General features: G+C 33.6%; 1 protein-coding gene and 2 pseudogenes across 2 annotated transcripts; 1 reads left to right on the forward strand and 2 right to left on the reverse strand.

Moving 5' to 3' along the window:
- Positions 1 to 13,564: 13,564 nt before the first annotated feature.
- LOC149542188 (cytosolic Fe-S cluster assembly factor NBP35 pseudogene) lies at positions 13,565 to 24,231 on the reverse strand (annotated as a pseudogene). The gene is made up of 2 exons (XR_016355107.1): positions 24,045 to 24,231; positions 13,565 to 14,834 (listed from the first exon to the last, which is right to left on the reverse strand). The product of XR_016355107.1 is annotated as a cytosolic Fe-S cluster assembly factor NBP35 pseudogene (transcript).
- Positions 24,232 to 24,447: 216 nt separating this feature from the next.
- Positions 24,448 to 28,206, forward strand: LOC149542189 (kinesin-like protein KIN-14L; annotated as a pseudogene).
- A 739-nt stretch (positions 28,207 to 28,945) lies between these two features.
- On the reverse strand, positions 28,946 to 36,395 carry NBP35 (nucleotide binding protein 35). The gene is made up of 3 exons (XM_089797210.1): positions 36,274 to 36,395; positions 36,055 to 36,156; positions 28,946 to 30,212 (listed from the first exon to the last, which is right to left on the reverse strand). The coding sequence occupies exons 1-3, from the start codon at positions 36,347 to 36,349 to the stop codon at positions 29,308 to 29,310; spliced, it is 1,083 nt and encodes a 360-aa protein (XP_089653336.1). The 5' UTR covers positions 36,350 to 36,395; the 3' UTR covers positions 28,946 to 29,307.
- Between the last annotated feature and the right edge of the window lie 35,694 nt (positions 36,396 to 72,089).

The following is a 72,089-nucleotide window of genomic DNA, read 5'->3' on the forward strand; positions in this document are numbered from 1 at the left end:
AGTGCAACAGTAGGTATGTTTTTCAAATTTTGGTTATCTTGCTGAGGAGGGATAGGAAAATGGAATATTGGTTGATCCTAAGCCATTCCTGGAGGGGGTACTATTAGTGGTGCTTGATAGATGACAAGAGCAAGTGGATTATCTTGGTATTCAGGTTTAGAAAAAGAGATCATTCAGATGCAAGGATTCATCATAGGATGAGAGTATTCATTCTTAAGCATTAGTGAATGGATTTTCAAAAGGTTCTTCTTCATTCTCGCTATGAGGTTCTTCTTCATTCTCGCTATGAGGTTCTTCAGGTTCAAGATTAAAAATGTCTTCCTGAATATTACGGCGAAGAAATCTCCCAAAGGGGTCTCTTCTTCTATGCATGAAAAATAATAGAAAATCTAATCTAACATAATGACTTCAAGGTTGAATTAGATTGACACCTTCCCTGACAATGACGCCAAAAATGGTCGGTCAACTAAATACCTTAGTAACAAAGGATTGGACATCCTTCTACATTGAATCCATGATTAGACAAAATCATGTATTTTTCCTAAGAATAACATATTGACTTCATTTTATTTGTCAACCTGGGAGTGTAAGCTTGAGAGGGTGACTGCAAAGTATATGCTATGATTCCTCTTTAAGCCATTACAACTGAAACAGGAAAGAAATGTTGAAGGAAACTAAGCTAGGAATTGAAATGATGTTTTCCTTAAAGCTTAGAGTAATGTTGCAAATAGTAAATCTATTTATGCACCTATGATGCAGGAACAGTTCAATGATTTTGTTATCAATGGCTAGAGGAACAACAAAAGTCTACTTTGCAAAGAAATAAAATCTATTCTAACAAAGTAGTTCACTCACCAAGTGGGCCCCCTTGGATGAGTGAATAGAAAAACAATCAAATATGAAGTTGGAAACTTGAACTCTATATTCTATTCATTCATAATAAGAGATTACATTTGAAAATAAGATTACACATTGCTAAACAAAACAATCATTCTTCCTTTTGGTCAAAACTAGGAAAATCCTTTTTTCAAGGTTACAATGAAAATTATTTAAAGGAAAGCCACAACAACTTCCTATTTCTATGATTACTCCATCAACGAGGATCAATTATAGATCATAAAGTTTATAACAGAAATACTATTAACTGCATTTTAAGTCCTCCAAGAATATAATAGGTTGAGGAAGCTATATTTGTGTGCTGCCATAATAGAAATTACACAATAATATGCTTGCATAGTGATTCATAAATCATCTAATTGGCTCTAACTTAGCATTGAAATGCTGACTTGAATGTGTGTGGCAAACACCTACAAAACATTAAACACAGTTCAACTTCTACATACATATATTCATTTTATCATCAATGTTAGAAAATGTATAATGTTCAAATTATCACTCTTGCAAATCCTATGGCTGCCAAAAGGAACCTACCCAAACATAGCATGGATGAGGAAATATTTATTAGCATGCAATATTCCTTCATTAAACCATAGAAATCCACATATTCAAGCAAACACAACATATTTGAACAATCTATACTTCAATCTTCATGTCTTAACATATAGATAGTATATTCATAAAACATAAGTTCTTTTGCTTAAACCATAGAGTCATAAAATGTTTCTTGCAAGGTAATTGTCTAAAAACAAGATAAAAGGTTCTCAGAATAGTGGCCTTTTAGAGGCTCATCAATGGGCCTACCCCCTGTGTAGATCATGAGGAGTTGACAACTTCTAAATGATCATCACTTGTATTTACAAAAGTTATTGAAATGTGACAATCTTACAATAACTTAATTTTCTATTATTATGGTTATCTTATGATGTTTATGCATAGCATGATAGATTATACTTTGCATGGTGGATGTTTACATGGTACACATTATGAGAATGCATGTGCACATACCTTATAAACATTTTTTTGAGTACATGGTGAATGTTTTGCAAATTGATGTTCTAGAGGGCCATTACATAGAGTACTTGGTGAATTTCATGTGACTTGATCTTTTGGAGGCCATTACTCATAGTACTTGGTGAATATCTTACATCTCAACATTCTAGAAGGTCATTAATCAAAGAGTAATTGGTGAATATCATGTATTATGGAAGACCAATACTCATGATATCAAAAAAAAAAGAGTAATTGGTGAGTATCATGTATTCTGGAAGACCAATACTCCTAATAGCAGATGTGATATCAAACATTTTTTAGTAATAAGTGAATATCATGTGTTGATACTTTGGAAGACTGATACTCATGATATCAAACCTTATTTGAGTATTTGGTAAGTATCATGTGTTGATATTCTGGAAGACCAATATCTCAGTGAAATCAATAAATCCAAATTCTTTCCATTTTTCTAACTTTCATCTTTTGGAAGTTCTATCTTTTGAAAAGGAGGAAGATTTTCTCAATCTTATCTTCCTCTTTTAACTCTTTTTTTTTTGAGTTAAATTGTAATTAAATCTTTAATTCTAGAAAGTTACCGAAATCCACTCTAGACTTGAATTTCCTCATCTATTGATTTTGAATTTCCTAGATTAACCTTGACCATTTGTTCAACCCAGAATTCCTATGTGAACCCCTCGACACTTCTCATATTTTCACCTCTCTTTCTTATATCGAACTTATACAAGTTTTTTTGTTAGGTTTGCAATCAATCAATTGTAAATTCTTAAATCTTTGAGTCAAGGTGTTGCCAAAATTGCCACTGAGTGTCACACCTCAACAAAGTGTACAGAAGCAATAGAGCTTCAGAGTATTGAATCATTTTCTTTGATTTAGCTTTATTTAATTTAATCATTCATGCTTCCTTTATGTTGTTTTATAGGGTTCAACAAGTTTAGTTAATGTTCTTTATTAAACATTGCTACTAATCTTCTTGTCTTAGCTTGTGCAGGTCCCCTACATACAATATCTTGTGTCACATTTTAATAGTTATCTATTTTATTCAATATTGACTATAAATACTTATTTTTATTATCTATTAGGTTGTCAAATTCTCAGTGTGTAGCTACAACTTTCATTCAGTTTCAAAGCCATGATGTGGTTGTATAACACTTGGTTGAGTAAACCTATTGTTTAAGTTTGAATCATAGGATTGCCTGAAAGAATGAAGACATAATAGAATATTGATGGTTTTGAATTTTTTGTTATATTGAGTTGTTAGCATATTGAATTTGAGAAACGGTGGGTCAAATGGATGTCTTGAGTGTGGATTCATATGAAGGATTTTATTTTATTCTATAGTTGGGGGTGGGAGGGGGGGGTTAAGTTTTACAAATAAACTCCCACAACAAAATAGACCTCATCACTGGATATATATATATATATATATATATATATATATATATATATAATTTGACATATTTTAGAAAAGTTGATCAAATACAATATTTTTAGCCCCACAACCCTACTAGCCATATGGTTGAGCCAAAGCGCATTTCGAGAACAATGTTAAAAAATTAAAACCTTATGCTTCCAATTGTATTCTCACCCCTCAAAAACAATTTCATCATGTTAAAAGTAGAGATTACAAGCTTCTATAACACAAATATAACATTGAAATACAATTTGAAATAATACAACTTTCAATTTGCCTTTCAATGCGATGACTTGTCTTATAGTAACACTTTCTATTGTTGTTAGTCGTTCTTATAAACTTTTCTTTCTTTTGTACACATGGAATGAAAATTTTCAACAAATTATAGGCATACCAAGAGGAAATGGTTGGCCTTGTTCTAGTTATTAATTGTTAATTTATAAATAGCTCTAATGGTGGGTGATTTGGCTTCCTTCATATAGGGGATGGGATCAACCTCGTCAAATAATGGTACATGGTTTTTCTCTTCTAATTTGTTGACATCTAACTTGATTGATGGCTCAAGCCCACAAGTCTTGTTGGTTTTTGATGATCACTGCAAATGCATTTGAATTGCCTATTGTGGTCAATATTTTTCCAACGACAGTGATATCACTCTCATTTATATTAAGGAAGAGACATGGAGAGACATGTTTATCCATTATTATCTAATTAATATAATAACAAATGATTATTTAATTATATAATACACACACGCACACACATATGTATATATACATATATGCATGTATGTATATATACATATACATATATACATACATGTATATATGTACACACACGCATATTTATAGTTTATACATAGTTTATCCAATTGAATCTACCAAACATCAACAAGTCCAAATGTTTACTTTCCAAACAAATGCTTTAGATGATGTTATTTTAGACATCTACTTGTTGCATGTTATCTTATATTGGGAGAATTTCTTCATTAAATTTTTGGATGATTTTAGTTTCAAACTAAGACATCTATGCTACCATTTTTCAAGGAGTTGTTATTCTTGAGGAATGTTGAAGTGTAGATTTATTTTGCATGGTGTAATTTTTTTATGGTCATCCACAAAGTCATTTTAGCTATTCAATATGGGAGCACAAGTCTTTGGCTATAGCTCTTCAACTAAGATCCAAGGACACAATCATAGACTCAACAATTTTTTTGATGTCAAATCCCTACCAAATACTTTAACCCTAGAGGACTCAGTAAGAACTTTTCAACTTTTCTAGTAAGGTAAAAAACTCATTCTCAAAATATAATTTTGATTTTAAGATTTGTTTGATTTACTTTTTAAAAGAAAATCTAACTTCAATCATCATGGTACAAGCTTATTAAGCTACACAAAGTGAGAAATTTATTAATTATACTAATAATAATAAATAAATTTAATAAAAAGTCGTTTCCAAATCACATACCTTATCTTCTTGTATTTGTTTTCAACCATTTCTCTAAAAAATTAATTACAAGTTATCATTTATAAATTATATGTACGTATATAATAACAAATGATTATTTAATTATATTATATATATATATATATATATATATATATATATATATATATATATATGTATGTATATGTATGTATGTATGTATGTATGTATGTATGTATGTATGTATGTATACACATACACACATATACATGTATATATGTACATATAATATATACATATATTTGTATGTGCGCGCCCACACACACACACACACACGTAAACATATGTATGTATGTATAAATATATACATACATGTATATAATATATACATATATATGTATAAATGCATACATACATATATACATGTATATAATATATACAAACATATTTATTATATACATGCATGTATGTATTATATACATGCATGTATGTATTATATACATACATGTATGTATGTACACACACACTCACACACATATAGTTTAGACACAGTTTATCCAACTAAAGCTACCAAACAAGCACAAGTCTTTGGCTATAGCTCTTCAACTAAGATCCAAGGACACAATCATAGCCTCAACAATTTTTTGGTGTTAGATCCCTACCAAATACTTGAACCTTGGAGGGATTATTAAGAACTTTTCAACTTTGCTAATAAGGTAAAAAACTCATTCTCAAAATATAATTTTGATTTTAAGATTTGTTTGACTTACTTTTTAAAAGAAAATCTAACGTCAATCATCATGGTACAAGCTTATTAAGCTACACAAACTGAGAAATTTATTAATTATACTAATAATAATAAATACATTTAATAAAAGTCATTTCCAAATTACATACCTTATCTTCTTGTATTTGTTTTCAACCATTTCTCTAAAAAATTAATTACAAGTTATCATTTATAAATAATGCCTATGCAAAGAAGTGCACATATAAACTTAGAGAATATATTGTTCACTAAGGTTAAAACATATTTGCATGCTAGTTATTTTGTTCCATTATAAAATTAAAGCTAAATAGTTATAATAATGAATTCTCATATTTAGTTTTGATTAAGTAAAAACAGATTTCGAAAGGATCCAGAACCTTTTACAAAGGACAAGAAAGATACAACAATGAGGATCTTAAAACAACCACCCGACAAACAAGAGAGACACACCAAAGTTCCCAACAAAAGAGTGCAAACAGCCCAAGAAGCCACAAACCATCAAGATTTACATTTTGATCTAGTCTTTTGAGAACGTAAAAACCCATATGTAGTTATTTCTAAGTTAGTTTTCAGTCTATTTTGAGTAAAAGGCTCAAGGCATTTTCAAAATTATAAATGACAAATTTTATGCAAAGTTAGTTTCATTATATTAAAGAATTTAACACCTTGAACGAACATAATGAAAAAGATTGCCTACGATTGAAATTAAAAAAAAGGGTTGACTTCTAGTTGCATAGTTGACCACCAATCCTCATCAATGTGAGACAGAGTAGATGGATAGTCCTGAAGGAAAAGTGGGATGAAGAATTTTTCTACAATAAAGACGTAGTGGGGTAGTGGAAACCAAATGACACTTCATATTTGAATGTAATGCATATGAGAACATTAATACATGATGAAAGTGAGCGGTCTAAATGAGCTATTTGAGGAGAGAAGTGATGGAGAGGTAAAACACAATGGAAGCAAACACAATAGAAATAGGAACCAGCACCAGCAAGAGATAGATTATAAAATTCTTCTATTTAATTTATCAAATGAACAATACATACATTAGCTCTTCCTGTTGTTTTCTTCTCTTCGTAACTTTGTATCTAGAAACTTTGCTCTCCAACTTGACCTAAACCTAAACCTAAAACTCTATTTATACTCGCTAAGATAATCTATGAAACCTTCCATATTATTACAAAATGGAAAAAACAACTTATAGAAAATTCTAGATCAGTATAGAATGGGAAAGAATGACACCACAATGATCTGTACAAATCCCAAGAAAATTATCTAATCCTAATGACGAAATCAAGATAAATTTCTCAAGTTGACTCGTGCATTAAACTTGACCTAAATACTTTATATAAAACTTTGACCTAAATACTTTATGCGGGTGTTCCTGCACCATACTCCCCAGGAAATTTTATCTCAAGCCCACTTGAGATGAGCTCTTGTAGAGTGGTACCTTGCTTCTTGATATCTTGTTCAGTCATCCACATAGCATCTACATCCGAATAACCTTTGAGTTTTACCAAATACTGATTGGACTCCTTTCCTTTTCACTGCTTAATGACTTTGGTGTCAAGTATCCTGTGTAGTTGTGGTGTTTGCTTAAATGGTAGACATTGAATGTCTTTTGTATCAGCAATCTGTCTCGTATCAATTTCTTCAATGGGTGCTTTGAATGGTGTGAGGTCTGCTATGTTGAAGATGGGAGAAATGCCAATCTTAGGTGGCAATTGAATCTCATAAGCATTTGGTCCAAACTTCTTTAATATTTGACAAGGACCTAGTTTTCTCAACATAAGTTTGGTAGATTTACCTTTTGGTAGCCTCTCATTCTTGAGATTTGCCCATACTAAATTGCCCACTTCAAATTCTAAATGTCTCCATTTCTGATCTGCATGCTTCTTATACTTCTCAGAGGTGTTTTGGAGTTGTGCGTTGACTTCATCATGGATTTCTTTTATGGCAATAGAAAATTCTTCTCCTTGGGCACTAACTTGTTGCTGTGAACTCATATCTCTTAACTCAAAAATCGCTCTAGGATGAATTCCATGTACCACTTGAAATGGTGACTTTCCTGTACTTCTATTGATGGAGTCATTATATGCAAATTAAGCTTGGGGTAGGATTACATCCCATTTTTTTGCATGGTGTCTTGTGAGTGTTCTTAACAAATTTCCCAACGTTCTATTAACTACCTCTGTTTGGCCATCAGTTTAAGGGTGGTAGGCTGATGAAAATGATAAATTGGTTCCAAGTTTCCTCCATAAAGTTCTCCAAAAGTGTCCTACGAACTTCACATCCCTGTCTGAAACTATATTGAGGGGTAGCCCATGAATCCTTATGACTTCCTTGAAAAAGAGATTTGCTATATGAGAAGCATCATTGGTTGACTTACAGGGTAAGAAGTGAGCCATTTTGTTGAACCTATCTACTACAACAAATACACTATCATACCCCTTTTGTGTCTGTGGCAGCCCCATTACAAAATCTATCGTTATGCTTTCCCAAGGTCTAAATGGTATTGGCAAAAGTTGATAAAGCCTAGCATTTGTAGTCCTTCCTTTGGCCCTTTGACAAATCATACATGTTGCCACAAAGTTTCTCACATCAGTCTGAAGCTTAGGCCAATAGTAGTACCTTCTAACCAATTCTAAGGTTTTATCCAAACCAAAATATCCACCCATTGTTCCATTGTGCTTCTCTTTGATAATGTTTGTCCTCATAGAGCACCTGGGTACACATAGTTGTCCTCCTTTGAAAAGAAGTTTGTCTTGTATGAAGAAATTAGGAAAATCAGCATGGTATCTCTCACCAAACTCCATACATACCTTGTAGATGTCACCAAAATCTAGATCTGCTACATACATGTCCTTGAGTGCTTCAATTCCCACACTTTCTAGCTATATCTGGGAGACAGTCAAATTCCTTCTACTAAGAGCATCAGCAACCTTATTTGATATGCCCTTCTTATGCTTGATGGTGAAGGTATAGGCCTATAAATACTCCATCCATTTCATGTGCCTATGACTTAATTTATCTTGGCTATTTAGAAAACTAAGTGCTTGGTTATCGGTATACACAACAAACTCCTTTGGCAATAAGTAATGTCTCCACCTTTTGAGAGCTTGAACCAATGCATACATTTCTAAGTCATATGAAGAGTATTTCTGTTTGGCTTCATTGAGTTTTTCACTTGAGAAAGTCACTAGTTTTCCTTCTTGACTAAGAACTACCCCTATAGCAACCTTGCTAGCATCACATTCTACTTGAAAAACTTTGTTAAAATCAGGTAAAGAAAGAATTGGCTGCTCACTAACCTTTTTTTTAAGCAACTCAAAAGTTTCATTTGCTGATTGACTCCATGTAAACTTACTCTTCCTTCCTCCTTTAATAGTTTCTAACATAGGAGCACATATATGACTGAAATTTCTTATGAATTTCCCATAAAATGTAGCAATACCATGAAAGCTTCTAACATCTCCAACTGTTTTTGGGGGTGGCCAGGATAGTATAGCACTTACTTTTTCTTTATCCATCTTCAAGCAACCTTGGGAGATCACAAAACCTAGATATGTCAGCTCCTCTTGCATAAACAAACATTTTTCCAAATTTATTACCAATTTCTCCTCATGAAGTCTTCTCAAAACCATGCCAATGTGCTCTAAGTGCTCTTCCTTTGTCTTGCTAAGAATTAATATGTCATCTAAATATACTATGACAAACTTGCCATTGAAGTCCTTGAATATTTCATTCATAAGTCTTATAAAGGTACTAGGAGCATTAGAGAGTCCAAATGGCATTACCTTCCATTCATATAATCCATCATTGGTTTTGAATGCTATCTTCCACTCATCTCCAGCTCTTATCCTTATTTGATGGTACCCACTTTTTAAGTCAATCTTGGAGAAATACTTTGCACCTCCCAAACAATCAAGCAAATCTTCAATTCTTGGCATTGGAAACCTATATTTGATTGTAATCTTATTAATGGCTCTAGAATTAGTGCATAACCTTCAAGTTACTTCCTTCTTAGGTGCCAAAATAGCAAGTACAGCACATGGGCTTAAGCTTTTCCTAATCAAGCCAGAATCGAGTAACTCCTTTACTTGTCTGGCAATCTCTTCATTTTGTTGTGGTGTCATCTTGTATGCAGCCTTATTGGGTAAAGTAGCTCTGGGAATGAAATCAATACAATGACTAATGTCTCGTATAGGTGATAAAGATTTTGGCATACCTTCTGAAATCAAACCTTCATATTTATCCAAAAGTTCTTTCACTTCATTAGGAATTGCCTTCTTTGTTTCAACCTCCTTTCTATCTTTTCCAATGAGTTCTTGTGGTTGTGGGTTAGGCATCAAAAGAAAACAAGGCTTAGGTTCATCCTTCATGTCTCGTAAGAATTCCTTTTTATTAACCATCATAATTTTGGCTTCCCTCTTCTTATTTTCTTCCACTTCCTCATGATCAGCAAATGGAATCAATCTAATCACCTTTCCATCCTTCTTGATGGTGTATATATTGAGTTTTCCATCATGTTATGCCTGTAAATCATATTGCCAAGGCCTACCAAATATTAGGTGGCATGCATCCATATCAACTATAGCACACAAAATTATGTCCTTATACTTTCCAATCTGAAAATCAACCCATGCTTGCTCATCTACGAGAGTTTGTTGACCCTTCGTTAGCCATGAAACCTTATGAGGTATTCTCCTAAGTTTTAACTTCTCAACCATCTCAAGAGAAACTAAATTCTCAGTAGATCCTGAATCAATAATGACTTTACATACCTTACCTCCAGATTTGCAAGCAGTCCTAAAGATAGTTTTCCTTTGTGGTGGTTCCATGGTAGTAGGCACTTTCAAAAGTGTTCTTCTCATCATTAAACTTTCTTCTCTTTCAAGTACACTATCTGAGTCAGCCATCTCCTTCTCTTGGTAGTCATCATCTTGTACCAAATGGGTTCTTCTTTCACCTTGTGAACTTGAACTTGCTCTATCTAGACACCTAGATGCATAATGTCCCTCCTTATTACAATTGAACTTTCCCTTCTACCACCAAATCCACCTCTTGAATTTCGTCTTCTACCTCTAAAGTTACCTCTGAAATTTCCTTCACTTTGATTGGTTTCTTGCTTTATCTCCTAATGATCTTCATGGTTTTGTCCTCTTCCTTGGAAATTTCCTCTTCCCCTTTGATTTCTTCCTCTTCCTCTGCTATTTTGTTCTTGCCTTATTTTCAATTTGGCTTCCACCTTCAATGCTAGTTGATAACATTTTTGTACTGTATCTAGACATAATAAATTAAGTTCTTCTTGAATGTTCAACCTCAATCCATTGAGATATCTACCAACTTTTATACTTTCACATTCACTCTGCTTTGACCTCAGGCTTAATTTTTGAAATTCTTCAGTATAGGCAGTGACATCTAGCTCCTTTTGTCTTAAACTTTGTCTCCTTCGATGAAGTTGGATTTCATAATCCTTAGGTAAGTGTGTTTCTCTCACCTTGGCACACATCTTTTCCCATGAAGTTATCATGTTCTTACCTTCTTTGACCCTTTCTCCTTGAATGAAATTCCACCAAGTGAGGGTTGGTCGCTTCAACTTTGACTTGGCAATTTTTACCTTATCCTTCTCTGCTATATTTTCACATTCAAAATGGTTGTTCAAGGCTTCTATCCAATCCACAACAACATCAGCATTCATCTTTCCTAAGAAGATGGGTAGGTCACCTTTGGCATCCTTCTTACCAACTCTCTCAAGGGCTTCTATAAAGTATCTCTGGTCTGTAGGTAAGTTAACCACCTCCTGCTCTAGGGTATCCTCTTCTTCCCCTTCTTCCTCTTGCTCTGAGGAAACCTTTGCTTTCTTTTCAATCCGGCCCTTCATCTTCTCAAATTCATCTAATAACCACTTATTGATTTTCTCTTGTTCTTGCATCTTCTTTTCCAATTCAGCATTGGTGACCATGTTTGATGTTTCAGCTTCTGACTTCAATCCAAACATAAAATCTAATTGTCTCAAGAGCTTTCCCCAAGCTCTGATACCAAAAATGATGCAGAGGTAAAACACGACGGAAGCAAACACAATAGAAATAGGAACCAGCACCAGCAAGAGATAGATTATAAAATTCTTCTATTTAATTTATCAAATGAACAGTACATACATTAGCTCTTCTACAGTTTTCTTCTCTCCGTAACTTTGTATCCAGAAACTTTGCTCTCCAACTTGACCTAAACCTAAACCTAAAACTCTATTTATACTTGCTAAGATAATCTACAAAACCTTCCAGATTATTGCAAAATAGGAAAAACAACTTATAGAAAATTCTAGATCAGTATAGAATGAGGAAGAATGACCCCACAATGATCTGTACAAATCCCAAGAAAATTATCTTATCCTAATAACGAAATCAAGATAAATTTCTCAAGTCGACTCGTGCATAAAACTTGACCTAAATACATAAAATTTGACCTACTTGACCTAAATACATAAAACTTGACCTAAATACTTTATATAAAACTTTGACCCAAATACTTTATGTGGGTGCTTCTGCACCAAGAAGGTTTCACAAAATTGTGAGTTTCTTGACCAAGCATGAAAAGAATTTGAAAATGTTAACAATATACTCTTCATCCCATAGACTGATAGTCTCTTGGATGTCATTAAAATTATATTCAATAACAGGGAATAAGAAGAAACATGGCCAAGATATTTCCTATGAATAAGGACATTTCCACACCTATTTCTGGTACAAAAAATGCACCTTCTTGGCTGCAATGCATCCTAGGGTTTAAACGACACATCTCCCTGCCACATTAGTCTAAGATTATCTTCAGTTTGTATGCTATATGGTATTTCCCATTTCATGTGTTACACCATGTGAGATTGGTCTATGCACTCTCCATTATGAGATACATGAGATTGAATGCTCAAAATCCTTTCCAATCCCCAATGCTTATATCTGGGAATGGTTTTTCTACATCCAAGCTAACAGATATTGAAGCGCCATAGTTAATGATCTCTTGACTCCAAGCTTGAAGCATAGTTAATGATCTCTTGACTCCAAGTCTGGTATGAGGGAATATATAATATACCAGCGCCGTGCTCAAAAAATAAATTGGGAAGTTCAGGTGCTTCACCCCTGTGAGCATCACCTAGATCCAATGAGTGCTAAGTGTTCCATTTATTCTCATGAGAGATGGATTCATGTTTGAATCACTACTCATAAAATATGGGTCAATGAGTTTGACTCAAAATCACACGGTTAAATCCTGATAGCAATGTCACAATTTGACTTGCTGTGGAAATTATCTCCTACTTATCGACTGCATCCTTGTCAATAGAGTAACCCAGCACACACTATTATAGAACGTTGATAGACCCTGAAGATTTCAAGTCCTCAAATTCCCAGTATTTCCATAATTTTGCAGAAGGGTAAACGCCCATAAACATGCAAATTAGTTTCCATTCTAGATGATTAACAATTAGTGATTGCGCTGCTTCCATCTGTTGAGATCGGAAGCAAGGCAATCAGGGGTATTGAGTGCACTCATGTTCTCTGTGTGATGGTTAAAGAGGTCAAGCAAATAATATCTGCAGAGTCTTCTCTCGAAGCCCAATCTATAAGAAAATACTGTAAAGGAACAGTGGAAATCATTGTCATCTCTCTTGAGGGTGCACTTGTAGACACCTGCAGCTAGCTTGAAGCACATATCAGAATAGAAAGTGCACATGCATACAGACAGAATACAAGTCTTAAGTTTAAACATGTAATTATGATGGTTAATTTAGATGATGATTGTGCAAACTCAGTAGTGCTTCCCACATTGCAGTTGAATGTTTTTTTGAGAAAAATAGCAAATAGATTCATACCTTGAACTGTGCAAATCAACCTCAATTGTCTAAAACTCGGATATCTGGAAAAATGATGTTTGTCTCCAAGAGTCCAAAGTAAACACTGAATTATCGAACTTATATTAAAACAATCAGCTATTGGGCTAGCATGCAATTATTTTACATTCATGACATCCCAGATTTCTTGTGAGCAATATTTTTAAAACTTGGAAACCAAACTTTATTGGTTTACATTATAATCAATTGGCTGCCAATAGATTAAGAGAATAAAAAAGTGCTGCTTCAAAATAATAATACAACTCAAGAAAATGTAGTTGTGTGTTTTGCACTGGTCAAGGCCAAAGGAATCCACTTAAAAACATCTAATATGGAGGGCATGCACGTAGGCTAAAGAATGCTTTAGCAAGCCAGTGCTGTATAAAATTACATGTTACATGAGTAAACACTACAAATACAGTGGTATATTTTTCCAAAAAATCTTGTTTCTCATACATATAAACAAACCCAACATTATTTCAACAAAAATGAAACACCAAGAGCATACTATGTTGTGTATCAAATGATCTGTTCAAAATCTGTATATTAAAATCCACAAAATATCACGGCTCTGTAATATTCTCAATCTTTTTAATGATTCTTTGCAGCGCCAATACACTTGATCTGCATTTTGGATCTGTAAAGCAAGGGCGTCCCTCTTCTGCTGCTTTGCTCAACTCTGGATCCATTGGTACTTTGCCTTAAAAGGGGACATTCATATCTTTAGCCATCTTCTCTGCTCCACCGCCAGTTACATGAAAGACTTCAGTACAAGCAAATAAAGATAACAAATGAGGGGAATGTGTTTCTACGCTCTTCAATGTCTCCTCAGTAACATCTTCCTCGTCCCCATCATCTGCAATCTTTTTAAATATGAAACTTGAGATGGGTTGTTGAATACCACTCATGTTCTCTACAACACCTAAGACATTAATACCAACCTTCTTGCAAAAATTTATCTCCTTCCTAACATCAATTATTGATACTTCCTGTGGTGTTGTCACTATCAACGCACCATCAACATTAGTTGCTTTCAGATACTGTGCTATAGAAATGTGTTCATCGGATGTCCCAGGTGGAGCATCAACAATTAGATAGTCTAACTCTCCCCAGTAAACATCTTTTAGGAACTGCTTGATCAGTCCATTCTGGCAGCATAAAGCCGATAGACATCACACCAAGATTGTCTTCAACATAAACAGGAGACGAGCCAAGATTGCTTTGATGTATCTCCTGACCTTCCAATCCAAGCATTTTGGGAATGCTAGGACCGCAAATATCAATATCGAGAAGTCCAACCTGCTTGTCTTGCTCTGCTAAAGCAAATGAAAGCTGTGCTGCAAATGTGCTTTTCGGCACCCCCACTTTTCCAGACAAAACTAAAATTTTGTGTTTCACAGTAGCCATACGCTATGCTATAGCAACCAAATCTGCAAAAAGATGGCAAGCAATTGTAAAGCGTTTTAATATTTTGATTTTACATGTCAATTTGTAATAAGGAATCTATGTCGCTACACAAAGGCGATAATCCTTCAGGAATCTAATGACCACATAGGCATCATCATTTTTGGAGACATAAAGAAAGCTAAATCAACTGTAACACAGCATAAAGGCCATTCCTTAAAACTTTAACAATGCACAAACAAACAAATGCAACTCACTTGTGCATAGATGCCCAAATGTTAGGGCTACCAATGCAAAACTTTAAAGCTAGAAAGAACAATAAGCAAGTTTGAATATCAATCATATATAGCAGTTAATAAAATACAGAGATATCTGCACAGCTTATTGCAGATTCATGTAAAGTAAATATAATACCTTGGAATTGGACATGCCCAATAAAATACCTCAGAATTGGACATGCCCTCTTCACATCTATTGAATTTTTGAAACATGAGATTGAAGAAAATTTACAATTTACTGCAACCCACTGGGAGTTTCCTTTTTAATATCTTCACTAGGCTTCTTTGATTAGCAATGGATAATTTATTTGCAACAACTTTCTGGGAAACCACAAAACACGCCAGTGAAAAATTGCCCTTAAACAAACAGGATTGCCGCAATGGACTTAATGAAGGATTCAGGTAGAATGAAGTTTACTTGAGAATTTTAAATTCTTTCCCTTTACCAACAGGATTGACTCAATGGACTTAAGGAAGAATTCAGGTAGAATGAAATTTACTTCAGGATTTTAGATTGTTTTGAAGTAATCTCTGTTGCTTCACGAATCTAAACAGATTTAAAAGTTTCAAACCTAAACTATGTTTTTCCCTGTAATGCGTGTCTGTTTTTCTTAAGATTAAAATCCGTATTCAAACTCAGAAATTTTATCCGGTATTTAACTTGGTTGTTCTGTATTGACTTTCTGTTGTTCAAGTTGTTTATTATTTGTCTCTTCATTTATCAAATTCCTGAGTAGTTTCATTTGCTAAATTTCTCTGTCGGACCATATAACTGCTTATATATACATACACACACATATTACTGTGCGTATTTAATATGTACATTGTATTCTAGCCTCTAGTATACAAGTAAAGCTTGGGGCAACAACAAAATGCCTCTGTCCATCAAATCTGATTATAAATATCATTATACGGTACCAAGTCTTTAATGTCAAGGTAACACTAATTGAATAAAAGATAAATGGTTCGGACAAATTAAGGTACTTTCAGTCTTATGACTATTATATGGAAGAATTGAGAAAAGATACTCTATGTGAGGATGATGATAAATCAAATAAACTGGTAGTACATGGTGACTCTGAGTACTCGGCAACTTCCAAGTACTTGCAAGCAGAATAAACCCAACAAGTAACTCGTCAAAACATCACCACAAAACTAGCCAATAGTTTGCTAGCAATTTTGTGTGATTTGAAATGACGATTGATTGATTTTAGATGGTTTTTCACTTACATATAAAAAGTCACAAGTCATTAAGGTCCATGTGCTCTCAACAACCTCAATTTGGGCTTGGTAGCAGGGGCTCCACCCCTAGACCCCCACCCTGTATGACAATAGGGTACACACAAAAGGTGCTGTACCTGGACATTGCGAGGAGGCACTGTCCCTCAAGCACACCGTGGACCTCTACCCCCGAAAACCCTAATCTTGCTTTAAAAACCAAATATCAAAAATTGTTTTGGCCCCATCTTTTACCAGGATGAAATTTGTTATATATTAATACAGATATGTAAGTTTTTATAATATGACACTATGATTTGAATTTTATATAAATAAGGAAAAACTACTCATAACTCTGTGCATTCCGTTTTAGCATTCCCATGTTTAATTATGATGAAATTTGTTAAATATTAATACAGAGCTGTAAGTTCTTATCATATGACACTATGATTTGAATTTTATATAAATAAGAAAAAACTACTCATAACACTGTGCATTCAGTTTTATCATTTGCTATGCATGGTATTAAAGATTATTTTACAAATTCTGGTATTTATTGTTCCGATACTTTGTCAGAGTTTTTCAAATTTAGTTCTGCCAAATTTTTACTGACTCTGAGTTTTGAACCTACAACATGGAATCTCTTAAAATTATTCAACAGTCCTTAATCACTAACTGAGGAGGTTTCAACAGATACATTCATAAGATGTTTTACTCCACAGGTCACAGGAATCAGTTCAAAATGAAGCCACAATACAAGAGGCAAAAGCAAGACCACAGAGTTCAAGAGTTAACTAGTGATTTAAGAAAATTGTGTAATCTCATGGGAGCATTATTGACTAAATTTGATATGCTTCCCAGGTATATAATATAGCTTTAGCAAGAAGGTGACACGTTCAAGAGAAGATCCAAAATTTCCACCAAGACTTGGTTCTCTCACTAACTTCGTCCGCTTTACAACAGAGAAACCCATCTCTACTGAACCAAAAAAAAAATCACTTTCCACTTGGACTTGGACCACGAAAAATTCCCCAAAGTGGCATCAAAATACTTGCACAAGCCTAAGACCAAAGCTTGCTTCCCAATGAGCTCAATTTGCTCAAACTCACCCTAAACATGGAGACTTGAAACAAAATGTTGCCAACCAAAACTGCTTAAGACAACTACTCCTACTAGCTAAAACCAAAAGAGGGGGTCCCGATTTGCAATGGGGCAATGGTTTGAAAACCACACAACAAGGGTCTGCCTATGCTTCTACCTAATCAATATTCTCATTGGTTCATAAAAGCAATGTAATTTTTTCACTAACCCACAAGGTCGTGCTTTTATGAAATTGGATAAGCATTAAATGCTCATAGCTAGTAGTTACATTAATGTTGTGACGGCTTAATCATGGCTATTGGTTTCAAAGAAATCTAGACAATTTATTGTAATTAAGCTCCCTATATAAGGCACGACCTTCTCATTTGTAAAAGGACATTTAAAGAGATTGTTCCTATAATGCTACCAAAGTGATTTCAAATTCATTGTTGCTATCATGGTGGATTACTCTTGAAATTTTAAAGTATTGCATGGTTTCTACATTTCCTCGCTTAGATTAAGATTTCATTTATGTTGAATAGAAGTATATGAACGGAATATATTGTTGATTGGTGATTGATAGTGAAGCTATTGTCCATATTGTTTACTGATTGCAAACTACAATGTACACTTAGTTTGGGCCTAATTGCAAGCATTTAACTTCAACTGGAAAGGTTCATTTGGATAGTGCAATCATTGGGTATTTCAATGATTGTTGACAATACAAAAAATCATATGCGCGTCCTTAGAAGATTGCAACTTCCTTTGCATAGTTGATTTGGCAAAGCAAGTGTACATTGACCATATATGCCCTAGTTCCACTCCATTTGCTTCATCCATGATGTTATTGACGAAATAAGATGTGACTATCAAGATGTGCAACGACTATAGAGCATTCAACAGAAAATGATCCAAAATAACTAGCCCCTACACAAGATAGATGAGTTGATGGATGAGCTTCATGATGCGAAGTAGTTCTCCAAGATTGACTTATAATCAAGGTATCTCAAGATAAGAATTAAAGTGCAGATGTGCACAAAATATCCTTCAAATATCACTATGGTCACTATTAGTTCTTGGTCATGTCATTTGTGCAGGTCACTAGAGGAAATTTGTGTTACTTTTCTTCGATGGCGTCTTGATTTTTTATAAAACACGAGAGGAACACTTGAGGCACATAAATAAGGTGGTGAGCATACTTGAGCAACATTCATTCTACACCAAGGCTTCCAAATGTGAGCTTGAATTAGCAAAAACATTGAATTTGGGGTTTAAGATTAGTGTCCAAGGGGTTAGCATGGATAAGGCAAACATCAAAGGGATACAACATTGGCCTAGATCAAAGAATTTATCACACTCCTCAAGATTTATGGATCTTTGTAGCTACTATGAGAGGTTTGCGACAAGGTTTTCAAAGTTATAACCACATTGACAGATTTGACGAAGAAAGGAGCTTTCTCTTGGAGCCCTTCAACAAAAAGAACTTTTAAGTAGCTCAAGAAGGTAATGAGTTCATACTTTACTTTCCCTATTCTAAATTTCCAACTTCCCTTTGCCTTAGAACGTGATACTTTTGGCGAGGAAAGGGGGTGATTTTGATGTAGAACGGACATCCCCTAGTATTTGAAAGTAGGAATTTCAAGGAGATGGAGAAGATTTTCTCTGTTTACAAGGAAATGTTGGCATAATGCATGCATTGACCAAATTCAAGCAATACCAAGCTATTAAAGTTGTGTTGATCAATGCTAGAAGCTTAATACATATATTTTTCTCCTGCTGCTGATGATTGTTGTTGAATGATTGATTGATTGAATGAGTTCCTTGATTCAAGGTTTTGGTGAGTTAAGACTATGCGATTGCTATTAGGTGAATGGCGAATAATATAAGGAATGCTAGTTTAATATAATGGCAAATGATGATTGAATAAATGTTGATTTGATAGAGTTATGCTTGATTGCTGAATTGTATGTTTTCTTGATCCCAAGATGGAGTGATGATTGATTGATGTGGATTTGATGATTGATTTCTAGATCTTGTTGTTTGCTTGATTTCTTGATGCATTAATGATTGATGGAAGAATGGCGATGACGGATAAGTCCTTCAATGCGTGGAACAAAATGTCCTTTATAATTTATTAGTGAAAGCGTCACCCACCTTTCATACAAATTGAGCCAACATTTTTCTTTTTTGTCTTTGAGAATAATATATTGTTCTCCAAATTGATCTCCCTTGGATGTCTTCCTCAGATGAACCCTCTTTATCATGTCTACCTCTTTGCACTAGTCACAACCTTTTATAATTTCCACCTTTTGAATGATTCACAACCCTTCAGCATTCCTACCATTGAGAGAGTCACGAGCTCTCATATTTGCCACCATTTGGAAGAGTCACAACCCTTTATAATTACAACCCTTTGAAAGAGTCACTTCCTTATTTTCTTCCCATTTCTTTCCTCTTACATTAAACCCTCTTTAACTCCTATGCTCCAATCATCCTTTCTTCCTTCCTTGTCTCCTTTCAAATGAACTCTACTCCCTTTTATATCTTATGTTGAAGGAATCACAACTCTTCATTGCATATCTCTTGACCATTCATTGAGGGAGATTTTATCATTTATTCAAACAGCGCAAATCTCTAATTCAGCTACACCGATCAGAGGTACCTTGTGCTTTATGTCTGGCAGACTATGCAGCTTCGCGACCACACTCTGCAACTCTTATTCCTCCAAAGACAGGCCTCGAATCAGCTCATCACCGCCTCCTTCTCGCCACCCCATCACTCTAGATTTGTAAGACCCCGCAACGGGTTTACTATTCAGCAACACTCCTCTAACAGTTCTTAGTGGCAGATCAGGGTCCTTACTCCCCCTAGAACGTATCCTTTGGTGCTGGATTTCTTTCAGCTGAGGAAGGATCCCTAGTCCATGCCTTGTTGGTTCCTTTGTTTCTCGCTTGCTCTTTCCTCAACACCATTTGGTGTTCTTGCGGCTTGTTGTTTCTTTAGTTGTACACTCTCAGTCGCTTAGACCCTTTTGGTGGCCTCTTGTTGGACATTAATAAATTTATCTTATCTATTCAAGATTCCTGTGAGTGTTACAAAAGAGGGTGCCAATAGTCACTAAGTAATACTTGTTGACTTGGTAATACAAAATAGAACCAAAGCTAATCAAAGTTGGAGCCTTAACATGTTTTCTATCTCTTGGAATCTCTCTAAAAACCGGAAAGTGAACTGCTCTCAGCCCAAAATAAAATAAAATTTCACTAGCTTAAAATTAACGATAACAGATTTCCACAATCCATGATATTATATTCATGCTTCTGGGTAGAATTGTGTGTGAATTTATCAGCATCAATGTTTCGGGTCATACTCAACAATACATTCTTAGCTTTCTCATTCTGATGATGGATCATTGAGTATGATCCAAAACATTGATGCTGAAAAACACTCACAAACTTACCCAAAAGCATGAACATAAACTTAAAACTGTCCAAAAATACTTAACTGGACACTTGTGCCTGTTTAAATGAGCTAAACACTAAATATATAATCCCAAATTTAAGTATAGAAACATATTATTCTACATTTAGGATCTTTCAACTAATTTCCTCCACCTAAGAACAAAAACTAAATGACCCAAGATTCTCACACTCACTCTTCACGAGGAAGGCTTTCTCCATCAAACCTGGCTTCTCTCTCAATATTTAAAACTTCCTTATTGATAAGGGCTTGGTCAAAACATCTACATGTGGGTCAATAAGCTATATGTAGACCACTCATATTCATGAGAGATGGAATTGAGTGAACCACTATGCATGAGATATGAGTCAATAAATTTAACTCAACAACTAGGCAATTTAAACCTAATATGATATCATAATACTAAACTCATACAATTCCATTCTTACATTTTCTCATCCTGATGATGGATCACAGAGTTTCTAATCACTCTTTTTGTGGAGCTAATGCTTTTTTGTCATGCCATGCAGAATGGTTCAACAGAAACACTTAAAGAAAAGCAAGAAAAGCATTCACTGGTGAGTACCTATAATCTCACTGAACAATATTCATTATGTGAGCCTTATCCTTAAAAAATAGCAAAAAGAGATATTACAATCATTCACTGCAACATGGTACTAACTTATTTATTAACATTCAATGTAAATGATTGAACTTTGTTGGAATCTTTGACAGATTGAATGTCCTAGAAAATCAAAATATGTTCCATGCTTGGCCATTTCATGAGCAAAATAATTAGAATTTTCTGCTTCATAGACAATTTTTTTTAATTATGTTCTATAATTAAGAAATGGCTTTGTTGATTTACAAAAATGTTAAAATGTGTCTGTGGCTAAGTATCAGGACTAACGAGAGACAAAGATGACAGCTAGCATAGGATGTAACTCAGGTTTGTGAAATCCATGAGAGGAATTCAACTGTTTTTTAAGTAAATAGTAATACTGTAAGTTTGGTATCAAATCAGGCTTTTTATTCAGGATACCAGTTTCTAGTGCTTACAAATATTTATTTACAACAGTATCTTCCACATATGTCTCAACATCGGTCTTTTGGTTCTGTGAATAAGTGGCAAATTCCCCATTTGCACATAGGGAAGCTTATGATCTTTTCCTTGTTTACTGGAGGAGTATCAGAGTGTCAGAGATATGCTAAATTTTTAACTTGTGTTATACTTGTCACATGGCTGAATATATTCTCTGGAATGTAAAGCTGCAGCGGCATAGATGTAGCCATTGTCATCACCCCATTGACCATGTCTGAGATGCCTAGGAATGTAGGCCAATAAATAGTTCTAGAAAGTGGAAGGCCCTTTCTGACCCTACCTATACTAGTATGGAAAGTAATTCCCTCGCACAGTAGCAACCAATATATTCTCCAAACAATCCATGCTTACCTTTAACATGGTATTCTATACAAGTAGCTGATGGGAGACAAATATGTTTGTTTGAGCCACCTTACAAGGTCAGCAATAGAATCAGTAGTCAAACTATGTAATCATCCCTCTCGTGCTTAAGAGTATAACCTGTTCGTGTGTTTTAGGCATCATCACTCTGCTGGCCTTGTCTAAGATGCTCAAGAATGAACCCTAGTTAATAATTGTAAAAAGAGGAAGGCCCTAGTGAAAACTGCTACCAGTGTATAACCTGTTCATACAAAGGCATTGACTGTGAAAATCAAGTAGCTCATTATTACGTGGCTGCAACAAGGATTTGATTTTAGAAAGTGAAATGCATGGATGGTGCATCGCCTAACCTCTGAGTGGTTAGTTTCTTATGCATTTTATTATCTTGCTAAAAGTTATTGGAAAATCAAAAAGCACAAGAAAGTTGTTGATATTTGCATAGTTAGGAAAAGTGACTGGAAATATTAATTCACATAAGAGAAATCTTGTATCAATAATAAATTTGGTACTTTATTTAAATCTTGTAAAACGTATTTGTAATATTGCCTTGCTTAAATCAACTCTCTGAATTTGTTATCTGCTAATATATTGATTCGGTCTGATAAGTTTTCTTTTGCAACCTCAAAGGAACATGCCTTATTTTATTTGATAGTAAACCTTTTATATTTTATACAAAGTAGAAAGAGAGCTGAAATCCCACTTTCTTTTCATATATTCCTAAGTAGACTTCGTTTTTACAGAAATGTTGTAGCTATTTTGTCATCTAATATGTTTCACTGACTTAATTTGCTTGCAAAAATTTAAAAATTACAGAAACAAGAGTCTTGGGAATGTTCCAATTCTACAGAATCAGAAATTAAGTCTAAAACAATGCAAAAGCATTTGGAAAAAAATAAGGAGCTTCAGATACGTTTAGAGGCACAAAGAAAAGAAGTCAGGTGAGTTACGTTTCCATTATTTTTCTTCAATGGGGAGCTACCTTATATTCTTTTATAAAGACCAAAAACATGCAAGACGATTGCCTTGAGATTGTTTGTGATAGATGTAATGTGCAACATTATGTGTAGGCAACTACTTTTGCTTGTTTCTTAATTATCATACTTTTCTAGGCTAGTTTCATGCCTGTTGCACTCAGAACATTCTTGGAAAATGACTTTTCTCAATTGAACAAATGCTTGGTAGAAAAACTCATTACGAGCTAAAGAATTTGAAAATAGCACGATAATATAGACATGTTTTAAGGAAGCACATATTTTTCCATATTTCCCTTCGAATCAACTTTAAACATGTACAACATTAATCAGTTACATGCCACCATGCTCATATGCAGCAAGCTCATATGCACAAGTATACTCAGAGAAGGGAGTGCAATAGTGGATTTGAGCTAATGCAAACAAGTTTTCTAAACAATGAATATTCTTTAGTGTTTTTGGTGTATGGAATTATTGATTAGGTTATGCTTGGTCCTTGGCGTCAAAACAAAGTACAGGAGAGTCTTGTTGGAGTATGGTGTTTCTTGCACTTGCATTGAGATATGTTCTCGATGTCATTGTAACCTGTAGCCATGATACCTGTGGAGTCAGCAACATCTTTTCTTCTATGTCTCTGTTTATTTTTCCTTGGAGGTGTGATCAACCCACATGCGATCCTCAAACTTATTGATTACAATAGTGGATAAGTGAAAATTGTAATCCAAATCCCATTTTAGGTTGGCATTTTTAACAAGGGTTCTTCTTTATTACTTTGGTTTAAATTTCTTTTGGCTTTTTCAATGTCAGAACAATTCCTGCTAGCAGAAGCTGTTTTTAGCATTTGAGTGGGCAGGCTTGTTTCAGCTTGTCCATCTTGTCGCTCAAAAGCCTTTCTGATCTTCCAGCGAGTCTTGAAGCACTGGTCTAAACTTAACTCTGCTTTGGCAGTTATCAGCATAGGTATAATATAGGCCCAAAGGAATATCCTAAAGAATTATTATATGCTCTTGGTTGCTATAATCATTAGCAGCGGTCAAGGAGTGCTTAAGTTTAGTACAACTGGGTATAGTTTACTGTCTCTTTGTTTGCTCAAAATTGTGGATGGTGCCATCACGACATAGGTATAAAAATATAGCACCAACTTACATGCAAGAACTGATATGTGCTAGTAAGCATGTGGTCTCCAAGTATGTGGTCAAGGGGATTTGAACCAGGGTCTATACACAATGTAAACTCATTGCTTCAACCAAGCTAAACCCCTTGGACTTGCCACATCTTTTTACCTAATTAAGTCTCATAAATTAGATCTTATTGATAAGCTGGTAAGCATGCGGTCTCCAAGAATGTGGTCAAGGGGAGCTAAATTCTCAGAAGAGCTTTTTTGGCCTAAAATTTTATGTTGTATCTTCACTGTCTCAAAATATAGGGTCATGATTGCTGTTAGTTGCATGATAACTGTCATTTTTTTTGCTTATTTTTCTCAAATTTGCATTTATTTTCAGGATATACGAATTCTATTACAAAAAACAAGGGAAGATGTACAGTTAATGCAGACCAAACAACAAAAGCAATGGGAACTACTAGGTAAGTCAGAAGGATAGAACATTCTCAATCGCTTTTAATCAGGCATGTATCATTTTTGTTGATGTTGGAACATCTTTCCAATTATACATATAAAATATGATTCTTATATGTCTGTGTTACCAAAACAAAGTACAATTTTATGCATTCCATGTACCAAGTTAATTATTGGCTTCAGAAATTACTATAATTTATTTGGCTCTAAAACCTTTTACAGGAAATGAGGTCCAACGCCTTTCCATTTCTGCTTCTGGATATTATAGAGTTGTTGAAGAAAATAAGAACCTTTATAATGTCCTACAAGACCTCAAAGGTACCTCCTTAAAATCCTTTTAAGAAAGCTGTCAATTGTTTTGTATTACAATTCTAGACACTAATTGTGCTCCAGTTCTGAGGGCTTAGGCAGCATTAGAGTATACTGCAGGGTCAGACCATCTCATGCAGCCGATTCTGGTTTGCAAAGCACAGTGAGATTTCCTGGGGAAGAGGGGTCACTTGTTATAGTCAATACATCAAAGGCTGGGAAAGATGCCATCAAGATGTTCAATTTTAATGAGGTTTTTGGGCCCTCAGCAACACAAGGTAAGATTGAAATAGTTTGCATCATCCCTTCCAAATTCTGTTCAATTTATTTAATAAAATATACTAATTATTGTTTATGAAATGGCAGAGGACGTTTTTCTAGATACACAGCCATTGATCAGATCTGTAATGGATGGTTACAATGTCTGCATATTTGCTTACGGTCAAACAGGATCGGGGAAAACACACACCATGGTCTGCATCTTATAAAATTCTTCTACAAATTGATTGTTTTTCACAAAGAAGTCATACTTCTGTGATTCCTAATCAAAAGCAAAGTCTGTCCTAACAATTTTTAATTTCTTGAACTTCAGAGTGGACCAAGAGGTGCTTCTGAGTCGGAGATGGGTGTCAACTATCAAGCACTTAGTGACCTTTTCCGGATATCTCAGAAGAGGAAAGATTTGACGAAGTATGAGGTTTCTGTTCAAATGATAGAGATATACAATGAACAAGTGAGAGATCTTGGCACAGATGCCTCAAACAAGAAATATCCTTGTGCTGCATTTTTGTAAAATTGATACTGTTCTTTCGATTGGCTATACACACATAAATTTAATGTTGCATTGGTAATCCTTAATCCCGTGCAAATTAGATATTCGAAATAATGGACACAAAGGCTTTAATGTCTCAGATTAATTCCACATCTGATGTCTTAGACTTGATGAATATTGGCCAAAAGAATCACACTGTTAGCTCAACTGCCCTCAATGACCGCAGCAGCCGTTCTCACAGGTTGGAGAAATTGTTCCAATTGTGTGATAAGTAACTTAATTTACATATTTTGTTTGAGGTCAGTTCTAAGAGTTTTCGTTGCAGTGTATTGACTGTGCACGTGCAAGGCACAGATTGTGTTTCTGGATGCACCCTTCATAGCTGCCTACATTTAGTCTACCTCGCTGGAAGTGAGAGGGTGGACAAATCTGAGGCAACTGGAGATCAGTTGAAGGAGGCCCAACACATCAACAAGACTCTTTCAGCTCTAGGAGATGTGATTGCATCACTGGCACAGGAAAATTCACATGTACCATATCGAAACAGCAAGTTGACTCAATTGCTTCAAGATTCCTTAGGTGCCGTAAGTTTACCCATAATGAATATTTAGTTTTCCCTTTATGTTTGGTTTCTCTTTTGAATCTATTATAACACTCTGTAGCATACAACTTTTTATACCAGGGGGTCAATTTTTTATACCAGGGGGTCAGGCAAAGACCCTGATGTTTGTGCACATAAGTCCTGAATTGGATTCTTCTGGACAGACACTTAGCACTCTTAAATTTGCTGAAAGGGTAGCTACTGTTGAACTTGGCGCTGCTCGTGTAAACAAAGAAAGTGCAGTAGCCTGTGAGCTTAAAGAACAGGTATATCATCTATGTTAAGAAATTCAAAGGAGGAATTCTCAAATTGAAGATATGGACATGAAATGTGCTCTAAAATTTATACCGATGGTTCCTTTTCTCAACAACACATAGCAGTCCAGATAAAAGAGAGGAATTCTCAAATTGAAGATATGGACATGAAATGTGCTCTAAAATTTATACCGATGGCTCCTTTTCTCAACAACACATAGCAGTCCAGGTTAAAGAATCTGTGTTTTATTTAGGGTTTTAAATACACATTCTCTCTCTGCAGGTAGATAGCTTGAAGAAAGCATTAGGAAGAAAAGAAGTTGAACTAGGGAACACACAAAGTGTGAAGGTATCTCCACTTATGTTTGAGAAGCATAAAACAAAGATAGAAAAGAAACCAGTGCACTCAACCCGATTAAGTATTGATGGTCCTGGACAGAGAAATACTGAGCAGTTGAAAGATGGAATAGACAGAATGCAGGTACACTTTAATGATATTGTCTACCTTACATTTTTCTCCTTTGAGTTGCACCAAATTGTCTTAATTGCTTTACTTTTTGACTGCAGGACCATAATAATATTTCTAATTTGGAAATAGTTTCTTTTGGGGAAATTCTTTATACTGGCGATAAGGTGAAAGTCAACAATACCGAGATGCTAATTGGCAAATCAATTGGCAGGGTAAATAACTGTCAACACAGTTTGAATGGGAAGACTGTTGACATAATTCAAACTCCAAAGACTAATCTCCCTCCTAGAACGCCTGAACACCCGAGTAAGGGGTACAATATACATTTGGAACAAGTGAAATCAGAGCCCAAGAAACTAAATGTTATTGTGACAGCATCCAAAAAGTCTTCAAACATCAAGAAGTCACTCCAAACATTTGGAAAATTCACAAATGTTAGTGAAAAAAGGTAATATTTATAGAACATTAAGGGTCATCATCATGTGGACATGGACAGGTTATTAGTAAATTTTTCAGTTGGTTGATTTTCTCTGTGTTTGCAAGCCAGAAGCACAAAGTAAGTGGAATCATCATCTCCAATCTCCAATGTCAGCCGCAGATTTTCAAGTAATGAACAAAACCATCCTTCTCCCAGGAGGCAATCACTTACTGGTGGCCTGGCTAGGCGAGCTTCTCTTACAGGAAGGCTACCTACTGAATTGACGTTAATAGCTTGTAAGTCGGTAAAAGAGTAAACAAACTAAATATGTGGTCAACTTGGTCAACTTATATGTCAAATTTATTCTTCACTTATAAAGATACAACCTGCACATGAGACCATTTTAGGGAAAATAGTAGTTTAAATATGTATATATTCTTTGTATTTATTTCAGCTCCACAAGGACACATCGAGTCACACTGCAAGATCCCACCTCTTCAGCAGTGTTGGAAGACCCATAAACCGTGGATGTAATACATTCCTGCACATAACACTCTAATGATTTCAAAGAGGTGTGTGCTCTGTATTTTGTATTGGAGTAACTCTATGTTATCCATTATCCACTTGATTCTTTTTTGTTAGCCATGTAGCCCACATAGTTGGATTTTACTTTTTCAATGGACTAGATTAAATTAGGTGTTGTGCTATGTGTGGACTTTGGTTTCTTGCAGAGTAGATTTATATTTTGCCTGGAGTTTTGACAGAGTTTAATCTGATATAAGTACAAAAATTCCATTTTTTCTGCTATAGATTGAACATTAATGCATTTAATCATGAAATTTTTCACTAGTCAGTTAATAATTCTCAGGCATAATTCATTGTCATCTCTCTTGAGGGTGCACTTGTAGACACCTGCAGCTAGCTTGAATCACAGATTAGAACAGAAAGTGCACATGCATACAGACAGAATACAAGTCTTAGGTTTAAACATGCAATTATGATGGTATAATTTAGATGGTGATTGTGCAAACTCAGTAGTGCTCCTCACATTGCAGTTGAATGTTTTTTTGAGAAAAATAGCAAATAGATTCATAACTTGAACTGTGCAAATCAACCTCAATTGTCTAAAACTCAGATATCTGGAAAAATGATGTTTGTTTCCAAGAGTCCAAAGTAAACACTGAATTATCAAACTTATATTAACACAATCAGCTATTGGGCTAGCATGCAATTATTTTACATTCATGACATCCCAGATTTCTTGTGAGCAATATTTTTAAAACTTGGAAACCAAACTTTATTGGTTTACATTACAATCAATTGGCTGCCAATAGATTAAGAGAATAAAAAAGTGCTGCTTCAAAATAATAATACAACTCAAGAAAATGTAGTTCTGTGTTTTGCACTGGTCAAGGCCAAAGGAATCCACTTAAAACATCTAACATGGAGGGCATGCACGTAGGCTAAAGAATGTGCTGTATAAATACAGTGGTATATTTTTCCAAAAAATCTTATTTCTCATACATATAAACAAACCCAATATTATTTCAACAAAAATGACACACCAAGAGTATGCATACTATGCTGTGTATCAAACGATCTGTTCAAAATCTGTCTATTAAAATCTACAAAATATCACAGCTCTGTAATATTCTCAATCTTTTTTACGATCCTTTGCAGCACCAATGCACTTGATCTGCATTTCGGATCGGTAAAGCAAGAGCGTCCTTCTTCAGCTGCTTTACTCAACTCTGGATCCATTGGTACTTTGCCTAGAAAGGGTACATTCATATCTTTAGCCATCTTCTCTGCTCCACCACCAGTTACATGAAAGACTTCAGTACAAGCAAATAAAGATAACAAATGAGGGGAATGTGTTTTTATGCTCTTCAATGTCTCCTCTGTAACATCTTCGTCCTCCCCATCATCAGCAATCTTCTTAAATATGAAACTTGAGATGGGTTGTTGAATACCACTCATGTTCTCTACAACACCTAAGACATTAATACCAACCTTCTTGCAAAAGTTTATCTCCTTCCTAACATCAATTATTGATACTTCCTGTGGTGTTGTCACTATCAACGCACCATCAACATTAGTTGCTTTCAGATACTGTGCTATAGAAATGTGTTCATCGGATGTCCCAGGTGGAGCATCAACAATCAGATAGTCTAACTCTCCCCAATAAACATCTTTTAGGAACTGCTTGATCAGTCCATTTTTGCGTGGTCCCCTCCATATGACTGCCTCATCTGGATCTGGCAGCATAAAGCCGATAGACATCACACCAAGATTGTCTTCAACATAAACAGGAGACCAGCCAAGATTGCTTTGATGTATTTCCTGACCTTCCAATCCAAGCATTTTAGGAATACTAGGACCGCAAATATCAATATCAAGAAGTCCAACCTGCTTGTCTTGCTCTGCTAAAGCAAATGAAAGCTGTGCTGCAAATGTGCTCTTCCCCACCCCCCCTTTTCCAGACAAAACTAAAATTTTGTGTTTCACAGTAGCCATACGCTCTGCTATAGCAACCAAATCTACAAAAAGATGGCAAGCAATTGTAAGGCATTTTAATATTTTGATTTTACATGTCAATTTGTAATAAGGAATCTATGTTGCTACACAAAGGTGATAATCCTTCAGAAATCTAATGACCACATAGGCATCATCATTTTTGGAGACATAAAGAAAGCTAAATCAACTGTAACACAGCATAAAGGCCATTCCTTAAAACTTTAACAATGCACAAACAAACAAATGCAACTCAACTGTGCATAGATGCCCAAATGTTAGGGCTACCAATGCAAAACTTTAAAGCTAGAAAGTGTAATGTCCCCTTCTTTAGAGTAGGATTTTATAAAAATATAATAAAAATAGCTTAGACCAAGAGATCAAATATACTATATAATAATATAATATACTATTAATGAATAAATAAATAATATAATTAGAATAATTGTCTAATATAATTATATAAATATAACTCTAAATTATACCATTGAAATATATAAATAAGTTATATAATATATATATGTATTATGACTGAATTTTAAAGATATATTAAAATTGTATCAAACTTATAAATAAGTTAAGATCAAAAATATAAAGACAGCTAAATGAATAGCCGTGACCATTACCTCTCACCGCATATATAAGGAAGAATAAGGGAGGTATTGCAAAAAAGAAAAAAGAAAAAAAGGGGACGAGTAGAGGGCAGACTGTCAAGCCAAGATTGACCATTCCGTCCAGTCATACACATAGCGCACATTTAAATAGGTGCAAATATGAACTCGATACCTCAGAGTACATATGGACAGAAATAGGAGACCGGAACGGGGGATTGTTATCTCATTGCAAGAGGATAGGGATTATGTACTAGTATACCTGCGTGATTCATAAGTCCTCCATAATCATTGAGAGATTGCAGATGGCTAGTTAAGATACAGACAACCACATCAATCAAGGAAGAATAAGGAACGCTGGAGATAGACACGATAATCTGCAAATTATATCAAATTAAGACACAGATTTTGTGAACAGAGAGAACAATATTTACAGATGGACAAAGGATAGCGAGTAGAAGCCCACGGTATAAAGGAAATATAAAATTTAAATTAATATATGAATTTCCGTGCTGAAGATATAGAGGACTGGATGACATTCAAAAATTATTGTTCTTACTCTAACAGATAGAAGCATAGATCTGCATAAATATGTGGAAAATGATTAAAGAGGATAAAACCATAAACTGGAGAAGTTGGGCGATATGTGTAGGAGATTATGCATGGCAAAGGATCCGGGCAGCTTAAGGATACAGATACGACGTGACAGATTCAAGTGGCAGAGTTTTTATTACTCGTAAATGATTGCAATGAATAAATATATATTCCTTCAAGTCTAATGTTTGCCACAAATCACGTGAGACAGAGATATCTATTAAAACATGGGTCCTTTACAGTGCTGTTGAAGGTGTTGCACAGATTCTGTCATATTCCAGCAAACTGGCAAGTTGGACATGATGCATTTGATATATAGAAGATTCATGGTTTCCAGATTTGGCTTGGAGGAAGTGGGGGTTAGTAATCTATCCCTACAGCTGAAGCAATTAAAATGAAAGAAGCATAAACAACCACAAAAGTGCACAGAATATTACACTCAATTCCCAATCTTCTATATCGAACTTTATATCTGCACATCACTATTGCAATAGAACATTGATTTGTATGTGAGTGGTAGAGTTAGCTAGGAGCAATATTGAACAGCTAGAAGATGGTATCGTTTATGATTGCTATTAAGTATTATGCAAACTAGGATCTGAATATCATTATATCAGCTGGTTTGCAGCAGCAAGGAAATAATATGAAATATGCATACGATCGGAAACATTAAGAGCTCAATGTTGTATTAAGGAAACAAGCATTCATTCCCAAGGCCAAACCAAGGAACAAAGGTTCCAGGTAGTAAGCCAAGTGTTGGTCAAATTTACAGCTAAAGACAAGTAACCAATACTGAATATCGATCTCATCCAAGCATTCGATCGAATGCCAATGCTATGTTTATGAAATTTGTAATGCTTTTTAACGGGAGAATGGGAAAGGATTGAGCTAAGGAATTAAGTTGAAAATTCTTAAGGTTCTATTAAGGGATGTTACAATGGTATCAGAGCATGATCTTGCCATCCTGTAGGGTGAATCTTAAATAAGGATCAGCATATAAGAACGAAAATTGTCATCAAAGACATGTGGAAGAAAAATGAAAAAGGATTCGTACAGTCAGCAAACAAGAAGAAGAAAATACAACAGCATTGAATAGATAGACCAAATAGTAAGTGATAATAAGGGGAACCAGTTATTTTAGACGGCAAATATATGAAGCAAAAAGCTTAAAGCAATGGAAAGCATTAGTGACATGGCTGCGGATTATCGTCATTTAGATTGGCAACAAGTTCTCATATATTCGGAAAATGACAAGAGACCTCATCCATTGAGAACACATAAAGATTAAAGACTCTATTCAAACTCTTTCAGGCGGAGGTATAATCCATATCAGAGCGGCCCGAGTAACATCTTGGAAACAATGACATATCTATGCAGCTTGGGTCCTTGGACATAACAAATGTAATTTGCAGATGCTACTAATTCAATGGTATTAAGTGACAAAGATATATCATCTATGATGGATCAAGGAAGGTATAGACAATAGCAAACATCAGATCACATCAAGACTTGGTTATGAGTAACTAAGTAAAGGAATCCTCATTTGCATCAAATTGGAAATAAAGATTAAGCAATGACATTCTAAATTGAATGTTATAATTCCTAGTATGGAATTAAGGCAGGGAGCTAACCTCTCTAAATGACTTCACAAGATATTCTATAATTAATACTCTTACGGAAGTGAGGCAGGGAATCGAGTATTCTCTAAAGGATAGTGGATACTATTAAGGAAAATCATATGCATATGTAAGGATGGATACACCCAGAGTGGGTATCCATAAGGCCTAGGATGAGAAAGAAGTCTCTCCTAAGAATACATCAAGATTGATTATCCATAAGGTCTTATAGAGAGAAATGTTGTGAGAAGATGGTGCTTAGTGGAGAGTTGTTCTATTAATTAGAGCCCCAGGAAGCACTCCCCCAAGAGCTAGGCATTTGATCACAACCTCTCCTTAAGAAAGGGCTTAAATTGAGAATTAGGACCTTATATTTATAGACTTAGAAGATTAAATAATATTTTTTATTGAAGTACCAATACATGATGTAGGCTTATCTGCCAAGGAGCTAGGGACAACAATCTAAACCTTGAGTGCATGGTTCAAAATATCACAAAGAAATATTTTTTGTGAAACAACTGCTTAACCTTAATTTGCAAGAAGGAATCTACCAAAGCTCTTAAACGTGTGTATGCTTCGTGTCTACATTGTGTCTTCATGCATTAATGTGTATACTTTGTGTCTACATTGTGCCTTCATACAATATTGTATATATATTTAGTGCCTAGTTTTCATATATCCTAATATATGTTTCTTAGTGAATGCCAAGATTCAAGGACATTATTAATGGATGTCAAAAGGACATTCTTAAGTAGGATCAAGTATCATAAACATTCTTAGTGAGTGTCGAGATTGAAGACAATCTGTCAAGATTGGACCAAGAAGCCTTTCTAGCGAGTGATGAACCTAAGAAGATGTTCTAAATGAATTGTGATTCCTAGAAAGAAATTAAGACTAAGACGCTATATCTCAAGGCTTACTAATCCAAGAAGAAAGCAACACTTAGGAGAGGCGATCCCATATGCTACAACAAATCAAGATAAGTTTATCTTTTTGAAATGATTTTTTTTATTTAATAATATGATGAAATATTTTGTTTATATTTATGAATGTATTAAAAATCTAACCTTAACTTGAAACTACCGTTTCAGGATCATCATATTCAACATCATCATGGGGAGTCACCACTTAACTTGGAAGGTTTGCATTGCTTGAGGACAATCAATCATCAAATCCACATCAATCAATCATCACTCCATCTTGGGATCAAGAAAACATACAATTTAGCAATCAAGCATAACTCTATAAAATCAACATTCATTCATTCATCATTTGCCATTATATTAAACTAGCATTCCTTATATTATTCCCCAGTCATCTAATAGCAGTCACATGATCTTAACTCACTAAAACCTTGATTCAAGGAACTCATTCAATCAATCAATCATCAGCAGCAGGAGAAAAATATATATATTAAGTTTCTAGCATTGATCAACACAACTTTAATAGCTTGGTATTGCTTGTCCTCAAGCACTGCAAACCTTCCAAGTTAAGTGGTGACTCCCCATGACAATGTTGAATATGATGATCCTGAAATGGTAGTTTCAAGTTAAGGTTAGATTTTTAATACATTCATAAATATAAACAAAATATTTCATCATATTATTAAATAAATAAAAATCATTTCAAAAAGATAAACTTATCTTGATTTGTTGTAGCATATGGGATTGTGCCTCCTAAGTGTTGCTTTCTTCTTGGATTAGTAAGCCTTAAGATATAGTGTCTCGGTCTTGATTTCTTTCTAGGAATCACAATTCATTTAGAAAATCTTCTTAGTTTCATCACTTGCTAAAAAGGCTTCTTGGTCCAATCTTGACAGATTGTCTTCAATCTCGACACTCACTAAGAATGTTTATGATACTTGGTCCTACTTAAGAATGTCCTTACTTTTGACATCCATTAATAATGTCCTTACAGAAATGGAAGACTTCTTCCTGATAAAAAAGGTAAATTCTGCATTAATCAAGTGATTTTTCTTGAGTTGACTTTCTTCACCAATCAAGGAAGAAACCACGTCTTCTAACTCAGTTTGAGTTTGATTAACGCAGATACAACCTTATCAAAAATTGAAGGCGTGATCAATATAATTGTTTTAGCATCATGATTTTCAATCTTGAATTGATCCGAGCAAGTTGATAGAGAAGAGTTCAAAAAGTACATCCATTGAGTTATTTTTTTACATTTCTAGAGAAGTTTCTTTCTGCTCTTAAACCGCAACACCAAATTTGACCTCGGTTTCTTGTATCTTTTGCATAATAAGTAAACCATTTGTCAAGATGGAATATAACCTATATTGAGCATGTTCTCTATTTCAAAAAACTATGAACAGTATCGTAAGTTCTGAAATTAAATTTTGGGAAAACTGATAGAAATTTGGTTAATATTAACATATTAGAACATACAAATTCAAAAGGATCGAATTTTTCAGTCAAGTAATTTTAGTCTATCCTCGGATTGAGTGATTCCGTACATTGCAGTACAAACTCTGTGAAACGAAACTGCAATATGAATTTTCTGAAACAAAACACTTTTATCGAGATCATGGGCCACAGAGTGTATTCGAAAACATCAATCTTATGAAAACTCGGCATTTGTCATTAAAAGTTTCATTAAACATTATTTACTTAGAATGTTAAATTTCTCTTATATTATACGTTTTTATATAAAGTTTCTGGCGGTCAATAAAGGCTGCAGGAAAAGAAAAGAAAAACAAAGTACAGATATTTCTCTCTCCTATTGATATATAGGCAAAGTTTCATGTAACTGTCTTATGCTACAGGTGCGTGATACACCCAAAAGGCGTCATCTGGATTGAGAGAGTTTTAGCTGGTCGGGCTCTTTAAAATGAGGGACAAATAAAGTCAGCTGCATAAATTCGTGAATTCTCCAAGCAGGCGATGCTGAAAACATTTAGGAAGACCACGGGATCACGAAGACACTAAATCCTCCCAAATTCTCTCAGCAGCACCCACTGAGAAAATACAGATTAGTCCCCCTCCGTGAGGCCGCATGGTAAAAATGTCAAATACTGATTCACATGTACAAACCTGGATCAGGTCCCTTGGGAGCAGTTGCGCATATCTGTTGATTAGGGCATCCTTCGCAAGCGTCTGCCTTCCCTGCCGCTTCTGCCTCCGGCCCTGGACAATCTACACACACAGAAAAAAACAAATCCTAAACTTAGATTGTGAATCTGAAAGAAACAGAGAAAACAAGGGAGAATCGAACCCGTAACTAGTTAGTTAACGGGAAAGAAATGAACTTACGTTCGTTGGCGTTTTCAGGAATTTGCCCGGCGGGGAGGTTGTCCCCGTTGACATACTCTGCAGTTCCGTTTTCCATACTCAAAATTTCTGTGACTGAAACTAAATCCCAACTTGAGAACTCCTGTTTGGCCTCTTCGGTAATGCTTTAAATAGGTTTTCCTCTGGCCTAAAATTCTTTTTGCGGTCTTCAATTCTATGTTTTTCGTCATATTTATCTATTTATTTATTTTAATTAACGCTTGCACAAAGTCAAAATCAGTGTGGGAAAAATAGTATTCTTTAAAATTAAAAAAATAGTGATTTTGACAATAAGAGTTTAAATCTATGTGCTAATTATTATATAATGGAAAATTTATAAGAGAATTGTATGAAAATATAAAGTTGTAAGACTTTTCGCACAAATTATCTCTTTCACTTGTTAAGCTTCTCATTTCTCTTGTATTTAGGTTGACTTTCTAGAATGGCTAATGATTTGTTTGTTTGATGACAAAGGGAGAGAAGTAAGAGAAAGTGCATTCATTTGTATTTTGCAATAGGACAAATTTTATGGTATCAATTGGAACAATGCCAAACTTTTTCTTCATTTTTGCAAATTTAATCTTTTCATTCTTGTTTTCTCCAACACCTCATACTAATTTCATATTATTTTTAATGTTTTAATTCCACTTTTTTTAATTTTGTTAGTTAACAATTTTCATTATTGCTCATAAATTTATAAAATTTTAATTATCTTTATTGTTTTTCGTGTGTTTCAATTTTACAAAAAGATTTTTTCAACAATAAAGGTCTCTACATAAGGACTTATCAATACTTTATTTTTTTAACAATAAGAATTTCTATAAAATTTGAGAAAAAGAAAAAGAGTTTCTATAAAAATTGAGAAAAGGGAAATTCAAGAATAAAGATGTAAAGATTGCTTTAATTAATAAAAATTATTGTAAAAGTTTTAAAAATTTCTAGTAGTTATTTTTTATATCTTTAATTTTTCTATTCTTACATTATAATTTTGTTGTTTTTCTAAATATGATTTTTTAACTAAATAAATGATGGACATTGAATTATTTTATTATATGAAATATCAAAATTATGATTTTAATTTTTTATACATGCAAATGATTCAATTACTCTTTAATCTAATTTGATGTAAATGACATGCATTAACTTATCTCAAAATGTAAGGTGTAATAATGACATTGAAATTTTATATATTAAAAGTAAAAATAATATTTAATTAAGAACGAAAAAGTCGAGGGGCTTCCTATAGTCAGGTTACGAGGTCAAAGTTTGGCCCCATATGACACTGCCCTTGTAACTAGAAAAACCCCTTAGAAATAACACAGACTACACCTACACCTACGCCCAATATGCGGAAATAACCCAACCTAGATTGCAATCCAATTGAACAGTTATAATAAGCATGCATTCAAGAATCAAGATTAAGACAACAACACAGATCGGGCAACACTGATTCATCATTCATAAAAAAAGTTATCGATCACTTACAATATGTCATCCATCATCGCCAATTGGATTACACCGAAAATGCTTGTGGTCAAGTTACAACCCAAAAAGACATCTTGCCAAGTTTCACCAACTAAATCGTGCAATCCTATATATCCAATGTCGCCTTAACAAAACAACTCAACAGACTTCAAAGAAAACTATCTTAGCAAGCTAAAATTACGACACTACTTCTCGACACAACTCCCTCTTTGTCAAAATGGACTAGCCATCCAGATTAAGTAGGAAGATTCAAGGTATCTTCGAAGATCTCCAGCGATTTGATTTGTCGGCTAACAAACTAGCAAGTAGAACGTCAGCAATCCATGGCTACTTAGTTTCACCAATGACAACCTTGCTTGGCTACCAATCCCGCCGCACAACTTGGGCAACTGAATGTGTTTCCTCCAAGTGATCTTAGACCATCCGATCTCAATCTATGCGTTGTGATCTGTTCACAAACCTTAGAAAACTGTCTGATTTCCTTCAATCCAAGTGTGCTTTCTTATGAAGCTTTTTGCCTCCAAAGAAACACACTTCTGTATCAAGCTCAATAGAGGAGTTTGCTAGTTGAATCGTCTATGTACATATGTTTTCCATCCAGGCAACCCAATTTGAAATATTTGAACTCGGCTTCATTTTCAAGCACACTACATTCTCCCCTACTTAAACTAGGGAACGTCCCGACATTGGTACATTCTTACTCCAAAGATTGTAGGGAAGATCAAGTGTTCACTTTTACTCATGCCGACCATAATTCCTTCCACTGAGAAATTCCACAACTTTTTCCTCATCGTGCCATAGGATCTTTGATTTCTCCCATATCAAATCCTCATCTCCTACATCCTCCCAGATCACCAAGAATTCCCTTACTGCTTTCTTTCCAATGACATGCACCCTTGTGCCAACAATTTCCTTCAATCAGTAAGTGGGGTTATCCAGCACATTTGTTGGCCCACGCTTAGCAACATTTTGAGCAAGATTGTTGAGGTCAACTTCATGAGGCCTTAGCTAAGAAACTTGAAATATTGGATGAACTTTTAAATGCAAAGGTAGATTAAGTTTGTAAACCACTTTACCCACTTTGGCGACCACCTCCAATGGCTCATCCCAACAATGCACCAAGGATGAATTAATGTTGCGAGGAGCCTTAAATTGGTATGGGTTCATTCTTAACAAAACTTTGTCGCCAATGTTGAACTCAAGTTCGCACCTTTTGCGATCTACAAATTTCCCCATTCACTCATTAGCAATCGTGAGGTGATACCTTGCTGAATCAACCTAGTTGTTCCACATTCTAACCACATCCATTGTTGTAGCATCACTACCTTGATAACCACTTAACAAAGTATGCAGTGACAAAGGTTTTTGACCAATTGCTAACTCAAAAGGTGAGTACTGGCTCAAACCACTTTTTTGTAGATTGTAGTTGAACTAGGTGATCTCCAACAACACTATCCAATTCTTTTGATCACCATTCACAAAATGTCTCAAGTAATCCTCTAGCAATGCATTAACCCTTTTAGTCTACCCGCCCATTTGAGGATGGTAACTCGTACTCATTAGAAGTTGAGTTCCAACTAGTTTGAACAGTTCAATCCAAAACTTAGAAGTGAACCTAGGGTCCCTATCACTAATCATGCTAAGAGGTACACCCCACAACTTCACCACATTACTGAAAAATAGATGAGCCGCTACCTCAGCAGTACAAGGGTACTTACATGGAATGAGCGTTCCATACTTTTTGAATTGATCTACTACCACCATGATGTTGTCGAACCCATCAACAAGGGGTAACTGGATTATAAAGTTGAGGGAAATACTTGCCCAAGGTCGAACAACTGGTTGTCTCTTAGAATTGAGAACACCTCTAATAAGTGTTCATGATGCTCTTGCAATGATCTACTATACAATAGTATGTCATCCAAGTAAACTACTACACAATGATCTAACAAGTGTCTAAATATGTCATTCATAAGAGTGCTAAATGTAGCAGGGGCATTGAAGAGTGTCATGTCATCTGTGTCAACATTTTCATCTCCACTGGTCACTTTTATTAACTGCTCACCATAGATTAAACAACGACTTTGAACTAAAATATGATAAATATTTAAAAAATGAAATATGATAACTATTTTGGAAATGAAATTTAAAGAAGTTAAGTACATTTGAAATAAAATAAAATTTAGAATGAAATGCATAAATATTATATGAAAATTAACTAAAAATGGAAATTTCATAAGAAATAGCTATGGAAAATAACAACTCTAGAGTTGCAATTCTTCTTCGTCCACTCTATCTTGTCTTATTGGAGAACAAAATGTCGTACTTTCATTACAATAAATTTTTTGAATTATTTTAACTTTTAAGATATTTTAAACAAATAAATTTTAAGTTTTAACTAGTGAATGCAACAATTTTAAATATATGTTTTTTAATTTATTAAATCACTTTATCCCTTTTCTTAAATTTTAATTTTAAATACAAAGAAATCATGTAAAAAAAAATCATGAGGGAGATCATGTAAATAGCAATGGGGAGATGGCATAGATTGTGAGAAGGGAAGAAATGAGTCAAATAAAAAAGGAGGATAAAAATCAAAAGGCTTGGATAACTCTTGGTATTCCTATGTATATTATAAAATATATATAAGCTAGTATACATATAGTAAAAGACAAGTGTAAGCTAGCTCAAATTGCACATAAATCTTTGTAGAAAGAAAAGTCTTTTGAACAAATTATAGATAATAAATATGTTATTTAGCAACCCACATTCATTATAATTGTCTAAGACATAGTCTTTAGTTTTTGTTCTTTATGGCATGTACTTGAAGATCACTGATAAAGTGAAGCTTTATTACATATTATATTTTAGTGTAGTTGTTAATTTTGGTTCATTGTTTCTAAAATAGTAAGTGGTCATCATTTCTAAAATAACGAGAGTAGATCATAAGAAAAGCGACATGATGATATCTATCCAAATCCCAAAGCTCAACGAATAGCTCAATCTTTTTCTGTTTAGCATTTTATTGTATTTGTGGTAGGCAATATACTATTTCATTGACTTGAGCAAAATTAATGAACTGTTTTGAACCAATGAGAATTAAATATTTTTAAGTAATTTCAATCTTTCTATAGATACAATTTTTTTTATTAAAATAATATATTAAACAAATTATTTGTATACATGTATTGGTTGAATTCTTTTGGTGTTATAGGACCCTTTTTTTAGAGTTTAATACCAAATTTATATTAGAAAGTACTACTATTACTCTCGAAAGTACTACTACTTCCTTTAGAAAGTATTGTTATTACTTTTAATTATTTATCTTACCATTAATTGACTAATGAATCCAAGGTCTTATATACAAAAATTATGGAAATAAGTCAATATTTGAAGAGGCACTGCCCATTTGTAGAATTCGGTATTCCTATCATTCATAACTTCTCTTGTCTTTTATTTCTTTTATTTAATTATAACTAGTGTTTGATTCAAATATATATTACGATTAATATTTATTTAATTTAAAGCCTAACCATATTTAATATGTTTAATCAAATTAAGAATTTAGACTAAACTCGTTTTATCTAACAAAGTTATCTAAGATTTAAAAGTTAAAAATATTTATTATATAACTTATGTTAGTAGAGCAAAAGTAGTTTATACTTTTATTTATATTTAAATTATTAAAAGTTAAAAATACAAAATTATGTAAATTATAAATTTTTAACTTTCTATTTGATTATAAAATTTATTAAGCTATTTTTACATATAATAAGTATGTAAATATTTAAATTATTTAATATCTTATATAATTAAAATATTTTAAAATAAAATTACTTTTAAGATTCATAAAAGTCCTCCTTTAAAATATATGATTTTAATATTAAAAATTAAAAAATAATATAAATGATTATTTTAATTAATATTATTAATTAATAAATTCATTTTAATAATTTTATTAAGTCATTAAATATTTAATTAAATAAATAATAAAATATTAGAACTATAATTAACTATTAGGCAAATATTAGTCATTACGTGACACTTGTTCTATATACACAACTTCCTTACATTTATGTCAGTGAACAAATTTTGCTCCATAGAAAGTACTTATAAATTGACCCAAAATGCCCAAACAAGAAGGCTCAATCTACACTAATAGTTGGGTCACTTTGCGAGTGCAATGCACAAGTGACCTCTAAATTATAAGGGTACAACTCCCCATACAAGATTTGCAATGAATTCTTCTAAACTATGAACTGTAATGATTTTAACCTGAAAGAGAGAAAGGTGATTTGACATCTACTCATAGCTATAATGTAGATGTTAGCATTAAATTGGTAAAGTGAACAGAGAGAAAGAGGGGAAACAAAAAGAAAAGAAAAGACCACAGAAAGTTGATCCTTCTAACTCTTCCATTACAAGAAATTGATAATTGAATTAAATAATTCACTTCCAAGAGTACAGTTATACAGAAATTCAAAGCTTTACATGATAACTATGATCATGAAAAGAAGCATATTGAGGACAATAAAAAAGACTCAAAGTTCTACTCAATCTAAAGAAAGATGCATGAACACAAAGTTTCAATTAACAATCTTTTTTGTCCCTTCAATACTCAATTAAAGCTACAAATAACAAGATTTCCTAAACATAGACTTCTAGAAAAGAAAATCATTTAACTTCTCTCCCTTTCTTGTACAATGGAGTTTTGAATATCATTCTCATGTCTCTTTGTTATTCCCAGCCAAAATTTCCTAGTAGCACAATGTCTGTTGAAAAACCCCAACAACTGGAACCCCCATTTTTCCTTTTTGGTTGCATATTTATCATCCTTGCCTTCTGATATTATATTTCACTTTCAACAATTGACTCTTGAAAATAGTTTTCTTTTCACCTTTATCCATTTTCCTTTCCTATATTACTTCCCAAGAATGGAGTAATCTAACTTTATTTAATGATGACACTTTATTTATCATAGTATCAAATTGAAATATCCAATGAATTGAATTTTGAATTTGACAAGTGTAGTTTGCTATGGACATGTGTCATTTTTCTGGTAATGAAGTGTTGTCAGCATTTATAACTGTCATTGACAATTTCAACAATGTTGCACTCAGAAACCGTAACCTTTGATCTATAATGAATCAGGTAAAATGCTTTGGAGAGGATTTAGAGAATTAGGTTTGGCCAGATATATCCGAAATTTAGCCTAATCCAATAGTTGGATCAAAAGTTATGCCCCTCACAACATGATTGTATTTTTCTATTACCAACAAACTCGTGGTTGTTGGTTGCATTGAAAACCATGCACATTATCCATGCCCATACTTGTATTTGGATCAAAATTTAGAGATACTCTTAAGAGGAAGTTTTATGTAATTCCAAAAATATTGAATATTACTCTAAGAAGGTAAAGTTTGTAATATTTTCCAAACAAATATTGGTTACTCATCAATGCAACTGTCCATAATATTGTTGTTGCTAGTAATACTGGCATTAGTATTTGTTGCTCTTATTATCACCACCTTTACTAACTGATGTTGAGAGATCTTGATCATAGCAAATGGAGTACTCTTACCCAATCCTTATTTTGATCTAAATAGAAAATGTAACATTCAATTTCATCTCTCTTGTTCCATCGATTTAAACTTGAATGTCCATAACCTTAAATCATTCAATCTCACTATTTGAAGAATTGAACAAGGTAGTTTGCTTGAACCTACTATACCATTTGAACTATTGAATAGAGTCAAACTGTTTTAGATTTGTGCATGCTTGTATGAACCTGACTGTACCAATTGAACTTTTCTAAACTAGTATGAACTTCAAACTCTAAACTTTCGAACATCTGTAATGAAGTCAATGGATTTGTGAACCTGTTTGAAATAATTGAACCACATTGAACCTCTTTGAACTACATTGAATATGGTTCGAAGGGGTTCAAAACCTAAGATGAACTAAAATATGAGGCTCAAGTATGAACTGAGATGGGGAAAGTTCACATTTTGAAAATAATTATATGGGGCTTGTATGGGTACCAACAATTTAGAAATTTTGAACATGATAGTCCCTCTATTCGTGAGTCAATGAATAACATTGGAATAAAAGAATATGATGCAAACTTATTTCTAATCTAATATACTTATAGTTTAAAATGTATATTCTATAGAGAAACCACCAAAAAATTGGAATAAAGTATAAAATAATCTAAATAGAAAATAGATTATTTTAAATTCTAATTATTATAACAATGATTTAGTTACTTATCAAAATAATAATAAGTTATATATTAAAATAAATTTGATTCACAATCTATCATATATTCACAATTGTAAATTATAATCTATTGTTATTAATAAATAAATACACACATACATACATACATAATTTATACTTGAACAAAAATATGAAATTTGGTACACAACTTGTACATGATAGTCTATATATATATATATATATAGAGAGAGAGAGAGAGAGATATATATATATATATATATATATATAGAGAGAGAGAGAGAGAGAGAGAGAGAGAGAGAGAGAGAGAGAGAGAGTGTGTGTGTGTAAAATACTTTAAAATTATTATTATATATCTACTACTATATTAACTCCTTTAGCCTAAGGTAAGAGAACATACTTAAAAGAAATATATATGGCACTTAACCATTTAATCATGAGAGATATAATTATGGCAACATTATGGACTATTCATAAAGAAAATAAAATTAATGATTATATTTAAGGATGATGAATACATTTTAAAAGACTAAGTATAAGTGTCAATATTCAATACTCAATATTAAATTGTAATATCCCATTTTATAATATATATATTCTAGTACTATATTAAAATTTTAACCTAATTTTAAAGAACATATTTAAAATAAGTGTGTGTCTCATTAAATTATTAAAGCTTAAGATATTTTGGTAAGATATTTTGTGAGAGATATAATTATCATAACTTTATATTTCTCTATGCACTATTTATACTAAAATAAAATTATTGATTATACATAAGGGATTAATTCATTTTCAAAACACTAATTATAAGTGACGATATTCAAGATTAAATTATAATTTCTAATCATTACAAAAATCATAATGACAAGTACACACCATTATGTGGAACTTGTTTTAAAATAATAGTTATCTTGTTCAATAAATTTAATATAAAAATAATACATATGCATATGTTTAAATTTTGAAGGTCATTTTAAAGAAAAATATATTTATAAATATTGTATTACTAAATACTATAAATATGTGATTCAATAAATAAATAAATAAATTATAACTACAATAAAATTTAGATACAATTATTTGTTGCTATGAAATACGAATAAAAATAGGCATAAATTAATAATATTTGTGAAAATATAAATTTATTGAATATATTTCTAAATCATATTAACGTTTTCTAAAATATCGTAAAATTCATATCTATGTTTGCTAATTTTTAACTTTTTCTTTTTCTTGTAAAAATGTCTATGTTTACATTATTAATGTTCATTTTATATTTTTTTTAATACTCATCTACTGTCACACTCATTAATGTACAAATTCATGTGACTACATAATTTAAGCTTCAGTCATCTAGAATTTTATAAGTGCAAATCAAATCTCCTATTGACTCATTGTTGCACACACAAAAGTATGCAACTGCTAGTATAATGAGTGTGTTTTAAAATAATAGTAGTACTTGTATTAAGAAGGCATAATGGTTACATCAACAATTAGATATGATACTCATTATTTATCAGTAGGTGATGGGAGAAATGTTTGGAAAATTGGAAATTGCTTTTATTAGGAATAATTATTTTGAATATATTTATATAGAAAGAGTGTAAGATGAAATTGGATATGAATAGATGCAAGTTATAGTTTACATTGGCAAAATTATGAGTTGTCATTGTAGTATAAAAAATGTATACATTTTCTAGAATAAACTTGTTATTTTCATTTGAAATTTTCTCTTTGTAATGCATGGAATACCTTCACCTACAACAAAAGAGTAGAAAAATATTACACGCTAAGATTAGTTGTTCAATTTTGAGTATAATTATTGGTTGTGTAATGTGAGGGGGATTGGACTACTAAAGTGATGTAAAATACAAATGAGCTTCACATGAGGGAATAAATCCCTTATTGCGCAAGGATCAAATAGGTAATAAGAACAAACCTCACTAAAGGGAGTAAAGCACATACTACATAAAGAGTAATGATATGATCAAATAAATAATATAACAATAACTAATATAAACAACTAATATGCTATAAAAGAGTAAGATAAGGGAGTGAAAATGAGCATGAGTGCATATGTTTATGTCTTGTGGAGTGAATCTAGAACACAACTTTTCTACACAAGAAGAGAGAGAGGAGAAGATAATGAAAAAGAGATTTGAGAGAGAGAGAGAGAGAGAGAGAGAGAGAGAGAGAGAGAGAGAGAGAGAGAGAGAGAGAGAGAGAGAGAGAGAGAGAGAGAGAGAGAGAGAATGTGAAATCCAAGAGTGTCTAGATTCTCTTCAAATGAGAAAAAAAAAAGTCTTTTATGGTCACGAGAGAGTGATTTTATCCATTGTGTTCTAGCTTGTGAGAATAGACACTCATCTAAAGCAGTCTTAAAGTTTAAGGTTTTGTGGAAGCTAGGGTGCCACAAAGACATTTATGCATTGTGCTCATGTCCAAGTATAATAGGCCCAAATCAAGTTGAGGGATCATAAAAGACCATAAAAGACATTTATGACCATAAGCCCATTTCATCATGGTCTTTCATTTCTTTCTCGTGGGACTTTAATGCAAAAGTTTCATAAACACAAAGGTGCATTTTTAGGACATTGCATGATTTAACTTCAACTGTTTCTTCTACTAGTAATGTGGATATTTCCCTATCTAAGGGAATGGGTTCCAAATTTCCATCCTTTCACACCTCAGAAAGGTTTTTACCAAAAGATACATTTTTTCTTTTTTCTTTTTTGTGGTCAAGAAATGCCTTTCATTTTTCACTCAGTCACCTTTCTTTATTTTTTTCATTTTTAATTTTGTCATTGAAGAGAGGAGTCACCTCCCAAAAGTATGGTAACCTATCTAAATGAAAGGAGAACCTATCCTTGTGGTCTCCTAATGGTATTCCTTTTTTATTCCCTATGAATTCAATGATGTTTAGGAGTAAAATGGAAGCAATGAAATTTTTAATGTAAACTAGATGAGATGAGTTCATTAGTTAAACATCTTCACCTTAACCTAGTTGATACAAGAGAAAGAGGGGCTTCCAAATATAACTCTCAATATAACCCAAATTAGATTAACACAACCCAAGTAAGGAAACATTTTTCTAATACAAAACCCAAATGTAACGCCTCACCAAGGGACCCCAAAGAAATAACCTAAAGTTTTACTAAGTTTGCCAAACATTTTTTATTTTTTCTAAAGTAAGAAAGAATAACATACACATCAAACACATAGTAGCAGAAGCAATGACATACGATCAACTAAAAGCATACATAAAAGGTTACATTTCTTAAGGATCCCACGACATTGAATTACACTTAAATTTAACTAATACTAACTCTGACAACTACCACATCCACGTGAAAGAATAATCAGAAAGTCCAAAGTCCATAATATACATTTGTTCTAAATGTCTCTTGGAAAATTAATTTGGAATGCTCAATCATCCACTGTACATGTCACAGGGTATGAAAGGCTTAAAAGAATATACATATACATAGAAATAAAGATACATTGTCCTCCTCAAATCCATGATACAAAGTACAGTAAAATAAAAGAAACCATCTACCATACATGATACATCCATCCATCATAAAAGATATAAACATCCATCATAAAATGTAACCATCCATCATTAAACACAACTAAGTGTGCGGTTCCTCCCAACTGTCAATATCATTATAAGACCATCGTGGGCCCTAGCCATCCCTTGTGCATAACATCCCAAGCCATCAATAAGATCATCGGTACTATAGTAATAGGGATGTCACTACTAAACATACTACAACATAATCATAAGGAAATCTAACATACAAGAATACAACATAAGATGATCCTACAAGCAGATAACATCACCTATCACATGCCAATCATCAATATGAGGAAATGCATCAGTAAATAACATCACCTAAACATGATAAATAACATCCCAAGAAGCTCCAGCCATGGTGACTATAGATGAATCTCAATGGTAAGAGTAAAAAACACTGCCACCCGACCACGTGGAACCTAAATGGCCCACTTTGTAATGACCCTTACTATAAAGGCCACTGAAACCCTCAAACTGGACTTAGGAATTTTGTCAAAAAGTTGGCATGTAACCGAATAAGGTTGCAATATTACTAATTGTTGTACAACGAAACCTCAATATATGATGCCAATAATGTATGAACAACAATTCCAGATTATAACACTACCAATCTAAGAGATAGATGACAATATGAAACTCAAATATGAAGTCCAATGCAATTCTGATTTTATGACAGCAAATAGAACTGATTACAATGAGAGACTGTCACAACTATGCACTTCTAATACATCAAGCTCTTGACAATGCAATGTTATGACATGAACAATAACCCAGTTCATATTTGGAATGCAAATGACAAAACTTTTACAACAGTTATTAATGACTAGAAATAACTATTTATGCAATGACAGTGCTGACTGTTCTAATACATAACATGCAATATTTTGGCAATCAAAACTTTAGTTTGTGCACCTGGAATAGCTCCAATTTTTCCGGATATGAATTTTGAATTAATGCCACATGAAGACTTCACAATCTGCCCCAAACCGACTCACAAAATTGCTGCTGCTGCCCAACTGACAGGGCCGTACATGTACGGCCTGGTACAACTGCTAGATAAAAATGCTACAGCATTTTTTGTCACTCCAAAAGTAATAAATTTGGGCGCCTAGGGTTGCTGAATAACCCCCTAAAATATGAAATTCATCCGTCAAGCCAATTAGGAGTTATGAGCAAAAATGTGGGTCCAAACCCTGGACTGGCAGTCTGAAAATAATGCACAATTGTGTCTTCAAACCCTGTTAATCAATCCACAAATGCTAGGGCACAACTAAAACCCTTATTCCAACCAAAGTAAACCCTTATAACTGAATCTCAATGAAGTCCAAATGAGATGGCTGAATTACCAACTCCTCAAATGCAACAATTCAGGTGATATTTCACACCCTCAAAGTCGCCAATCCAAGGGAGTGATTCATTCCCAAAGATCAAATAATAATTTGCAGACCCAAGAGACTACAAATTTGCTCCACAATGGAAGAAGTAGAAGAAATCTCAAATCCAAGCATGTCCAAAATGAGAGACCCAACCCTCTATTTATTCACTTTTCTAAGAAGTTGCTAGAACTTCTAGAAACATCCTTTATAAAATCTCTTTATAATGCACTTTTTCTAGAACTTCTAGAAACATCCTTTATAAAATCTCATTATAATGCACTTTTTATAATAAAGTAATTTTATAAAATAAAAAGTGCAACTCAACTTAAAATTATAACATGTAGGCCCCAATAACACATAATAATAAAATATAACCTCTTAACACTTCTTCAAGAGCAAGATATGACCATCTGATCCGCAGAATTGACTCTCTCTCCACACCATTTGCCTACGAGAGTCTGGAATAGGCAAAATCCATGATAAATGTCATGTCAAACTAAAGAGGGGACATTACACACTCCCACCGCGCTAAGGAGATAGTCTCAAGTCCCAAATAGGATATCAAATCACATAACACAAATAATCTCTAAGTTCAGGAAATCCTAAAAGTATTCTAACTCCAAGGTTCTAACACAGATCGACATCTAATTCCCAGAGGCACACAAAGACACGTAGGAAACCTACTATGTAAGCGTGCAAGTGTCATCGCATGAATCATGCTAGAAGTTACCCTAGCAGTTTCTTAGGACTCTAGGGTCCCTAGTGATCCCTATGCGGCCACTAGTATCCTCTTGTACTGACAAGGCATACTGTAGAATGCAAGGTCGCAACAAGCGTTCTCTCTACTCCCATCCTAGTTTGTACTAGCACTCGAGGCATGGGCGAGAGCATACAATTATCTTATTAGGTTCATTTTAATCTCCATTTAGTGTAATGTTTTCACTTATTAAAACAACTTACAATGAGTTACCCTAGCAGCCACTTAGGGCCTCAACCCCCATTGCAAGCCACTTCCTGACACTACATGCAGATAACCTACCCTAGGCTCATAAAATCACAAATCAATAATCATATAAAAATCACCTCATCCCTATACCCATGACTGAAAAGTATCAAAAGATAATCCATAATATTCACATCAGTTCTCCACAAGCAACTGGAAAGCACCAAAAGATAATCATAATAATCACAACAGTTCTCAACGAGCAACTGAAAAGCATCAAAGATAAATCATAAGATCCATTGGTTCTCAACGAGCAATCGAAAAGTATCCCAATAATAATACTAATTGAAGACTCCCAAATGGTCAAGTCAAACATGTCACAACATGATATCATCAAGAACATAACAAAAAAACACCTCAGTCCCATCAAGGTGGCTAGAAAGCAATCCCAGATATAACTGATCGATGACTCAAAAATGGTTAGGTTAGGTATCTCATAAACATACACTTCAGCTTCACACAAGGAAACTGGAAAGCAATAACAATCAATAATCCACACACATCATAGAGCATGCCATCGCATTACCATGGTTGGGTTTAAAAAGATCGAGACCTAATCATAATAACATCACATTCACATACCCCCCGAGCCTTTGGTAACAACCTAAGACTGGTCAATGCTAGGACAATCCCCAAAACCCCAAAACACAGAGAACACATAGAAAACAGGATCATCTCACAGTTGGGTTTGAATGATAATATACTGTTGAATTAATGTAAGGTTTCAATTTTTCGTTTCAAAGTATATTTCAAGTGAATAAGTCTCAAGATCTCCCTTACAAATTAACCCGTTCTTAGTTTGAATTTTACCCTTATTGATTTTAGGCTAGTTTCCTAAAAATAATCCAAGGGTAATTATTTAAATGATTTAAAAATAATGCTTGTTGTTTTCCAAAGAAAATAATCTACAATTTTATTAAAATTCGATATTACAATAATTAAGTAAAACTTATAACTTAAACAACATTCATTATTAATTAATTCTAATTAAATCATATTTAATTAAATTAATTAATATATAAAATATTCATATCAATTCTAAATTCATTACTATAATAATAATTTAATTAAGACTTAAATTAAATATTAACATAATTTAAATCAATTAATTAAATTAATAATAATAATTTATTAAAACATAATTTAAATTATTATTATTAATAACTCATTAATATTTTATAAATTAAAACTGAATATATAATAACATATAATATTTATTAAATAATATATATTAATATTAATTAATAAATATATATATTATTAATTAAAACCTATTATTAAAACTCTAATAATATTAAAACTTAATATATATTATAATAATAATAAAATTACAAATCAAAACTTTATTAAAAAGCAATTTAAAATCATTGTAGGCTTTAATAAGTTGTGCAGCCTCCTTTTTACATCACAAGTACACTGCAAATCGTGCAGGTCAGCCGTCGACAGTTATAAGGTAAGTCGGGGGGGGTGGGTTAAACCCCCTCCCCAAACTATTATATTTTTAAGAAAAACATTGTTTCTTTAAATAGAATTAAATGTTGTTTTTTTTAAAATTTCATTTATTCTTTATTAAAACTTTTAAACCAAATAAATATATTTTATTTATTATTATTATTATTATTTAATTAAAAACTTTTTAAAACATCCCTCAGGTTGTAATAATATATGCATTACTTTATTTAAATTTCATTTTTAATAAAATTCATCCTCACAATCAACTTATATATATATATATATATATATATATATATATATATATATATATATATATATATATATATCTATTTATTTATTTTATTTTAAATTCCCACAAAAAATAATATTTAAATAAACAAATAATTTTATTTTTTTAAAAATATTTACAAATATATTCTAATAGAGAAAATATCATTAACCAATCGAATTTCCAACCTAGGATTCCATTTTTTAAAATTCAACCCTTCTCGAAATTAAATTCCAATTTCTTTCATCTACGAAAGAAGGGCTTCAAATTGAGTTTTCCCTTAATCTTCTTACACACAGAAGGAATCAACATGCATATCAGGATTTTCCAATAATTACAAGATTGAAGGATTCATTGTAATGAAATACAAACAATAAAATTCATAGTCACGAAGAAGACAAATTTATTTAAATAACGTAATTAACTATGCAATTTAAATCATAAGAATTTACCTAGATTCTGATGCTAAAAATTGCAACGCCCAAAAGATTTGCGAGAGAATTTGCTTCTATCCAAGAACTTCTCTCTAACAATTTTTCCAAAATTTTCCCTTCCAAATTTCGCTTCCAAAAATTTTCATCCAAATTTGTCTCCCTAGAAAATGAACCCCCCAAATTGAGATAAAGGGTCCTCTCCTTAAATCGGGGCACTGATTGTGCGTTCACCCAAGAGAACTCCATGCTCACTAGACTTCAACTCCAAAATTAACTTTTCTTAATCTTTTCTTTATCTTGCATTAATCTTTTCCATACACGTTTATGAATTATTAAATAACTTTATTTAATTTTCCACTTGACACCTCTTTTAATTAATTAATTAACTTTAATCCCATGTGTGTGTTATGCAATCATGAAACTTTAATTAATTAATTTCTTATATTTTAATCTCATGCATAAATCATGCGAACTTAAAACTTTTTCATAATTAATTATATTTTTACTTTTTAAATTTATTTTGAAACTTAATTGATAAAATATTTATTAACTTAAATAATAATAATATTTAGCATTTATTTAAAAATGAACTCTAAATATATATTATTATTAAATTAAATAAATATTATCACATTCTAAAATTATCCTTATGACTTTTATCTTCAAATTTAATTCTTTTTATTTAATTAATTTCACAATTAAATAAATATAATTAAATATTAAAATATCATAATAATTTTTCATTAAATTAAATCATTAATTAAATCTTTTAATTAGTCTTAATTAATAAAAAATTTACTAAAGACTCATAAAACAACATACGAAAACCCATCAAAGAAAAAACACATACAAAATCAATAAAGGGTTATAATCACGAATTAACATCATTCGATGCATTCAGAGGGTACTCAACTCATATACTTGTCCTAATTTTCAATTAGGACAAATGGCTTAAAGGGTTGAGATTTGGACTTAATAAATTATCTCCCCTCTCTTACTATTGAGATAATGCGATAGGGTACGCTCATCCTAGCAATTCAGAGAAGTCAATACCTGATACCTGCAATCTGCATAAAATCCATGCATGTACATACACAATATATACTAAGCTAAACAGGCAATGGCAGGAAGTGGTGCATCATGTAGATCCTGATTAGCAGGTGACTACGACTCCCTTCCTTAACCACATCAGAAACACCATACATAAAGAAAACAAACACGCACACCATACACATGCAAGTATGGGGTAAGTATCCATAAGAAAACACATAGGATAAAAAACCATCTAACTAATCATATCAATAACTGAAAACACTAAATAATCATCATGCATATATGAAATATAAGTAATCTCATCATATAATAAACTGAATATAAAACAATATCTGATAATTTCAAAATGATGCTACTAATCATCAGCATAAAACTAGCCCAAAAGAGTTCAACAATGATAACAGAAATGTGGACTAGGGGCAGGCACTACACCAAATTATACCAAGTACAAAAGAAGGACCTCTTTCATGCAATGTTCATTAACCCTTAACTCTGTAATGTGATTAGATTGAATTGATTGAATAAGTGTTAGATTTATTAACTTGCCTAGGATTAATTAATTTGAATGTAAGAAAGACACGTATAGGCCTACCAAAGAAAGTAACTAGATATGAGACATAAGGAGAAGAGAGAGAAAGTGATTGACCTCAAAGAGGGGTAGTATAAGACACATTTCTTCTTAGAAAATAAAAGACTAGAAAGTGTAGGACAAAAATTGATAGAAGATATGGAATCCGGATAGAAAACCTCAAAAAATAGAATATATTCAAGTACAAGTTGACATATACTAGTATATGTTCCACCAAGTTGATGTGTTCTTGAAAGGAAGAAGTACAACCAACCTCATATTTCTTGAAAGTTTCTAATTAGGTTTTTTATTCTAAATTTACAACTCTAACAACCTATTCCTCCACACATTTTCCTTTCTTAAGCCACGTTTAGGAATTAACCTTGAAGGGGAAAAGTACGTAAAATTGTGTAAATAAGTAATAAAAGTACAATAATTTACCTATCTTGAGGAAACCCTTGTTAACAAGAGTTTCATAATGTTAGATATTGTTGATGTGGAGATAAATGTAGGAAATATCCATTCATGTAATGGATCTAATCAATAGAAAATCATGGATATATGGATTTGGATGTGTAAAAAGGAAGAAGAAGAATTTCACAATGTTTATCTCCTCCCTTGATGGCCAACAAAATGATAGATCTTAAAGAGGAATGCTTGAAAATACTTTTAAAACATGAGAAATTACTTGAGTGGCCTCCTTGTGTGCAAGATTACTTATAGTATTATCATATGGTTGTGTTCATTTGTGAAAATGAAATGCCCACTCTATCTTATAAATTAGTTTTCAGGATACAAAAAATAAAGTGAGTCGACCAGGACACTCCATTGAACAATTTAAATACCTGATGCAAAATTTTCCATGACACTAAAAAAGGCTAGGGGGTTGACCTAATCAACCTATAGTAGAATTATCCTAAGGATGGATAATCTTGGGGTCTTAGAGATAATGTAGAAAGAATAGAGAAAGAAGAAGGATAGTGTGGAAAATAGTCATTTGAGAATTTTTGCCTGGATAATTTTATGAGAGAGGGGGAGAGTTAATTGAGTTAACTAATACAGAGGTGGAGAGAAAATGAAATAATAATTATTTTCCATTATTTTCATATTTTCTCTCTCCCCGTACTCCAACTTCTAGAGAGAAGTTCGGGGTTTGAGTTTGAGTTTCATTCTCTCGTCAACAATTTTCTCTCCTCATACTACCTCTCTCTATGTACTCAAACTTTTAGAGAGAAGTACGAGTTTGAGTTTGCCTTCTCCCACACAATCCCTCTCTCTCCATGTACTAAAGTACTCTCTCTCTACGTAATCTAACTTTTTAACCTAATCCTAACCTGAACTTCCCAACCCAAAATCTACCTGTTAAAAAACCACCTATTGGGGATGAGAAGTAATAAAGAAATGGAGAGAGATCGTTAAAACCAGCCAAAGCATGTAACTCGATTGCATCTCTTGGCAAGTCATTCCATTCCAGAGAACCAAACAAGGCATGAGAATTATTTGGAAAGTGGACTTCAATTTACCTATAGGAATCCTGAAGATTGGGAATTGAAACTTAATCATTTCACATGAAATCCCAAGAAGTGGCATCTACATTTGCAGAATGGTGGGACGTTCTACATGAAGGAAGTTGTGCTAAGCTCCAATGAAAATGACTGGTGAAGTTGTTCAAATGTCTTGACTTCAATTTAATTTCATAACGTAATTGACTTGAGCCAAGACATTCCAACGGGAGCATAGTCAAGGAACATATATTGTTTCTCTTGTGTGACCTGCAGGCTAGAGGAAATTCACCAATATCATCTGCAGAAACCATTTTCCAAAATATCTGATACAATGCGTTAATGCATTGGAAACTATGTGAGCATTTACCAAATCAAAATTTCAAGCCACATGCATGCTGATATTTATGATATGGTAGCTATGGCTAGAAATCATTAATCTTTTCCCACTCTTTGTGCACGAGTTTGATCATACATGTGCAACTCCAGGTATAGTGCCACCAAGTCAACCAGTTACTTCTGATTTATGAGTTCCCACCAAATGGAACTTTAGACAAGCATATGAATTTTTTAATTTGATATCATCAATCATTGAAAGTTGGCAATGCATGGACTGATTATTAAATCATTGATTATAACTTTGTATTATTATATTCAAGATAGTTGGCTTGGAGATTCAATTTGAATGCATCTGAAATGATTAAATAATCAAATCAAACTCAACAATATCAGTTTGTAACAAAGGTGTATTAGAGAAAAACAAGACATGTGACACATTTGGTAATAATTCTCCAGCAAAGGCATTCAAATTGTTTGATTAAATTCCAGTCCAAAGTAAGCCATTTTTAAGTCAATACAGGCCTCAGACCAAACACGTGAGAAGACCAATGTGAAGAAAGTTTGGAGCAGATTTTATATTCCAAATGGTTGACACAATGCATTGATGCATTGGAAGGCAATAAAACATTTTTTAAGCTGGTTTGGTGTTGACTATTATCAGGAGGAATTAACTCCTTTGTGTTAAGAATTCAGAGAGATTCGAGAAGAGCGTGTTTTAAGCAATTCTTATTACTTATGAAATATTTAGAAGAACCATTGGGGAGTCAATGCTCTTAAAAGGAGAATGTGAAGTAATCTAAAACCTACAATAGTTCAATGAAAATATTGAAGTGCATGGAAACTACTTGACAAAATGTCGAATCTAAGTGTACCCACATTCATCTAGCAGAGCTGCTGAATTGTTTGACGAAATGCCTCTATTGCATATGAGATGTGTGCATTGTTTAGAAGAAGTAAATGGACCAAAATAGTATTGATAAGAGATTAAAAATGTCTTGTGAATGCTCTAGATAAATGTTGGATCCTTCAAGTGAAGTAGAGATTCTGATAAAGTTTCACAATTGCCTGAAGAAAATGGAACACAGAGTTTGATACAAAGCAAAGTGAATATTGACTTCACATTCGACATTGCACCAAGACAGGGATTTGGTAAGTGATACCATGAAGTAAAAGTTCCAAGGTAAAAAGCCTCCTGTGATATTAAAAAGTATGCTTCCTGAGATATCAGATATAAAGATGGGACATATGGAAATTGCAAACTTCTGGAAAATGATGAGCAGAGAAGATAAATCACCCCTAGCACAACGAACATTGGAAAGTGGTCTAGCTAATGCAGGAGGACACCCACTTGTAGTTCAATGTGTGGAATTGGTTTTAGAATTTATCAAGGCATATGATCAAAATTCCAAGGACATCAAGACCTCAGGAGGTAATGTCGTGGCAAGGTTAGATCCAATATCTATCTCCGTCACCTTCAAATTGCCAGTAAGAGAAGAATTCATGAAAACATCTAAAGAAGGTGCCCAAGGATACTTCCATCAAAATAAGAAAACATGTCTGAATGTCATTGCTAGGAGTTGGCTGGATCAACCCAAACGAGGACAGTCACAATTGCCCAAAGTGTTACACAGGAATATCTTTAATGAAGACATTTCTAATATGATAATTCTTCTCAATAGAGTGGTAGGAAATTAGATAGATAAAGATTTTTAGGATTGGATGTTCTTGTACATTAATACCATCACCACTGGAAAACAATTTATAGATTGGGGAGAAATGATTAGCGATGCCCTCCATCACCAATTAACAGGATTCAATGCAAATCAAGGGTTTTACATGTCCTCATACCTAATGTATGCAATTTCTAGTATGAATTCATGGCCCGGTCTTAATCCTTATGGGGAGTATAGCTTAACCATGCAAATTTATAATTATTACCCTTAATTGTAGTTAAAACAGAGCAATGCACACTTTCGCAGGGTGAATGATGCTTTTTCTATGCTCACTGCCAATGAGCTATAGGGAGATATAGGACTTTGAATTTCTCCTAAAGCAGCTAGTCTCATCAGTACTTATGGTAGCTTCTTCATACAGTATCCCTGATGCACTTACATCTGCATCGAATGTTTTCAAGATTATCCTCTCATGTTGCCTTTCTTTGTAGATGACAGATTGGTACTTTCAAAAGTTTGCAAGCAAATTGGCCAGGTAAACAAAAAGTGTAGGAACAAAAAATCAGTTCCTTTCCCAATCAGCATTGGACACTACAGTTGTCTTTCCTCTTTGGATGCTCAAAATATCGAGAGATCCATGGTGAACATAACTTTACACTCTTTCCACAATCGCTTCCCATTTATTGGCAGTGGGTATGTTAAAAATAACTTGGCACTTGGACCCAGCTATGTCCATTTCCCTACAATGGAAGATTATTGGGTGAACTGTTAAAATGACTTCAAAGTGAGAAGAAGGGACTGGATGAGATTCACAGTACAACAAATTATTGATTACAAAATGGGATGGGATGTGACAGGCATTACAGAAGATGATTCAGACTTGATTGATCCTTTCTTCTTTGAGCAGATACAATTATTAGAATTGCCATATATTAATTGGTCTCTACCAGAATTGAAAGACTTGAAGGAAAGGACCTTCTTTGTGATTCAATGAACTGAAAACTGGTTAAAAAATAAAGTCAAAGAAGTCACCACTACTAAATCAATAGGAAGAGGTAGTGCAAAGAATAATAATTCTCAGGAAGGTACATCGGTTTCAGCCATTATGTCTTTTATCCCTATTTCCTCTAGCTCTTTACATAACACACAAGGGGGGGGGTGATGGTGAAGATCCAGATAAAGGAGTTAATCTAGTTTTAGCATGTGAACTCAATGCAGTCACCAGGAGGAAGAGATCAAGACCCAAGGAAAAGATTTTAAAACCAATTCAACAGATGATAGATGAAGCTCTCGAAATGAACACTTTTCCATCATTTGTAGATGAGATGATTCAATCCATAGCATCTCCTACAAACTCATTGTCTCTTGAAAGCATAGAAGCAACTCACAAGGAGCCAGTTGTATAAAATGTACATAGCTTGGATTTATCATCTACAATCCTACAAGTTCCTTCAGTAATCAGCCCATTTGCCAGTATTTCAACATCTCGGTTACAACAAAGTTTAGAAAGAGAAGAAAAGGATGATTCAATTAGAAGCACCGAATTTGGATGTTGTAGCTGATTTAATGCATAAAGGTGGAAAGATAAAGAAGACTAGAATGGATTCCAGACTGGCAGTGAATCCTACCTCAGGAAACTTATTTGTTGAAATTGCACAACTAGTTATAGAGAAAGACATAAATGAGGCAAATGAATCTAATTTCAGCATCACTAAAGTGGATCTAGGCCAGACTACCCTTGAGGGGAGAGAACAAAATTTCCAAGTGTCAACCGTTGTCCTAATGGAATAGTCAAAGAGAGATAAGCAAGCTAAGAATCAACTCAAGTGTCAAGTTTGTGCACTTTCTTCATGCATTTAATTGATGGTTGATGATTCCTTTTCGGATCCTAGCCCATCTATAGAAATCACAGGAGATCCCAAGAAGATGTTTGATGAAGAAACTATTCAAGACATAAGAGAATGTCAAACTTATGGCAAGATGGTGAAAGCATGGTTAAAAAGCATGAAAGAACAAGTATCAAGCTTATTTCAGAATGTTAAGGTTGCATTTGCCAAAGTGGATCATATAGAACAAAGCATTCAAAAAGAGCTGACAACTCTCAAGGAACAACAAACATTCTGGAGAGAAATTGATGCTAATTTAGTAGAGATTAAAGGAATGGACAACAATATAGTCAAATCATTGAAGTTAATCAACACTAGAGAAGAAGAGAAAATTTTTATATGGCTAGAAAATATCATATGGAAGAATGATAGCATGAATCAACAATTGGGAGAAGGAGAGCAATTCTTGAACTCCTGTAAGTTACTGAAAAAGAAAGCCTTGGGGGATATACCGATGATTGTAGAAGGTATTCCTATTAGTGAACACACTCAAAATCTAGACATATCTTCCATTTTGGAATACATAGAGGCAAAAATCAGCACTGAACTTGGCAGTAAACAAAGTTCAGATGCTAGTATTATGACAAGATTAAGCAGTTTCTCAACGACATTGGACTCTTGTACTCAAAACTTGCCAGGGTACGTCATAGAGTTGGATGAAGTTAGAAAGAGACATGAGCTATGCAAGTTGAAGATGTAGAGTTTAATCATCATTAAAAACAAAACTTTTCCTCGGGTCATCAAATCATTTAGAGTGTACAAGGAAAACTTAACTCAGTTACTCACATCACCTACAGATCAAAGAGCAGGCTCAGGAAATATCAATGATCATAGTTAAAAGTTAGAAGTGCAAGGTTGTCTTGAGCTTTTATTTATGTATTTTGTAAAAAGGGTCAACTTTAGAATTAACTTTGGTTTTGGTCAATGTCTTAACCTTTTATAACTATAGTTAAGCATTAAAAGTTAGAGTTGGTTACGAACTCTTCGGAGTAGCCCAAACTCTAACTTTTTGAGTAGTTACAAACTTGAAAGTTTAGTTATTCTAGAATAGCTATAAATTCTTGAAACTCAATGTAATAAGGAACTTTTTGGACTTGAAGATAGGGAACACTTATGTTCTGATAACAAAGCAATTTTTGGAAAGTGTGTATAATTGTTGTTCTTGTAATCAATTAATTCTTACGTTCTTGGTGCAAAGAAATAAAAGAAATTACAATTGGTCTCTCTTTCTAATGAATTTGAATTTTTGAGTTGTTGATTCATCATATGAGTATTTTCATGGTATGGTGTGAATATTTGTGAATCGCTGGATTAACATTGTGTCAGTGGTAGCTCTCGAGTGTAGTTCTTGATTGCTTTCATTAACAGTTTACATTGTTTTTATGGAAACATTGAAGTCGTGTGGTGCATTCACTATCAATGGTTTCCTTTTTATTTTCTAAGTTCTATTAATCTTTATGAAAAATCAAAAATTTTATCTTACGAGGGAGTTGCCCCTCTAAATGCAGAGGAAGGCCAGATATCAAGGGCCTATCCAACTGTTGGAGGCATCAATTTGTCACACACTCCATTGGGCCAAATCATATATTTTCTAAGTGACAAATCTATTTACTAACAAGAATGAATGCATCCAGGGACCATAAAATCAGTAAAGGAAAAGAGATAAAAGGTCTTAAATAATGGGCAGATCCATTTAAAGATGGTACTATTATGCCCCATTTTAGTGAGAATATGAGCCTACATCATATTCATGGTAAAGTAGATCAAAAGAAAGAGTTGATATCATGATGACTAAGGAGACAAAGAAACTATCAAGCCCCCAATATACTTGAGTCTTTTCCATATCCAAAATCATAACAAGAGAGGTATCAATGACAAGAGAAACACAAACACACACACATAGAAAGAGAGAGAGGGAGGGAGATATTAACTCACCCAATAAGGTATGTATTCCTTATTGTGAACCACACAAAAAATGTGCACAACAACAAAAAGATGGCATTGAATACTTTTTGAAAAGTGGTTATCATATTTAATTGGGTCTATGGTTAAAGAGTTATGGTCTTCGAAATTTGGGATACCTGAAATTATAAATTGTAATTTTTTTGAGTTGACTATAATGTAATAAATATGAAAAATAAAAGTTGAATCTAATGTATTAAATATGAAAATTAAAATAATTTTAGGATTGGTTAATCTCAAGGGTCAGGGCAAAATTTCTAGAACTATTTTGGGAAGTGGAAAATTGTCTATATCAGGAAGGCATGCAAGATTGTTTAGGGAAGTTCTAGGTGGTGGTTCATGGCTCTCGCTTACAAAAATATTGTAAGGAAATTCCCATATGGCTTTACATGTTGTATTTCTAAAATTTGTAATTCCATACTTTTCAAGATACTAAGAAGTACATTTTTTGCTTTGTAAATTGTTATTATTTCCTTGTTTATGATATGCATTTGTGATATTAAGGGAAGATCCTTCATCAAGTGGTATCAGAGTGGGAGTTCCTAAGTGAGTAGATAAATCACCAAATATGAGATAGTTTATATAAGGACTATGGTTTAGGGTTTCAGTGATAAGCACGAAAATACATCCATGAAGGGAATGTGGCAGAAGAAATAGATGTGTAACACATGAGGGTTTTAGATCCCTCCAGAAATAACTGCAAACATTGCAAGATGAGATTCATAGAGGGATGAATATTTAAGTAACAAAAGATGAAATTTATGATGAATTTGAGGAAGAAGGAAATTTTAAATAGGAGAAGATGATGCTAAGAACCAAGCAAAAGAAAAAAAATTCATAGTCATTGCCAAGATTGGGAAGAGACCCAAGTTTGAAGTTCCCACATTTTTGGGAAGTTTTAACCTAGAGGAATCGATTGACTGGATCAATGAATTAGAAGAATATTTTAATTATGAAGATATCCAAGATTTTGATAAGGTCAAGTTTGTAAAGGCCTGATTGAAGGGTCACACAAAGATTTGGTGGCAAGAGATTCAATTGGAGTAAAATAGAAGAGGATAGGAGAAAATCACAAGATGGGATCAGATGATGGATAGATTAAAGTGGCAATTCACTCCCATTGATTATGAGGTTGATCTTCTAAATAATATGTAAGGGTTGAAATAAGGGGGAAGATCTATTTAGGAGTATATGGAAGATTTCTATTGAGTCGTCACTAGAATAGGTCATGTAAAAATTGACAAGGAGTAAGTTGGTAGTTATCTTAATGGGTTGAGGAAAAGTATTCATGAGGACTTGAGTCTAGTTAGAATGAATAGTATTGAAGAGGCATACCATTTTTCCTTAAGAGTAAAGGAAACGTTAAACAAGAAGTTTGATAGCAGGCAAAGAGGAAGGGGTCATGGTACAAGATCCAACAGGTAGTCTTATGGAGGCCAAAATGAAGATAATTTCAATTATTTCTATGATAAAAAAATGGGGATCAAAGATAAAGAGGAAGAAGACAAGGACATGGAAGAGGATTTTTTCATGGAACATGTTTTACTACAAAGAAGAATGTCATAGGGGTTATAAATATTCTTAATGCTAAGGAAGGATAGACAAGAGAATTGGAGGCAAAGCTAGAGTTGCACAAGTGGATGAAGGTGCCAAGTCATCACATTCCAAAGATGTTGAAAGAGGAAAATTTCTAGTTAATAAAAGAGTCCCATTGAGTGGTTAGAATGAACCTAAGAAAAGGAGTTGTTTGTCTCGCACTAGGTGAACATGTGAGGATAAGTTTTATGATGTAATTATTGATAGTAGAAGAACTAGAAGTTTGATTTCAAAGGAGATGGTCACAAAGTAAAAGATGGTCCACATTAGATCGCTTGGGTGTAGGATGCCCACATGATCATGGTCAATAAATAGTGCCTAGTAAAGTTCAAGATTGAGAGCTACCATGATGAGGTACTCTGCGACATCATACCCATGGATGAATATCATATATTGTTGGGTAGGAAATGGAAGTTTGACATGCACGTTGTACATGATGGTCATGCAAATACCTGTTCCTTGACAAAGAATGGAGTGAGACATAAGTTAAACCCATTTAAGGACATAGAAGAAAAGGTATGTCAAAATGCCACAATATATTTAGTTGATAGAAGAAAATTCCTAGATGGTATGAGGCATGAGAAGATGCATTTTTCTTTAATTCCAAAATATTGTAAAGAAGAAGTAGATGTACCAACAGAAATTGCTAATTTGTTACATGGGTTTTTGGATATTGTATCTGATAATATTCCTAAGGGATTACCACTAGTAAGGAAGATCAATCATCAAATGGAATTGATTCTAGGAGATAATTTGAAAATTAGGAAACACATAGAATGACACTAGAATAAAATGAAGAGTTGAATAGGAAAGTGCATGAGTTACTCTAGAAAGGGGTTTATTTGAGAGAGTTTGAGTATGTGTTTTGTACTAGTAGTATTAGCACCAAAGAAGAATGTGAAATAGAGGACATGCATATATTTTAAGGTTGTCAATAAGATCACAATCAAGAACAATTTTACCTTACTAAGGATGGATGGTATTATGGATTGTTTGAGCAGAGTTGTGCATTTCACAAATATAGATCTAAAGATTGGATATTACCAAATTTGGATCAAAGAGGAGACGAATGGAACACTTCCTCCAAAACAAAGGAGGGGGTTGTATGAGCGGTTAGTCGTGCCTTTTGGGCTAACCAATGAACCAAAAACTTTCATGTGGTTCATGAATGAGGTACCAAAATAATGTATGGGTAAGTTTTTCATTGCTAGCCTAAATAATATTTTAATATTCATTAAGAAATAAAAAGGAGCATATATTGTATATGTGTAGGGTGTTTGAGAAGTCAAGGGAAGAGAAATTGTCAATTAATTTGAAGAAGTACATTTTTTAAAGAAGGATTTAGTATACATAGGATTTGTAGTATCAATAGAAGGTCTAAAATGGACCCAAAGAAGGTGAAGGTTATCCTCAAATGGCCTACTCCAAGGACTGCTACTAAGATAGGATATTTTCATGGTTTGAATAGAATTTACAAAAAGTTAATCAAGTGTTTTAGCAATTTCTGTGGACCCTTGACTGAAACAATGAGAGGGGATAGGAAGGAGTTTAAGTGGATCATAGGACCATATAAGAGTTTTTAGTTGTTGAAACAAAAGGTTATAGAACAACCAATTTTAGCACTCCCATATTTTATTAAGGTATTTCAAGTAGATGTGAAACTAGTGGTATTGCAATAGGAGTTGGTTTAAGCTAAGAAGGTAGACCTACTACTTATTTCAGTCAGAAGTTAAGATGCAAAGAGAAAATATAATGTATATGATCAACAATTTTATACTATAGTTTAGGCATTGGAAAAGTGGAGACATTATCTTCTTCCTAAGGAGTTTTTATTGTATACTAATCATTAAGCTTTTTAATAGTTGAACATTCAAGGAAAAGTTGAATCAAAGGCATTTGAAATCAGTTGAGATTTTGTAGAATTATACATTTGTATTGAGACAAGGGAGTGAGAAGTCTAATAGGTTTGTAGATGCTCTTAGTAGGAGATAGATTTTGCAAAAAAAATGTAGATTGAGGTAGTTGGGTTCAAAGAACTCAAGAGTTTGTATCTAGAGGATGTTGATTTTGGTGAAGCTTGGAAAGCTTGTACAAAACCTATTACTCTAGATAGAACCAAGTGGTTAGATTTCATCATCATTCTATTTAGATCATGAAGTCACTTGTGCATTCCAAGGACTTCTATGAGGGAAAATCTCATGAAGGAGAATCATAATGGAGAATTGGATGGACATTTTTGTTGAGATAAAACCATTGCAATGGTTAATGAGAATTACTATTGGCCACAATTGCAACAAGATGTCAAGAAGTTTATATAGAGTTGTCGAGTATGTTAGATGACAAAAGGAGCAAAGTAAAATACAAGGTTATATCAAGCATTACCTATACCAGAGAATTCATGGGAGGATATTTAATTTTTATGTTCATTGAAAAGTTTCCAAATATGACAAATTTCATTCCCTACAAGAAGACTAATAAAAAAATTCATGTGGGAGAATTTTTTTTTAGAGAAGTGGTGAGAATACATGGACTACCAAAGAGCATAGTTCAAATCAAGACACCAAGTTTTTTGGGTACTTTTGGTGCACATTTTGGAAGAAGTTAAAAATATATTTAACGTTCATCTCACCACATCATCCACAAAAAAAGGTAGTGAATAAGAGTTTGGGAAATTTGCTAAGATGTTTGGTTGGAGATAAGCCAATGGGATAGGATTTCATTTTACCACAGGGAGAAATTGCATATAATAATTTTGTCAACAGGAGCACTAGTAAATCACCATTCTAGATAGTATATGGAAGTAGTCCTTGAAATCATGCTTTTGAATTGAGTAAATTGAACAAAGGGGAGATAAGTAGTGTTAAAGTTGAGGATTTTGTAGCACACTTGAAGGGCATCCATGAGGAGGTGAGGAAACACATTACAAATATGGATACATAGTACAAGGCTAAGACAATTGAGAAAATAAGGCATAAGAAATTTTTGGTTGGAGATGAAGTCATGGTTGATTTGAGAAATGAGAAATTTCTAGTTGGAACATATAATAAGCTGAAAATGAAGAAATTTGGACCATGGTAGATACTAAAGAAGCATGCTTCAAGAAATTCCTATGAAGTAGATTTTCACAATGAACTAAATATTTCACCAGTATTTAACATTTTGGTCTAATAGAGTATCATGAAGTGGGTGTTGAAGATGAGATCACAAAAGCATGGTGGAATACTCTAGAAACTACTTAAACTATGAATGAGATTGAGGATATACTGGAAAGTCATGTTGACAAAAGCACAAGGAAAATTGCGTATAAATAATATCTCATCAAATGGAAAGGATGACTTGTAGAAGATTCATCATGATTCACAAGGGAGTAGTTAATTGTATTGGTTTCCCTCTAAACACCTTAGACATGACAAGGTCATTTCTCAAGTTACTCCAGGTGTCTGATGCAAGAGCATCTTGGTTGTAAGGGAAATCTTGTATCACACAACAAAAATTATGTTTCTACCTTTTTCAATACGGTTTGTTTCAGTGCAGAGTTACTATTTGTAGAAACATACTATTTTTAGTGAGTTAGTCATATGAGATCAAAATGTTCCTATTTCACAAGAGGAGGTTCATCTAGGTTGTATTAGCCTACCAATTGAGGTTCATTGCAATGTCATCTGTATTGGTGAAGTTATGGAGAATTTTTGGTTCAAAATCTTTGAGCTCAATTTTAAAGGCCTTAGAGGCTTTAAAATGAGGAGCATTCACAGTGTTGTAGAGGAGTTGTCATTTTTAAAAAGTGGTTATGATAATCAATTGAGTTTACAGTTAAAAACTTATGGCCTTCAGAAGCTAGGCTACCTGAAATTATAAATTATAATTATTTTGAGCTAAGTCTAATGTAATAAACATGAAAAATTAAATAATTATAGGGTTGGTTGGCCTCAAGGGCTAGGGCTAAATTTTTAGAACCTTCTCAAGTAGTGGAAATTTGCATATATAAGGAAGGCTCATAGGATCATCTAGGATATTTCTGGATGGTGGTTCATGGATCTATCTTATAGAATATTGTAAGGAAAATGCCCATGTGGCTTTGCATGTTGTACTTCTAAAATTTGCAATTCCATGTTAGAGTAAATAATTAATTAATTATTAATTATTTATTCTATTTACTTAAGCTTACTTAGGTTAATGCATTTATTTAATATTTAGTAGCTAATAGTTGTAGTGATGAGTTGTTGACAACACGGGAGTTTGTTCCCTTCTAGCATGTTCCACCTTTTTGTGGAAGAGTTCTTAGTTGTCAACCTTATCTTCTACCTCCTTCCAGCTTGTTCTACAAGCTTCTTTGAGGCCTTTATAAGCGGTCTCTCTCTCATTGTAAATTCATCCATTCACATAGCAATTTCATTTTTCCTATTATGAAATATTTTCTCTTGTTTTGTTTCCTTCAAGCTCTTGCTCCTTAGGTTTCTCTTTGGCAAGATATTTGCACTACAGGTGATCTTGGCGACTGCGGAGTTGGATTTCATCAACTCCTACATGGTATTAGAGCCTCCCTATTGCTTCTTGTTCGAAGGATTTTTTTGAAGCCATGATTTAGAGACACAAACCCTAGCTTGTTTGTGATTTTTTCTTCAATCAGGAGAAAGAGCATTTTTCAGTATTTGGGGAAAAAGGAGAAAGAGGGTTTGGCATAATAGATCTGATATTTTTTGGGCTTTTTTCTTTACTTTTTGGAGGTATGACAATGGCGATTCAGAAAAAATAACTACAAAGGTGATTTTCAAACAGCGATATCTCCCTCATACGGAATCATTTTTTCGAGCAATTTTTTTTTTGGGGTAGAATTTCATGATCTACACATTGGTGCAAGTGGTTTGACATCTTTGTTCGTGAATTTTTTTGCAACTCACAAATTCCAATTTTTGCCACTTTAAATGCTTTGTACGGGTTCATCTAGACACATAATCAGGTTCCATTTTTTTTGAAAGTGCATATTTTTTTTTCTACTTTCCAAATCTACAATTAGATTATAGGTTCTATGGACAAAAATATTACTTTCAAAAATAGGCCCTAAATTGGCTATTGTAATCGCACTAAGTAAAGAGTGCCCAATTTATACATTGTTGGGGGGGGGGGGGGGGAGCATTTTCTTTTTTGTAATTTACTTCAAAATAAGACCCTTCTATTTCTGTCTTCTTCTTTCTCTCAATGGCGGATCCATCTATGACCCGTCTCACACCACACAACTATCACACCTAGAAGGCACAAATGACATGGCTTCTCATGTCAAGGGGCTTATGGTCATGTCTAGATGAGAATCAACCTATTCTTACATGAGCTTTTGAGGTTCTTCAGCATAGGAACAAAATCAATGAGGCCATAGGATTGATTGCACTGAAAATTTTAAACAATCTACTATTTCACTTGGATGGTTTGACTACTCCATGAGCTTATTGGCTCAAATTTCAAACTTTGTTTGGCCAAGTGAATGAGTTCCAGGCACTTCAGCTAGATGTAGAGTTGACTTCTTTGACACTTGACATCTTTTCCACCATTGAGGACTTCTTGATGAAGTTCAAATCTCTACGTACACTTTTGTAGGGATGTGGGTAAACCAAGACAGATGATGAGTGTATCTTTTTGATACTCTCAAAGTTGAGGGGACAGTATTAGATCTTCTCTTCCACTTTCTACTCCACTATGGATGCCTTGGGTGATAGACACTAGATGCCTTCATTTGAGATATTTTGTGATCGATTAACCTATGAACAGTCCAAGATCACTCAAATGGATTCACTTTTAGGTTCACAGTCACAAGCATTGCTTGCCAAGGATACACAGGAGCAGAAGTCGAAGCAAATATCATATCCCTCTTCTACTAGTTCATCATCTTCTAAGAAGAAGGATAAAAAAAAGACTGAGACTCCTACCTGTTCCTATTGTGGGAAATGATCTCATGATGAGGCACATTGTTTTCAAAAGAGATTTGATGTCAATGAGAAACAAATTATAGATTTGCAAGCTCATCTTCACAAGAACACTATTTCTTCTCCATCCTCTTCTACCTCACAGGGGTTTTCCTTTCAATCTTCTTCCACATCTTCACCATCTACATTGGATCTTGGAAAGGGTCATGCATGACAGGCTACCATTACATCTCCTTCATAGGTTCCTTGGATACTGGATTCAGGTGCTTCTCACCATATGACATCTTCTCAAGGTGTCTTCTCTACTCTTGAGGCTTCTCCTATTCCTCATATTCTCATGGGAATAACACTACACTACCAATCTGTGGGAAAGGTTTAGTTCACATCCAAGATGGTATATTCAATGATGTATTGTATGTTCCATCTTTGTCTACCAACCTTCTCTCGATTTCTTAGATTACACGCAGTGGATCAAGGAAGACAGTTGAGTTCACTACTGATTCAGTCTTCATTCGAGATCGTGTAATAGGAGGTCTTATTGCTATAGGGGCAGTTGATCCTTCCACTCATCTCTACACCTTCTCGCACTTTGGTCCACCATCTCCATTGTTGGAGCACGACTCTTCTCTTTCGTAGGAGCATCATGTGGTGTAGTCAGGATACTTGAACCTTTGTATTGTTCTTGAGATCCCTATTTTGACTGCCACATCACATCTAGTTGAGGGCTTTTCTCCTCATCAAGATTGTTCTTTCGCTCTACCTAATCCTCCAGCTTCATTCATTGAGACTCCAGGAGCACTTGTTGCAAATACTATAGTGGACATTCATGACAGTGTCATCACACTTGCCTTGGGGATTCCCTTTCTAGTTCCTCATACATTCTCCTTTGGGCATCAGCTAGGCTTTCTAGTTTTGCCTCTCATTTAGGGATTCCCTTGTTATGTACCCTTGTTTCTTCCACATTGGAGTTGCATTGGTTTGATCCCTCCTTCAGGGGCTCCTTTATTCTGGGGAGGCTTTAGTATCTCTCATGGGGGGGCTAATTGTACTTATGGTTTTGGGTGGGTCTCTTGACTCCTTTTCGGTGGAAGTTGTCCTTGGGCGGATTGGTTAAGGCCTTCCTTCCTTCACTTCATGTTTTTTTTTCGCATGTTGTTTTTACCTCTTTTTGGGGGAGGGTTTCTCCTACATAGTTTTCTCTCTTTCCCCATTTACAGAGGTTGCATTTTTTTTAATTGTACATGGGTACCTAACATGGCCTCATTGTTGGAACCCATTTTGCATTTTCATCTTAGTTTTGGGAGCTTAAGGCATTCCCCTAAGTTGCACTTAAAAAGGGTGTTAGAGTAAATAATTAATTAATTAATTATTATTTATTCTATTTACTTAAGCTTACTTAGGTTAATGCATTTATTTAATATTTAATAGTTAATAGTTGTAGTGATGAGTTTTTGACAACACGGGAGTTTGTTCCCTTCTAGCATGTTCCACCTTTTTGTGTAAGAGTGCTTAGTTGTCAACCTTATCTTCTACCTCCTTACAGCTTGTTCTACAAGCTTCTTTGAGGCCTTTATAAGTGGTCTCTCTCTCATTGTAAATTCATACATTCACATAGCAATTTCATTTTTCCTATTGTGAAATATTTTCTATTGCTTTGTTTCCTTCAAGCTCTTGCTCCTTAGGTTTCTCTTCGACAAGATATTTGCACTGCAGGTGATCTTGATGACTGTGGAGTTGGATTTCATCAACTCCTACATTCCATACTTTTGGAGATAAGAAGAAGCCCATTTTTTGTTCTTGCAAATTGTCATTATTTCTATATTTATGTTATGCTTTTGTGGTATTAAGGGGAGCACCCTTTATCACATATACACATGTGCTAGGAAGTTGATTTTTAGCAAAAAAAAAAACAAGGAGAATATGCCAACCCCACCAAAGTTTCCATATAAAGTGAGTCAATATACACAAGGTTGTCAAATTGTGATGAAGGCTCTTATAGTAGACACTCAATTTATGTGGATCCTTAGGATCATTGGAACAATCACCACATATAGAAAATAAAGAAAACATCATCTCCCTCACCCTTGCAACTCTAGTCATGTAGACATTCTAAAGTCCCTTAGGAGTTATGATAAGAAAAAATCACCAATGATGTAAAGAAATTTGTAAAATTCAAGCACATTTATCTAGTCCATAAGACATCATAGAGAAAAAGAAAAATAAGATATAAAATGACCATTGTTTTAGTTTTATCAAATTCTTGTGTTGTGCTTTTAGCATGTTTTAGGCTTTGTTTGTCTAAATATAGATGTTTGGTTGAAAGCATGTACTGTTGAGAAACATTTTTATTTAGGTTCGATGTCAATGCAATCCAATAGGAGTGTTAAGAAACACTTTTCCTATGCCAGTGGAAAAATCCCCTAGACCACAACCTAGGTTTGACAAAGTTTGGCAGTTCAAGCAATATTGACAATATAATTGGTGATTGGGCTCACTAGGAGAGAGGTTTCCAATGAGATATGATCATCCTATGATTCAAATATGTACATATTCTAGACTAGATGGGAAATGCATTTCAAAGTTCATGTCAAGGTCAACCATGTCTCAATTTTACCAATAAGTGGGTTGGCTTAAGACAATGAAGTTTAGTGGTGTCTCATTTTTTTTGATAATTAGGTTTGCGTATGACAATGAAGCTCATTGGTGTTTCAATTTTGTTGATAATTGGGTTGGCATAAGATGAGATAAGATAGCAAATTTTGGTTAAATGACAAGTGTGTGAGACTTGAATGAGTCAGCTCAAGGTAATGATTATTGTCAATTAGAGTCACCTCTATAAGATGACTAGGAACTTGCTAATAGAAAGATATGATTTTTAAAAGGGTGAGATACAAGTTGATTCAAGATCTCACAAAAGTAATAAATTTAGGGCTAGGCCCGAGATTTACAATTTTTGCAATTTTAGATTTTTTAGATTTGTTTGATTTGAGCATGGCGCCCGAAGTGTCTAAAGCTTTCCAATTATTTTATTTTACTCCATAGTCTACCTATACTATTTTCCCTTCGTAAAACTATTATAAAAGGAGGCTTGGTGGATTTATTTTCACAATATATCACAATAAATAAATACATCTACAATACATCAAGTAATAAAGACAAAGAATTCAAGCATTCAAGCAAGCAAGGGAATGAGTTCAATCATTCAAGCTAGCAAGTTTCTTTAAGGAATTCAAGGATCCTTTGTGAGCATTTCATCTTTAAGATGTAGCATTTTGTGGCCATCAAGGGAGGAGATCTACATTAAGGCATTCATCATGTTCTTCATCAATGCACATTTACATCCATGCACCTACGATGGGGTTTTGGTAGATCTGTGCAATTGTGGATATATCCTACATCCTACATGCCAAGTTACACATCTACAACATTCAACAACATAAACCCTTATTGACAAGGGTTTTTA

The sequence above is a fragment of the Cupressus sempervirens genome, chromosome 8, assembly GCF_028749045.1.
Source record: "Cupressus sempervirens isolate cs-2001-9-10 chromosome 8, ASM2874904v1, whole genome shotgun sequence".
In the NCBI taxonomy this organism is placed as follows: Eukaryota; Viridiplantae; Streptophyta; class Pinopsida; order Cupressales; family Cupressaceae; genus Cupressus; species Cupressus sempervirens.

Coding starts and splice junctions, on each gene's coding strand:
- NBP35 (XM_089797210.1), bottom strand. CDS start 36,349: ATGGAAAACGGAACTGCAGAGTATGTCAACGGGGACAACCTCCCCGCC. Junction 36,157..36,273: donor TCCTGAAAACGCCAACGAAC/GTAAGTTCATTT, acceptor CTGTGTGTGTAG/ATTGTCCAGGGCCGGAGGCA. Junction 30,213..36,054: donor TCCCAAGGGACCTGATCCAG/GTTTGTACATGT, acceptor ATCTTTTTGTAG/ATTTGGTTGCTATAGCAGAG.